A 71,388-nucleotide genomic window follows, 5' to 3' on the forward strand; every position below is an offset into this window, starting at 1 on the left:
TTCTTTTTTGTTCCAGTTTCAAGAATACCCATTGTTCCGAGGAGGGCTGCAAGACTACAGGCTTTGCCTAAATTTAAAGAGTTGGTCGTACCACCTTTTTATAGACTAAACACCCAAGCGCAGGAGATTATTGCCCTTCCACATATACAGTGAGTTACACTTCCTTTCCTAGTTAAACAAGTTTATTTTCACCTGGTGATGAGAATGGCGCTGAATAATGTACTGTAAACGCAGGACACACGAGCAGGTTTTAAAAAAACAAACCAGGGATATGACGCCTACTATATGGCTAACACAAACAAGATTTTAATTTTAAATATTTTTTTTAGATATATTTTATTATAGTATTTCATAATCCAGTGCCCTGAGGCTTTGTGAAATGGGGAACATGCAGAATGAGGCAATGGGAATAAGGAACATTCAGTATGGGATAAGGCTTTGTGAAATAAGGAATATACTGCTGGGTAGAATGTACAAAGTCTTGTATATGGAAATGAAGAATGGTATACAGAATAAGAGTTTGAAAAAAATAAAGAATGTATGGCATACGGAAAGAGTTATTGCAAAACATTGGCATTTTTGGTTTACCTGTAAAATCATTTTCTTGCAGTATCTCACAGGACACAGCGATTGTCAGAGAAACCAAAAATCCCTTTTTTTATTGTACATCCCAGGACACCTTAATATCCATTCTGATAGGGATGTTCCAAAGTATGAGGGGGGTGGCATCATGCCAACAGGCCACAAACTAAAGCCGAACAGGATGGAGCCTCACGCAGCAGCCTGCAAGACTCGCCGACTAACGCTCACATCCTCAGAGGCCTAGACATGCACTTGATAAAACTTCATAAAAATGTTAATGGAAGACCAATTGGCAACGTTACAAACTTGTGCTATGGACCCCTGATGTCAAATAGCTCAGGAAGCATTAACACTCCTGGTAGAGTGAGCATCACTGAGAACCATGGGACTTCCCCCCCCCCACCCCTTAAACCATCCGCTTGAGTAATAAGCTGATGAATCCATTGAGAAATGGTAGGCTTTGTAGCTTCATGACCCCTTAGGAAGCACAAAGAGGGAATTGTAGCAGCCGACTTCAGATAAAACTTGACTGCACAAACCAGTTCCAAGGACTAAGGCAGGCTGGCCACAGACGAACCACAGGTTCCAGGAAAGAAATTTGCACAATTCCTCCCACAGAGTGCCGATAGGGGAATCCCTCCTCCCAAGCAATTGTATAGCAGCCGCTAGCAATAATCTCAAGTGAATCTGGCAGGCTTGTTGTACCCAAGATCAATCAACTTGGTACATTCAGCCTGCCCACACAGAATACGAATCTCGGCTGCTTCCTGCTGAAATTCGAATGATTTATGACCAGCCTAAAGAGCCTTGTCGTCTGAGGCTTTTGCCCAAAAACAGTAACCTCATATTCTGGTTCAGATGAAACAAAGTGGCTGCCTTTGGTAAAAAGGGCAACTAAGGTCATAGAACCACCTTGTCATAGTGGAGCAGCAGGAACGGTTCTTTACAGGTAAGAGCAGCCACTTCTTAAAGTAGTAGTAAACTTGATTTTACCACTTTTGTTTTTTTTAGGTAATGTTTGTCATTGTAGAAAACAAATTCACAATGAAATTACATTTCTTCTCCACACTTTATTCATACACTACACTCATCAACTACACATTTGCAAAACTGTTAATTTACTACCATTAACATTTAAAAACATGATAACAAATGGTAACTCTGAATGAATGACCACTATAATCAGGTTTACCTGTAGACACTGTGAATATCTCCTAAAGTTGCACTGTTTAGGAGATATTCAGAGTGCATGAAACTTGTGACGTCACTGGTGCATGCGCTCTGAAGGTCCGGCATACTGTGCTAGACCTTCAGAGCTCGTGCTATGAACAGCGGCTCCTGCGCAGGAGTGATGTCCTAGTGCACTGGCCACTATTGTAGCCGGAGGATGTGAACCCAGAAGGTAGACCAGGTGAAGATGGAAGCCCGGTCAGCAGTGACAGCATGGCACTGGAGGGCTTTGTTTTAAGTAGGGATGCACAGAAATATCGTCCGAAAATTGCCTTTTTGGCAATTTGCCGAAAAAGAAAAAAAGGCTGATAATGGAGCCAAAAATGGAGTGGGGTGTGGCTCCACCCTTCCATTCCTGATGCTGCCCAATTACGGGGGTGTTGTATAGCAGAGGAGAGCTGCCGCCACTTGGTTAATTAGAACGTGGGGAACATAACCGGTTTCATTTCAATAGCTGTTCCCCTCCTCTTTGTCCAGGCACTTTGATAGACCGATCACCCGTCCAATCCTGGCAGGGAACACACAACTATTGAAATGAAAGCCGTTATGTTCCCGACGTTCTGATCAACCAGGCGGCTTACCTCCAGGCTGCATCTGACAGGCACTGGTGAGGCTGCATTGATCTCTAATATCATGTCTGCAGTCTCTGACCATCTCCCCTGTATAAAAATATATATATATTTATTTTTTTAAGTTTCGGTTTATGGCCTAATGTATTTTTCATTTTCGGACCCAAAAAACCCATTCGGTGCACCCCTAGTTTTAAGGTTAACCTTGCATAAAGTGCTAGTAGGTGATTCATACTAGCACATTATCTTGCAAGGGATTTTTTTATTTTATTTTATTTTTAAACTGCGGTTTACTATTGCTTTTAAACATGAGCTGAAGTAATGGCAACCAGAAAAATAATCCTGTGTAAGCAGGACTAAGGGAATGTCCTGGATGAGTTCAAATTGAGATTTCTTCAATAGAGAAAGAACCAAGTTGAGGTCCCATAGAGGCAGTGGAGTCTTAAAGACCTCTTTCACACTGGGGCGGTTTGCAGGCGATATTGCGCTAAAAATAGCACCTGCAAACCAACCTGAAACAGCGGCTGCTGTTTCTCCAGTGTATAAGCCCTGAGGGCTTTCAAACTGGCCCAGTATGTGTCGCTTATCTAAAACCGAAGCCTGCGATGTCACTGCTGTTCCCTGTGCCACTAAGCATTCATCTTCCTTCTGGGTATCGCAGCTTCATCACTTTTATTAACCGGGGCTGTGATGATGTCACTCTTGCGCAGGAGCCACCAGTCATGGCACGATCTCCTTTAGAAATGGTACACTCGCCGTTTCTAAAGTGCGCCGTAGACATCGGCGCCCGTCTCATTTCTAAATATCTCCTAAACCGTGGAGGTTTGGGAGATATTTCGAGCACCTACAGGTAAGCCTTAATCTAGGCTTACCTGTAGGTAAAAGTGGTTGTAACGATACATGTGACCCCTCGTACAAAGCCATGCGAACTGCAAAAATGTGATCCTCGATTGCATTCAAGTTCAGGCCACCATCAACTTCAGATTGGAGAAACTCCAGGATGCCGACCATGACATTTGAGGATGAAGTCCCTGAACCTCATACCAGTCACAATAAGAATTCCAAGTTCTGTGGTAGATCTTCCTCAAAGTTCCCTGCCTAGGCATGCTGTTAAAGCTTTCAACAGGAGAACGGGTAGATCCAGAAGGGTCCATTGTTTCTTCACCGATTATGTTGGAGTAGCACATTCTCCTGGAATTCTTATTTCTTGGTACAAGTTTAATGTCTTTGCTGATCCCCTCACCTTACCCTGTTACTATTGTGCTTCTAACTACAGTAGGAATGGTACTACACTCTTATGTACTCATCCTCCTTCACGTCTTGGTACTCTGAGCAAAGTTACCATTCGCTGGGCGTTTTATTCTGTACCACTGTCAGTAATGTGCTATATATTGTATATGCTGTGAGCCAGGGTATGCCCAGAAAACCCCCGTTAGTCTTACCGGTAAGGGTATTTTCAGGAACCAAGCTACTTGAGATGGTTGGCTCCACCCTCTACAGGAAACACAAATCCGATACAATTAAAAAGGCCCCTCCCTTTCCTCTGACCCTCAATTGTTTAGAACAGGGATATGGAATAAGCGGACCTCCAGCTGTTGCAGCACTACAAGTCCCATGAGGCATAGCAAGACTCTGACAGCCACACGCATGACACCCAGTGGCAGAGGCATGATGGGACTTGTAGTTTTGCAACAGCTGGAGGTCCGCTAATTGCATATCCCTGGTTTAGAAGATCAAGTAAACCTCCACCAAAGTGCACTCGGCAGAGGGAAAAAACACACCACCATCACGTGAAAGAAAAATAGGGTGGGAATAGAGACGCTGTCCTGGAAATACCATTACCAGTAAGACTACCCCCCCCCCCCCCCCCCCTTCAAGGACAGCTACTTGAGAGGATAAGCAAGATACTATAACCTTAGGGAGGGACAACAGCCGGAAGCACTTTCCTACCAAAGGAGAGGTCCTGGCTGGAAAGCATCTGAACTCTGTTTGACAAATGCATGAGAGGAGGACCAGACAGCAGCTTTAGACATTTCTTCCCATGATGCCCCCACTCTTTCTGCCCATGACATAGCCATGGAACTTGTTGAATGAGCCCTAATCCTAGGAGGACTACGCCCTGACGCTTTGTAAGCTTCACAAATAGCTTCCCTAATCCATCTAGCGATAGAGCTTTTGGACGTTTAGATCCCTTTTTGGGGCCACTGAACATAACTGCTGGTAGGAACTCCTAAAACAGCAGACATCTCTTTACGTCTAAAAAAAACAAAAGCTTTCCTCCGCATTTTTGGGTGAGGAACAGAAACTAGGAAGGACTACTTCCTGGGACCTATGAAAGTTAGAAGAAACTTTGGGCAAATAGAAAGGATCAGGCTTAAAGGGTCACTAAAGGAAAACTTTTTTTTAGCTGAAATGACTGTTTACAGGACATAGAGACATAATAGTTAACTGATTCCTTTTAAAAATGATTAAAAATAGATAAAAAAACAATCATATAATGTGCCTGCAGTGTAGTTTCGTTTTTGCTGTTGTTTGCTGGTTCTCTGATGTACAGAGAGCCACTAGAGGGCAGTCAGCCAATAGAGAGCAGTGATACTTTGTCTAAAACTCCTCAGCACCAATCCAGTTTCGTTTTACTCACACCTCCTTGATTAGTGACCACCGTGAGAAATCTCCCAGTACTGTGGTCATCAGGAAAAAGGCAACCAGGAAGTGTCCAGAACAGAGAGGATTTACAGCAACATCAAAGCAAAAACGAACAATGAGGACATGAAACCAGGACTGCAGTAAGGTAAAGGAAGCTATTTAGCTAAAAAAAAAAATTCCTTTAGTGACCCTTTAATCACTACCCTGTCCTCTAAAATCCTCAGGAAGGATCTTTACAGCAGGGGTTGACAAATTTGCTTGGAATCTAGGAGCCAGCTAAAAAAAGTTAGGAGCCATAAAACGCACCCTGTCCCGATAAGCTTTCGCGCAGAAGCGAACACATACGTGAGCAGCGCCCGCATATGTAAACAGTGTTCAAACCACACGTGAGGTATTGCCGCGATTGGTAGAGTGAGAGCAATAATTCTAGCCCTAGACCTCCTCTGTAACTCAAAACATGCAACCTGTAGAATTTTTTTAAACGTCGCCTATGAAGATTTTAAAGGGTAAAAGTTTGTCGGCATTCCACGAGCGGACGCAATTTTGAAGCGTGACATGTTGGGTATGAATTTACTCGGCCTAACATTATCTTTCATAATATTAAAAAAAATGGGTATAACTTTACTGTTGTCTTATTTTTTTATTTAAAAAAGTGTAATATTTTCCCCAAAAAAGTGCGCTTCTAAGACCGCTGCGCAAATACGGCGTGACAGAAAGTATTGCCACAATCGCCATTTTATTCTCTAGGGCAGGGATCTTCAAACTACGGCCCTCCAGCTGTGGTGGAACTACACTTTCCATGAGGCATTGTAAAAATCTGACATTCACAGACATGACCAGGCATGATGGGAATTGTAGTTTCTGAACAACTGGAGGGCCATAGTTTGAAGACCCCTGCTCTAGGGTGTTAGGATAAAAAAAATATATATAATGTTTGGGGGTTCTAATTAGAGGGAAGAAGATGGCTGTGAAAATAGTGAAAAATTACATTAGAATTGCTGCTTAACTTGTAATACCAACGGCCACCACCAGATGGCGCCAGCTCACATCTTGTGGTAATAACTTGTAATACCAACGGCTCACCACCAGATGGCGCCATTTGTCGAGCCCTGCTTTACAGGAAAGGGACTGCAGATCCGAAATCCTTCTCCCTGACGTAATAGCCAAAAAGGAAGGAAATACATTTCAGGGAAGCTTCATGCAAAGGCTCAAATGGAGCCCTTGTTAGAGCATTTAACATGAATGACAAATCCCAAGGAGGCACATGTTTGACGACCCTGGGAGCATGTCTAGATCTGGCTGGAAGGAACATCCTGACTAAAGGATGACAGACAGGGCCGCAACCTGAACTCTAAGGGTGCTGACAGATAACCTTTCTCCACTCCTTTGTATAAAAAATCTAAAATACAGGGAGTAGAAAAAGAGAATCTAAACCGGATTTCCTTTGCCAGGAATAAAACGGTTTTCCAAGCTTTCCCATAGATTCTTCTAGTTACCAACTTGCGGCTGTCCAGGATAGTTTGAATAACTTTCTCTGAACACCCTTTCAACTGTAAGATGTGGCGCTCATTCTCCAGGCTGTCAAATGGAAGGTCTGAGGGTTTGGATGCAATACTGGTCCCTGATGGAGTAGATCCTTCTGATCTGGTAGGGGCCAGGAAAGATCCTCATGAGAGGAAAACCAACTCCTCCTGGGCTACCAGAACCACTTCTGCCCAATCCTGAATAATTTTCCAAACCACCAGAGGTAGGAGGGAAGGCATAAGCCAGAGCAAAATCCCATAGGAAGGAGAGAGCATCCATCCCCAAGGACCCGGTCTCTCTCTCCCTCCAGTGAGAAAAAAGCCGGCAGCTTTCTGTTGAATCAAAAAGATCCACTGCAGGAAGGCCCCATCCCAGCACAATCTCCTGGAATGTGCCACGATGCAACGCCCAACAGCTGTAACAGACTCTCACTCTGCTCAGATAGTGTGTATCAAACACGCTAGCGGACTATCTGAAAAAAGGCCATGATTTCGGCAAGGATCTTTGTAAAAATTCTGGGCGCTGCCGAGAGAACGAAAGGGAGGGCATTGAACTGCCAATGACTCTGCCCGTTATCCATAAGAATCGCAAATCTGAGGAACGTTCGGTGGCAGATTGGAACATGAAGATAGTCGTCCTGAAGATCCAGGTTAACCATGAATACCTCTGGCCACAATAGATTGCTTACAGAGTAAATGTTTTCCATCCGTAAACATCTGTAGAGAATATATTTCTTCAGGATGCTTAAATTGATGACCATCCGGAAGCCGGAGGCTTTCTGAACCCCCGGAATTTTTGATTTTCCAGAACAGGGGAAATGACCCCTTCTGTTTCCCACATGAAGACTAGATTCAATATGGCTTGCAGTCTCTTGGTTTCTCAGCAGATGAGTTGGGATTCCAACCTGTAACCCCTTTCCAATGTTTGAAGGATAAAGGAATTGTCAGAAATCTTTGCCCATTCCTTGATGAACCTTCCCCCTATCCTGGCATCACTGGGGATTTTTGGAAGGGGCTGAAGCAGTAAAGAGTCCCCTTCTTTTGCTTATCTTTGTTAAGACCACTTTGTCTGCTGGTTCCAAAATTAGCTGTTTTGGAAACCACGAAAAGGCTTCTTATTCTTTTAAGGAAAGTGTTTACTCTTCTCAGAGAAACGAGCTAGGACCTCCACCAAGGAGGACCCGAATAAGAGCTTGCCTTCAAAGGGAATGCCACAGAGCTAGTTCTTGGAGACCAGGTCTCCCTCCAAGACTTATGCCAGATTGCTCTTCTGGCTGAATTAATAAGAGCAGAAGACCTAGCTGCAGCTGCATCAGCCAAGGCTACTGACTTTGCAATGAGTGGGAGAGACTCCCCGATCTCTTTGGGGGTGTCAGACGAAAGGAGATCATACGGACGCTGAACCTATACATCCAAAATCCTAGCCACAGGTGGATGCTACAGCTGGACCCAAAGACAAAGCTGAAGCATCCCAGGCCTTACGCAGCAAAGAATCGGCCTTCCTATCCATTTGCTCTTTCAGGACCCCTGAGTCTTCAATGGACAGGTCTGACTTAGAAACCTGTGACATAGGGGCATCTAGCTTAAGACATTTAAAGTCTCTTCAATTTCAGATTGAAAAGGAAATAATTTGTGCCCTTTAGATTGGAACATTCTTCTTTCAGGCTCTTTCCGTTCTAAAAGAATCATAATCTTTAAGTGACTGGTGAACCGGGAAAGTCCTTGACTTCCGCCCCTGAAGCCCCCTAGACATCTGCTGCACAGATTGAATTTGCTGTGGCATCTCAATCTGTTCAGAGGCATAAATTGATTTTAAAAGGTCATCAATTTCCTCTGCTGGGGGGGGGGGGGGGTTACCCACCTCCCCCACTGATGCAGAATCCCCATCAGATGAGCTTGGGTTCTCCCTTTCTTCCAGATCTGAGGCATAGTGTAAATCACCTATCTCAGACCAAGGAGGGGGTCTAACTGAAGCTAAGGGTTCTTGAGTCCTGGGGCCAGAGGAAGAAGGTCCCAGACTTGCTGCCCTGTCCTTAAAAGACCAGAAGGAGGCTACCACCTCCTTCATAGAAGACATTAAACTCTTTAAAAGAGGTAGTCTCTTTACTAGCCATGATGGACTACAATCTTTACAAAAAAGCCTTTTATATCTATCAGGCAGCCTGGCTCTACAGTTCCTGTGTTTTTTTCATCTGTCTATCCTAGAAAAAAAAAAAAAAAAAAAAAACAGAAAGAGCCACAAGAAAAAGGCCCATACCAAAAAAGGTCCCCTGCTGCAGAATCAGACAAGGGCTTACTTTGGGGGTAGAATGGGAACTGGAGGCCGCTGGTTCTATCCGAGTGGGTGTTCTCTCCTCAGGCCTATCTCAAGCTCCATTGGTGAGTGGCGATCGGCCAGGGAAAATAGGTCGATGTCCCAGGCAGCATGTCCTCAGTGTACTGCGCTGTGTTCCTTATGAGCACGGTGCCGTGTGACTTCTGGTTCCAGCGCCATCTTGCCGCGTCACCGGAAGTCCTTAGACGCCATTTTGGTACACCTCGGTGAAGCCGAGGAAGACAAGGCGTCAACCAGCAGTGCTGAGGAAAAACCTGAGGGAAGTTGCCATTACCTTTACAGGTAAGCAAGTACCGCCAACAGGGAACCCTTCTAGCTTTAAAAAAAAAAAAAAAAGGACTGAACACACCCAGGATCTGTCCACAACCAGTACTGGATGTTGCCCAGAGCAAGGGGTCTGCCAACCACAGCTAAGAAAAAGTGTCGGTGCTCCTGGAGGCTCTGGAAACACAAAACTGAGGGTCAGAGAAGAGGGGCTTTTCAATTGTATCCAATTTGATTTTCCTGTAGAGGGCGGAGCCAATCATCTCAAGTAGCTGTCCTGGAAGGTGAGGGGGGAAGCTCTGCTTTTTATTTAAAAAAAAATAGTTTGAGGTGTCTGCAATGAAATTGGGAACTGCCTTGAAGGCTACAATCTTTCCAAGAACCCTTATGCAAGCTAAATCAAGGAGTTTTCATGGATTAAAGCAACCCCACCTGAGTTCAGAGCAAAGCATTGTCTTGGGGGGGGGGGGGTCACTCTCGAGTGTGCAGTATCAGGCCAACATTTTCAAACCTTTGGGTTGGGACCAAGGCTGACTTCTGCAAATTCAGGACCTTCTCCAGAATTTGTACTGTTTGAGTCACATTGGAGCTACAAACGTGACCCTTAAAATCTCCATAAGCAACGTTTACAAATTTCTACAGGTTACCAGTTTAGAGTTACAGAGAAGGTCTAGGGATTGAATTCTTGCAGCGATACCTCACATGTGGTTTTAACAGTTTTCCTATGCGGGCACCACTTGCATATGCGATCACTTCTGCGCACAAGCTCAGCAGGGCACTTTACATGTTTACACTGTCTTTTCAGAAAAAAAAAGTTCACTTTTATTACAAGCAATGTAAACATCCCTTGTAATAGAAAAAACACGTGACTTTAATGTGAGATTTGGGGTCAAAAAGATGTCAGATCTCATGTTACACTATTATAATTTTTTTTTTGTAAAAGAAAGAATTTCCCCTTTAAGACCATTGGGCAGAAGTGATGCTTGAGGTTGCTTCCACCATCCAATGGTGTGGAGCCGAGCAGGGGCCATCTTTCCTTCACTCAGCATATAGCCTGTGAGGAAAGAGGACCTAATTGTCTCCGACAAGCGGCAGAGAAGACACGCCCCCGATAAAAGTGATCTTGCTGCAAACCCGCAGCAGAGACCACGTTTCTCTGAAAGCTGAACGCCCGCTGTTGAGGATACCAGAGTTAGGGCAGTTAGTTTCTGCCATAACGGTATTCCCCTTCAAACAGCTGCTGTATAATGACAGCAGGTGGATGGCAAGTGATTAAAGGCTACGCCTTTTTCTGACACTTGAAGTTAAAAAAAAAAAAAAATACACACACACACACACACACTAGAAAATTACTTGGAAACAAACTTTAGCACCGACCCCTAAAGAATAAAATGGCAGTCATTGCAATGTTATGTCAAATTGTATTTGCACAGCTGTCTTGCAGATGCTTTTGGAAAGATTTTTTTTGTATAATGGGAAAGATGTTACTCCGAGAATCTTTATTCCAAGCAAAACAATTTCATTGTATCCATAATTGTGCAGCTCTAGTCTGCATGTTGCAGAGATTTCAGAAGCGCCATCCACCATAAGGTAGTAATCTCGTAAATGGTCAATGAAGGTAAAACACTGCCAAGCGTAACTCAATAAATCACATTTTTACCATTCGTAACTTAAAAAAAAACAAAAAACAAACAGATATTGTAAGGTATAAACTAATTTTATTCACATGTGTTGTTCAAAGTTTTGGAGTACCAACTGCAAGATGTAAACCAGTATAATTCACATGTGAATGTTCTTCAAAGTCTTAGGGTACAAAATGGACATCTCAGCTGAAGTATTTCTGGCCAAAGATCTTGTCCAAATATCCAAACAAGTTTCCATTTAGTCCAGCTGAAAGACAAAAACAGATAACGGGATTTTTATAAGCAGGACTCAAATTTGCCCCCCAAATATACCTTTCCTTCTACAAAAGCATCCCAAGCTGTCTGTACTTTTGCTAGTGTACTGAGAAATGACATGTGACATTGGAAAGGCTAGTTCAAAAAAAAAAAGCTGCAGGTCAGATGCCAATAAAGGTTCACCCAACACAATATTCCCAATGAGCTACCTTACTACAGTGTAGTCTCTAGCAAGTGATGGTAGCAGCTTTGTGTTTCTGGGAAAGCATGCGGAAACGAGGGGCCAGAATTGGAGATCTGTAATCCAAAGGACAACACTGCGTGGGATATCAGAGCAGCAGAGGCAGTGTTATGTCCGCTCAACAAAATCTTTCCATTACACCTTTTGCCCTTGTTTAAACTTTGGGTAGTACATTTTTTTCTGCCAGTAAATACCTTATAAAGCCCACTTCCTGGGCAAGTCATAAGAGGGTCAATGAAAGCTGCAGAGCTGCATGTGTGTGTCTGTAAATCCAGGAAGTGAACAGGCAGCAGCTTCAGCTGCCCACAGTTAAAATGGTTGCAGCCAGACTCAGTGGAGGGAGATTTCTGCAGCATATTTGGCAAGTACAGAATCACAGTATATATAAAATATGCAAAGTGGTTGGAGGGAAGCTTCAGAATGGCAAAGATGTTTTTATTACAAATTATGCAAGCAGACTGCAGTTCCTCTTTAAGAACACCAATCGCATTTGTATTAAAGTGGTTGTAAACTGTTACACCACTTACCTACAGTTAAGTCAATAAGGCATACTTCTGTAGGTACCATGAATATCTCATAAGCTTGCAGTTAGAGATATTCACTGTATCCGCATGTGCCGACGTCAATGAGCTAGTATGCGATGCATACTAGCTCATTATGCCTTTGTCCTGCAAGTTCCCCCCCCCCTCAGTTTACAACCACTGAGGACTAATATATACAAACATTTGCTTGTATTCCTTCATACATGCGAATGGCAAACAAATTGAACATTATGACTGAAAAGCAAATAGAAATGTATCTCAAAGCAGCAAGCAAATCCCATTACAAGTCACAGGGGATTGTGAAAGCTCATCACCTCTTGGCGCTGGCCACATGCAAATATGCAGCCTCTCGGCGGGTGGGCCTTGTCACCGAGCAGCTGCGTGTACATTGCAAAAATCAGCTGTGCCGAGTGCGTTTGCGGCAGTTACCGACTGCTAATTAAAGGTCCTAATAGCTTTCCGATCATGTGACAGCCAATCACATGATCATAAACCCCACCCCATCTTCTGGCATCCTAAACCCCTTCAAAGGCAGGGAGGTGCTGGCTACAAGGGGTTAAAGAGGAGTTCGCCTTTTAACAAGAAAATGCATTTGGTAGCCTGTAAAGCAGCAGTTTTCAACCCCAAGTACCCCCAACAGGCCATGTTTACAGGTTTTCCTTTATCTTGCACAGGTGCTTCTAATCAGAGTCAATTGTTTGGAAAATTCTCTTGGATATAATAGCTGTCCAAAATACCAAAGCATGGCCTGTTGGGGGGGACAAGGACAGGGTTGAGAATCACTGATGTAAAGCATTGCACCAGCAAATCAGAACTCCTGCAGACCTGTCAGTGTATCTGTTTACTTGTACTTGTATGGGCAAGCAGATAATCGCTGACGGGAATGAATGCACTCTGCTCAGAGCAGACCGAGAACTGAGCGATCAGTGGTCATGAGATCGCTCAGTCCTTGGTCTTTGAGCCGGTGATGACAGATGTAGGCAAGCATGAATGTTTATTTTTTGATTTCCCAAACTTCTCCTTTACCTATAGATTACATTTGGAGAGAACACCAACAGCTTAGCTGTCATATTTAAAAAAAAAAAACTCAAGGATGAGAACAAGCCACTCCATGTAGTGGGGACCTCCAAACTGCAGCATACACCTTCCAGATCTGGAGGAATCCATGTGAAAGCCACGCATGCTTATGATGTCCATCTCAGTACAGAGCTCACAGCAATTTCCAGTGGAAAAAAAAATCGAAAATCTGCTTGTGTTCCCCAAGATCTAAAACAGATATGCAATTAGTGGACCTCCAGCTGTTGCAGAACTACAAATCCCACAAGGCATAGCAAGACTCTGACAGCCACAAGAATGGCACCCAGAGGCATGATGGGACTTGTAGTTTTGCAACAGCTGGAGGCCTGCTAATTGCATATCACTGATCTAAAATAGTCTATTTTTGCAGCAACATAATTAGTACAATAAAGCTAGAATTACCTTGACAAAGCCAATGTCCTTTGCATACTGCCTAAAGCACTGGCGGCACATGTTCAGTCCATATTTGCGGATCAGTCCATGTCGGTTGGAACACACTCGGCTGTAAAAGAAAATAATGAATTTAAAAACCAGTCTAAGCATTTACATGTACACCACTTAAAATTTTTTACTGCCCACCACCCTTGTTTAAAGGAAACCTGTTCTAAGAGGAGGGCTTAGGCCGACTAAAAGTGCCAGTTGGCTGGTGGTCGTGCCCATTCAGTATTTTAAGTCACTGCTGGGTACAAAAATGTAACCAATGTCATCTTAAAATTAAAATATTTCATCCTTCGCTGGCCTTCAACTTCCTTTTCCAAGCAGGAAGCTGCCGCTGGACGCTGTTGGGAGAAGGTTATTGGGCTCATCACTGGGGTGCGAGACGAGCGTCTTCCAAGAGCGGTCAGGAGCAGCTTCTTCCACAGGAAAGGAAACTGGACAGAGGATGCAGGCCTTAGACTTCATAAAAGGGTGTTACTGCCTTACTTCTGATTGGATGGCTGGCCTTACTCTTCAAATATTTAATGGGCAGGCTGAATGTACCAAGTCGTTCCATCAACTTGGGTATAACCAACCTGCTGCATTCTCTTGCGATTAGTGCCAACAGCCAACTACAAACCTCATTCACTCCCTTTTGGTCTTAAATACATCATTGAAAATATTTTGTCATATCTGTTCAATACAAACAAAAAAAAAAAAAAATCTACCGATCCTGCCAGAAACTAAGCTTGCCTTTGTACATTTCCTGCATTCAAGACTAATTAGCCCTTCGCGTTATCTTGGACTACAGAAAAACAGTGCGCTGCATCTATGCCTAGAACGCCAACAGCAGGTAGAGGCCATCTGGATAGGCCATTTCTAGCCAATTCATACTTTAAAACATTACGCCCCCATTCACACGATGCGATTTTACCGTTCCAAATCACATGACAAGTCACACTGTTGGCAATGGAGCCGTTCAAATTGGTGCAACTCCGGCTTGGCGATGCCGCACCATTTTTTGCGATTTTAGGTACGACTTGCAGAGATGTCAGGCAAGTCGCACCTGAATTTCAAAGTCGCATTCAGTGTGAACCAAGGCTTATATAATTGCAACGGGTGCAAATTACAATTTGTACAATTGCTATACTTCAATTACTTTAATAGGCGCGCTTATTTTTTGCCTCCTTCCACTGACCTAACCCACCCTCCACACATGACTTCCCTCCCACCTCGCAGCACTGGTTCTGCCATGTGTTTACATTCAGCTGTGCCAGCTTCACCACCCTGGTCGTGCAGGACATTTAACCTATTGGCACCGAGGGGAGACACATTTGCATGCATTAGCGCAGACAGTACTTGACAGCACTGTCTGCGCTAATGCACGCAAATGTGTCTCCCCTCGGTGCCAAGAGGTTAAATCGGAAGAGTCCCGATCGCAGAAACTTTCTGTGAGCCACTGGTTGCTGCTGGGAGCATGCAAGGTGCACGCTTTGTGCACCTTGCGTGCTCCCAGCAGCGACCAGTGGCTCACGGAAAGTTTCTGCGATCGGGACTCTTCCGATAGTGGGAGCGCCGTGACTGCGATCGGGACTCTTGCGATAGTGGGACTCCCGTGACTGGCTGCCAATCACAGCAGGCCACACAATCGGAAAAGTCCTGAGGCCATAAGCCCCACCTCCCAGCATAGCAACCCGCTTAAAGGCCAAGCAGCAGCTGGCACCAAGGGGTTAAAATGACACTTGTAAGGCCATTTTTCTGGCCTCTGGACACAGTCCCATTGAAGTCCATGGAGCTTTAATACACAGATGTCTAGGACAGTGGGACATGCACCGATAGATGTGACCAAAAGCAGAACCGTGGCTGGTCAGATGGAGGTAGGTACACATCTGGAGGGTGGGTTGGGGCAAGATGCACTTTGTGTTACAATTCACTTTTCCTTTAAAAAGTTTAGTATGGCAAATTATAGATGCCATTATCAAAGTCATCAGTATATGTAAGCTAATCGTAGTCTTTATTACAGGCTTCACTAAACTGACCACACTGTCCATCAAAAGAATCGGGGGCAAACAATGCCAGGGCAGCTGCAATATCTTATTGTTTAAACCACACAGCCCCTTGTATAGTTTAACTCAACCCCCATCACTAGAGCTGGACAGCTTGGCCTGCACATATAAAAGAAACGCATAGAGGAATCTGAAAAAACATATGCACCAATTTAACCCCCTGCTGACAGGAACTCCACTTTATAGTTGTCACCAGAGCAGAAGTGGAGAAAATCTTTTAATAGGGACACCTGTTCTGGTGACAGCCAATGGAAAAGGGCTCACTGAACCCCCCTTTATGTCGCATCTCTGGGACGGGAAATTAAACATCTCCCAACAGACCAGGTATGGCAAAAAAAAAATAAAAAAAAGTTTGTGCCAATTGCTTCATTGCATTTTTAATTTACTGTCTTAGCACAACTGGTAACCCCCCACCCAGCTCAGGGCCAATTCACACTGCCCCTCTGAAATGGCACAGCAGCCAGCGTGATTCAACGTTCCAGCTGCTCTGCATTGTTGTTGCGCTAGGGGGCAGCGTAATGCACAATTGCATCAAACTGCTTTTTGTTCCGTACCAACTTTATTTGAAGTGTACAAAACACACTTAGTTCGCTGTAATATCAGGCGGCATTTCTGCATTTGTTGGCAGCAGGCTGCAGCGCTAGGCTTTGTTGCAGTGTGAATGGGACACATAGGAAACAACTGTTTCTGCATTTCCCTACGGCAACAGATGTCTTACAATGCAGTAAAATGTCTGTCACCATGTAGTGTGAATTGGCCCCCATACCCCTTCTCGCCCAGCCTTTCCTTTTGCCCAGGAAGGACTGCCCAATCATGTGACCACTGACTGGCTGCCAACAGAAGTCAACCGACAAGTGGGTCCTGCCAGCTCCTGATTACTAGAGAGTCCATGACAGCTCAACCGCTGTGCTGGGAACGTGGCTCACAGCCTAACCCTCAGCCATCCATGGACACTAATGTGGTAAAAGGTCACTCTTTCCTGCTGCACAGGCAGCAAGAGATTTAAAGTGATTGTTTTTTATAAGAAAAAAAGATGTACAAACATGTTATCCTTGCATGCTCAGTTGCATTGGATTTGCACAGAGCAGCCCGGATCTTCTTCTCGGGCCCCTCCTCTATGATCCTGGCCCCTCCCTCCTGTTTAGTGCCCCCACAGCAAGCAGCTTGCTATAAGGGCACCTGAGCCAAATTGTCTATTCAGACAGAGCCCTGACCCAGTCCCCTCCCCCCTGATTGGCTAGCTGACTGACAGGAGCCAATAACGCCGCTGCCGTGTCTCAGCCAATCAAGGAGAATCTCATATGGATGAGACACTTGTGGACATCGGGACCTCAGGTAAGTATTATGGGGGCTGCTGCACACAGGTTTTTTTTATCTTAATGCACCTTCTGACTTTACATTCAATTTAAAACAAATACAAGCTTTCCTCCATTTGTCTTTTACAGTTGTCACCAAAAGTAGAAGAAAGACGGGGAAAAAATTTGGGCTGTCACCATAACAATAATAGGATCCTGGGATTTAATTTGCAAGGTTTTCCTCACTACCCATTTTGATTATGGGACGGGAAGTGATGGGAAATCTCCCCCATGGGACAGACAAAACCTGACAGGAGTTCTAACCCTCTCCTAAAGCAGTTGTAAAGTTTCAATGTTTTTCACCTTAATGCATTAAGGTGAAAAAAATGTGGTGTAGCAGCCCCCCCCTTTTACTGAACCCGATCTCTCCAGCAAGGAGAACAAGCCCAGCAGCTGCAGCCACTGTCTTGGGTCCTCAGATAGCAGGAGCCATTGGCTCCCGGTGCTGTCAAACGAATCAGACACAGGGGGGGGGGCACGAATCCTGCTCATCTGTCAATGGAAGCAGCAGGAATCGGGAGAGTGCCTGCACAAGCGCCCCCATGGAATGCGGGTCTCCGTAGGGGTACTCGATGGAGGAGTGCAGCTGGGGGACCCCAGAAAAGGACTGGGGCCACTGGGGGGGGGGGTTGAAGAGCTCAGGGTTTGTTTGACTAGTTGGTAGCACATAAAAACCGTGCTAAACCGGCATTCCTGTGCCGTTTCCTGCACCGCATTTAGAACGCACTGCACACAATCTGCACCAGGTGTCAGTACAAGGCAAACGACACCCCAAATGAAAGTCAGTGTTTGCCCACATGGTACAGAAGTATCCTGTGATCTGATTAGAGTGTTTACCAACAGTAGCGCATACACTGCTTCTGGTGTGATGCAGCCTGAAATGGTGGTGGTGGTGAACAGCCTGAAATCACACCCGGATCGCAGGCGAATCGCACAGGAACATGCGCTTGCAATCAGGCCCTTGGACCCCATTCACACCTGAATTATCGTTATTCCCTTAACTGCACCCCCACAAATTTGGATGGGATGCAGCAAAACACTCATTGCAAAAAAAACATACAAGGCTGGGAAAGTCCAGGAACCACTTTGTCATGTGTAGGGAAACGCATTCAAGGAAATGGTGCGCACCATGCGGTCACAAAAAAACGCACCAATAAATAAAAGCGGTGGCTGCAGCCTCACTGGATCCTAAAGGAGAAGCTTTGCCTTCAACTTAAAGTGGAGGTTCTCCTAAAAATAAACTTTTAACATTGCATTTCCCACATTAATGACTATTAGAATCGGCTGGTTTTATTAAAAAAAAACATCCGTACGTACCGTTTGCTGTATGCGTTCTCACCCCCGCTTCCGGGTAGCATGGTCGGGGCTGGGCGTTCCTAATTGATGGACAAGCATCCAACCGACGCATACATCGCGTCACGAGATGCCGAACGTCGGTGCGCATGCGCCGTATAGAGCCGCACCGACGTTCGGCTTCTTTCGGCATCTCGTGACGCGATGTATGCGTCGGTCGGATGCCTGTCCATCAATTAGGAACGCCCAGCCCCGACCATCATACCCGGAAGCGGCGGTGAGAACGCATATAGCAAACGGTACTTACGTTTTTTTTTTTTATAAAACCAGCCGATTCTAATTGTCATTAATGTGGGAAATGCAATGTTAAAAGTTTATTTAGGGGAACCTCCACTTTAAACCCTCAACACCCCATAAGATTACAATGGTAGGTGGGTTGGAAGAACAACCGTACAAGGGACAGATCACACTGATGACAAGGCATCTCCCTTGACAACCCGGGCCCCCATCTCCCACCCTAGGAAGGGTCCTGTCCTCGTAGTGTCCCGTATACCCCATTCCTCGGACAACAATAGGCGGAGTCATGTCAGCGCCGCCATCCCTGTCCCCGGCCGCCATGCTGCTGCCCATGAGGCCTACACCTCCTCCACCCTCCCTACCCCCCAGTACAGTCCCACCGAGCCCGCCCTCCTCCCCACCACCTTCCCCTTAGGTTCCCACACCCGGGGGACACAGACCAGGAGCGGGATCCCTGGCCGAACTTCCTCGGGTGACTCCAGTACAGCTGCTGGTGGCCCATCGTGCTCGGCTCTCTGCTCTGGAAAAGGAAGGGGCGGAGCCGCGCGCGCGCTAATCAACCCAGCCAGGCCGCTCCCAGCATGCAGCGCGGCCTGAGCTCACCAAACCCCCGGCCCACATGTGCTCCGTCAGATTAGGCGACCCGTCAGAATTGGTAATCGAAGTGACGTTTCGTCACCGCCATCTTGCTCCTCCCCGCACTCCTCCACAATAAGGATACAACCAAGAAGAGACAAGCGGACATCTTGTTACACCCACCAGAGTTTTGCATTCCACAGTTATTTTTAACACAAAACGGAGCTTATATGCTTAAATACAGTATTTGGAAATCCAAATTACTGTTTACAGGTTGAATTTTAAAATTTGAGGTGTTCTGGCACATTAGCAAACCTGTGAGGTCAGCAGGTTTGCCGCTGCTTTTAAAATTTAACATCTAAACAATCCGCTGGTTTTCTAAATACTGTATTTAAGCATCTATGCTCCGTTTCCTGGTAAAAATAACTGTGTAATGCAAAACTCCGGTGGGTGTAACAAGATGTCCGCTTGCCCCCCTCTCGTTATATCATTACTATGGAGGAGTGTGGGGTGTAGCAAGATGGCGGCAACGAAACGTCACTTCCGTTACCAATTCTGACGGGTCGCCATATCGGCGCTAGTCGCTGTGGAGACAGGGGAAGTGGGTGGTGTTGGGCCTGTGATGGCAGGAGGTGCCTATAATACTCTCTGTCCTTATAGTGAACTAAGACTGATGATAATATTATTATTTATTACTGGCCATTATCTTTTGGAAAATAAAGTGCACCTGTCATGAGAGAAACCATTGTTTGCCCCCGTTCTAAAAATGTCGGTTGCCTGGCTGTGGGTTGCCATTTGCCAACTGTCATTAAATTCACTAACGGTTTTCAAAATCCATGATTTTTACACGTCCATTACAGACTTGCAATCTGCCTACGCATAAGGCCCCTTTCACACTGAGGCGTATTTCAGGCGTTTTAGCGCTAAAAATAGTGCATAAATAACGCCTGAAATTCTCCTCCCCCAGCATTCTCAATGTGAAAGCCCGAGGGGCAAGCAGCATCTTTGGAGCGGTGAGAGGAGCGGTGTGTGTATATGGCTCCTTCATCGCTCCTTCCCGTCGAAAACAATGGGACACCTCAGTAATACCGCCGGCAATGCGCCTCTGCAGAGGTGCATTGCGGGCTGTATTAACCCCTTTTTCGGCCACTAGCGGGGGTTAATACCGCACCGCTAGCTTCCGAATACCGCCGCAATTCCGATGGTATAGTGCTGCTAAAAATAGTGGCGCTATACCGCCACCGCACATCCTGCCCCAGTGTGAAAGGGGCCTAACACTGGGGGCCCTTTTCAAGCGATTTAGCGCTAAATATAGCGCTTGTAAAGCACCTGAAAAACGCCTCTCAAGCCAACCCAATGTGAAAGCCTGATTGCTTTCACACTGGGGGGGTGCGCTTGCAGGACGGGGAAAAAAAAGTCCTGCAAGCAGCATCTTTGGGGCGGCATAACACTGCATGTCCATAACAGACATTCACGGACAGGTGTAAAAATCAGAGATTTTGCAAACTGTCCGTGAATTTGATGACAGTTGGCACCCCTGGGTGACAGTCCAAGAATGAGCATGCAGCAAGTGAAAGTGACACTAAACTATGGGGGAGATTTGTTGTGCATAGAAACCAATCAGCTTCTAACTTCAGCTTGTTCATTTAAAGCGCATATAGCACCCTGGGGTTTAGTCAGGAATCTCCTCACAAATTGACTTGCCAGGTGTAGTTATTTTGGTTGATTGTTAGAGATCCATTGATTTCTCCATAAATTTGCCCTTGTTGCACTTTTCCCTTCTACCACTAGGTTGCCGGATACTTGGTGGTACTAGATACAAGAAGGGCAACTCAAGGTCAGGTTATGGATATATGAGGTGTTGCAGCCAATGGGCAGGGGTTTTCTTGAATCCCTTGGCCTGCCGGGAGAGCCTATATATTTGGGTGAGGTCAGGTGTCCTGTGCCACCTGAACGGCTGTCTGGGTGGACGACGTGTTATCTGCCCCGGGCTGCTAGGTCAGAGATTGGGCCTATCTCAGGGGCATTTGGCAGCCAGGCTGTCTGAGTAAGGTGACCAGATTTTTAAAATGAAATCCGGGGACATATTTTTTTTTTTACTAGTAATGGCGGCAATCAGCGACTCTATGCCCATCGTCGCCGCCGCCATCCCCCTTACAGCCTGTCAAGTCTTACTCTCCAGGCTCCAGCTACTACTGGGTGGGGAGCGGAGGAAGATCACTCCGCCAGGGAAGGCAAGGAGATAAACAGGCAGGCGGCTGGCCGGGACCTGAGCCAAGGCAGAAGAACATGTAAGCAGAACTGAATGGGCATGCACCCGAAACTGAACAAATATTCCCTTCGCTCCGACCAGCCCATGATCATCAGAAAGGGGCACAGATAATGGAAAAAATACACTTCCCTAAGCTAGTAGGAGCGGCAGAGCAGGGGTGTGTAATTCAGAATTATTTTTTTATTCTACACTGACTGTCTTTGAAATTGCCCCAGGCCCTATTCAAATCCAATCTGGGGACAAAACTGGGGACAGAATCCGGGCACTGTCCCCAGAAATCCGGGGATGTCTGGTCACCCTATTTCTAAGGGCCTATCCAGAAGTAGGAGAGCAGCACAGGGTTAGCACTGCGGCTTTCAGTCCAACCAGAAGTGGCGGTCCTGCCGGCCAGAGAACCTGTCAGTGGTTGGAGGTAGAGGGGAAGATATCGCCACAAAGGGGCCAACCCCCTTATTTCCAGGGACCACAGTGAGTAACTGAAGCAAGTACCGGAGCAGTATTCTCACTGAACGGGCACGGTTGAGAATCGGGAAACTTCAGGCAGTGATCAAGTCAGGGACCCAATCAGCAGAGGTGACGCTTGCAGAGCAGCCTTGTGTGTCAAGCCAGGGACCTCGCTGGTTAGCAGGGGTGAAGCTTGAGAAGTATCTAGAGTGCCAAGCTAGGGGACCCAGCAGGGGTGGCGCTTGAGGGAGATACCACTACCAACCTTGGAGGAGCTCAAGGGATTTATAGTCAGTGAATCAGAGGGTCTAGTGAGAGACCGAGAGTTCAGTATTACAGAACTACAAGAAGCAGTTGTAGTGAAGCTGGAAGGACTGTTACGTTTGAGTTAGGAACTGTTAAAGACTGTTGCCATAGGAGACAGCAAGATGTGGTGCCTTGCTGGGGCTTTTCCCTGCACAGCTGTCTTCCTATTGAAGTCTCGGAGGCCAATTAAATCTACAACTACTTAAGGGTGTCCTGGTCCTAACCCTCTCTCCCCCAAAAATACAAAAAATAAAAATAAAACCTCTTTTACATCCATGAAGTGTCTGGCGCCCAATGACTTTCACCATCTTAGCAACCAGTATGCCGCACAACCCACTACATATTAAAGGATGTCAGCTATCTCTGGCCTTGGAGGTTCTCATTAGACTGTAAGAGGCTAAAGACTTTGCTACACGGAGTTCCACCCAAAAGTGGTAATAGCGGCGATCTGCGATTTTTACGAGACATGTGCACTGCCAAATTTTTTTTTGCCTTTGTTTCATTCTCTTTTTTTTTTCCGGGTCATTCTCTATGATCGCAATTCATAAATTCGTAAATTAAAAAGTTCGTAATTTAGTAAATTTGTAAATTCTAAAATCCAAAAATATTGAAGAATAACTAACTAACTAATAATAACTAGTGTTGCTCACGAATATTCGTATTGCGAATATTCGGCTCGAATATGGCATATTCGAGTATTCGCGATATATTTCGAATTTCGCGGTGAATATTCGCAATTCCGAATATTCGCATTTTTTCAATTTGATTTTTACAAAACAGATCACATCCTATCGACGTCTAAAAGCATTGCTGGTATGATTAGAGACCCTGGGCCGAGTAGCTAAGCTGAGGCGATCCTTTTATGTTGCCAAATTGAAAAAAAAAAAATTGCGATTTTTCGCTATTGCGAATGCGAAAATGATTGCGAATTTTCGATAACTGTGGTAGGAGAACTCTGATTGTCTCTGATGCAAAAGGGGGGGGGGGGCTTTGTGTATGTTTCTGTTATGAATATTTGTATGTTTGATATTATTTTTTTTTGTAAGTAGGAAAAAATTGCGCATACCTTAAAAAAAGGGGAGAATACAGCAGCAACTCAAAAATGTTATACAACATAAATTAATACAAGACAGAAAATGGAGTCGCTCTACAAGAATAAAAAATATGTCTAGTGACAAGACATGTGGGCAAATTATAAAATAAGCAAGCGCAAATAACTTGTGAAATACACAGTGAAACAAATATATAAAGAAATATAGTCCCAATAATAGAAAAATAATCTTTCATAAAAATGTCTTTGATATGTGAAGTGAAAAAAAGTCCAAAGCATGCAGCATGAACGTGTTCAATCTTCAAGGTGTTTGATTGACAAACGGCTGTGACAGATGGATAGAGTAAAGAATCACCACCAATGCAAAACACTTTTTATTTTCTATTGTAAAATATCACGAATATTCTGAGCCAATCAGAGTGCTCCTTCCGCATTTGCCGAATATTCGCAATTATTTTGTATTGTAAAATATCAAGAATATTCTGAGCCAATCAGAGTGCTCCTTCTGCATTTGCCGAATATTCGCAATTATTTTGTATTGTAAAATATCAAGAATATTCTGAGCCAATCAGAGTGCTCCTTCCGCATTTGCCGAATATTCGCAATTATTTTGTATTGTAAAATATCAAGAATATTCTGAGCCAATCAGAGTGCTCCTTCCGCATTTGCCGAATATTCGCAATTATTTTGTATTGTAAAATATCAAGAATATTCTGAGCCAATCAGAGTGCTCCTTCCGCATTTGCCGAATATTCGCAATTATTTTGTATTGTAAAATATCACGAATATTCTGAGCCAATCAGAGTGCTCCTACAGCATTTGTCGAAATTGCGCAGTAAATATCGCATTCGCATGTTGCGATATTTCGATAAAATATCACGAATATTCTGAGCCAATCAGAGCGCTCCTCCAGCATTTCTCGAAATTGCGCAATAAATATCGCATTCGCATGTTGCGATATTTTTCGATAAAATATCACGAATATTCTGAGCCAATCAGAGCGCTCCTCCAGCATTTCTCGAAATTGCGCAATAAATATCGCATTCGCATGTTGCGATATTTCGATAAAATATCACGAATATTCTGAGCCAATCAGAGTGCTCCTACCGCAGTTATCAAAAAATCGCAATTATTTTCGAATTCGCAATAGCGAAAAATCGCAATCATTTAATTTCGATAAAATATCACGAATATTCGAATTTAGCGAATATATCTCGAATATTCGAATATATATTCGAGATATATCGCGAAATCAAATATGGCATATTCTGCTCAACACTAATAATAACTAACTATTAAATTATAGGTATTGCAATTTCCTTTCAAGTTTGGCTGTTAGTGAACATAACAAATATGAATAAATCCAAAGTTACGAATTATCCAAAATAACGAGTGCTAAAAAAAAAGCACGATCCCTGTATAAATGACACTGGCAGGGAAGGGGTTAACACTAGGGGGCGATCAAGGGGTTAAATGTGTTCTCTGGGAGGTGTTTCTAACTGTGGGGGGAGTGGATTCACTGGAGGAAAAGAGAGATCTTGATTTAGCTTAGCTGAAACACGATCTCTTTCCTTCCCTGACGGATCAGCGGTGTGTTTTGTTTACATCGGCACAGCGCTGCTCCATCTCTCCTGTGAACGATTGGTGGGTCGGGTGGCCACTGCGGCCACCGGACCCGCTGATTGGCCCCCGCTGTGTCCAATTACAGTGGGGGGGGCACGTGTGTGCCCCTAAACCGATTGCAGGAAATCATGTACAGGTACGTGATTTTGCACACCACAGTTAATGTATGTGGGGTGGTCCAGAAGCGGTTAAAAATAACAAACATGTTTTACTTACCCCTGCAGTTGGTTTTGCACAGAGCAGCCCTGATCCTCCTCTTCTTGAGTCCCTCACCAGCGCTCCTGGCCCCTCCCTCCTGCTGAGTGCCCCCACAGCAAGCAGCTTACTATGGGGGCACCCAGGCCAAGCCGCAGCTCCGTGTGTGCATTCAGACAAGAAGCCGTGGTTCGTTCGGGCCCACCCCTCTTTTTCCTGAATGGCTAACTGACTTTGATTGACAGCAGCGGGAGCTAATGGTGCTGCTGCTGTGCCAATCAGGAGGGAGAGTCCCAGACAGTCAGAGGCACTGTGTACATCGCTGGACAGAGATGGGGCTCAGGTAAGTACAAGATATTTTAAGATAAAAAAACCTTCTGCGGATAATGCCTGCTTGCGTAGTAGTTAGCACAATGGACCTGCCGAAATTCTCCGAACATAAACAGCTGTATATGGCGCCTGCGCACAGCAGAAGACTTTGTGCCACCCGCTCCCGATGCTCGTGCAACTCTGCAAGAGGCGGGTATATTGCTATTATATTGTGTAAGGGGCGAATGCCTAAAGAAGAGGCCGAATTTAAAATTGATGGCCAGAGCTGATAAGTTGGTGGTGGTTTTATAAATAAACTACACGTTTTTGTGGGGTGTGTTTCAACAACTGAAGGGCGGGTTTGCTCTTCTTTAGGCACCCGCCCCTTACACGATACAATAGTAATACACCCGCCCCTTGCAGAGTTGCACAAGCTTCAGGAGCGTGCGGGAGCGAGTGGCACAAAGTCATCTGCTGTGCGCAGGTACCGTATACTATACTATATAAAAATAGAGAGAAGGAGGATAGGGAGTTTGGGGATTCCCCATGGAGAGCTCAGATTGGTAACCTTAAGGGAGAGAGATGGCGAATAACACCTGCGAGGAGCAAAAGAATGTCGCCCATCCCCACCAGGGTGTAAAGTCACCTGAACCCGGAAAGACACCAGCACTGGACTATGCCTCTGAAGGACTTACACCTGTCTGAGAGTGCCTCTAAAGAACTTATAATTGCATACCTCCCAAATATCTGAGATGGCAACGAGGGACCACTATAAGCAAAAGAATGTAGGCATAAGACACACCTCTGCCATACCCCTTAAAGGAGAATTGTACAAAAAATAATAATTGGTTAAACCCACGAGTGCTTTTCTACCACTACTATTCTTTGGGAACACAAAAAGACGGGGTACCAATTAGACTTTTAAGACACAGTAAACAATGGATAAATTAGAAAAATTACAATGTTTATTGAAAAAAAATACATGGTATGAAAAAAGCATTAGAAAACAGGTTAAAAAACATATATATATACATGATATATAGCGAGCCCTTATGCGTCAACGCGTTTCGCTGTTAAGCTTCATCAGGATACATTCAAGGTTCATAGATGGCAAGAAAGAGAACGGGTCTCACTATCTTGCAGGCGAATAAGCCTTATACATAAACTTCCAAAAACAGTGGTTTGATCCAAAAAGGGGAAAGCTAGCTCCAGTGGTCTGTCAGCAGATAATTATAAAGGTCAGTGGCTCATATATACCAGGGATCAGGGGCATTGCTAGGTCTACAAAAGATCTGGGACTAGAACCCATAGCAGCAAAGTAAAGAAAGTCATACGCTTGGGCGGGCATGCACATGTATATAATATACGTGTGTGTGTTTTTATATATATATATATATATATATATATATATATATATATATATATATATATATAACATTATATATTATTATTACTTCAGGGTCCCCAGAGAGCCTCCCGCTTACATCATAGTCCCCAGAGAGCCTCCCCCACTTACATCAGGGTCCCCAGAGAGATCCTCCTTACCTCAGATTCCCCAGAGAGCCTCTACTTGCATCAGGGTCCCCAAAGAGCCTCCCCCTTACATCAGGGTCCCCAGAGAGCCCCTTACATCAGGGTCCCCAGAGAGCCCCTTTCTTACATCGGGGTCCCCAGAAAGCCCCTTCCTTAAATCAGGGTCCGCAGAGAGCCCCTTTCTTACATCAGGGTCCCCAGAGAGCCCCTTTCTTACATCGGGGTCCCCAGAAAGCCCCTTCCTTAAATCAGGGTCCGCAGAGAGCCCCTTTCTTACATCAGGGTCCCCAGAAAGCCCCTTCCTTACATCAGGGTCCGCAGAAAGCGCCTTCCTTACATCAGGGTCCTGAGAGAGCCCCCATTACATCAGGCTCCCCACTGCCCGAGGGCCCCATGCCACTAGGGGGCCCCATCAGGGTTGCCAGGCTAAAAAAAAACAAGGGACAGTATGTAAAAATCTGTGTTTTTTTTACATCTGTCCCTGATATGTCCTAATCCGACATGCTTTTGATGTGAAAATCCTGAGATTTTAGCTGCACTGCCTCCTGGCATGGTGGCCATCTGTAAGCCCGGGGGCCCCATAATCTTCTATTGCCCGGGGGCCCCATGAGTTGTCAGTCCACCCCTGTGGTTGCCCCTTCTATCCTCATCGATTTCCTGTCTGTGGTTTCATGTCCTCAAAGTTATTTTGTGTTCTTTGTTATAGATGTATATTGATTTCTCCCAAAAAGAAGTGCCCCATATGAAGGGAATACCAATAAGATCATGAAACGCGTCAGTCAAACTACCAAAAGGAGATGTACGTCTTTATATCATATCAACTGTATTGTTTTTTATTCCTATGGGTATTTGCACCAACTCCTGGGCATAGACCCCCCCCCCCCCACTTTCTTCTGGGAAACACACAGGTCCCAGAAGACAGCGGGGACCAGTGAGGACACGCAGCACGACTTGCGCATGCGCAGTAGGGAACCGGGCAGTGAAGCCGCAACGCTTCACTTCCTGATTCCCTCACCAAGGATGGCAGCGGGGGCAGCCGAGAGACGAACGAATGATCGGCTGCCGACATCGCGGGCGGCCTGGACAGGAAAGTGTCCATTTATTAAACGTCAGCAGCTGCAGGATTTGTAACTGCTGGCTTTTAATATTTTTTTTTTTAGGCGGAACTCGGTTTTAAGTTGCCTTAAAAGTCCCAACCCTCTGGGGGGCATTTGCTTCTATCTACTTGTTAGCGGGATGTTGGCAACAATCTGGTCCTTTCTGGTGAAACCCTCCTACACATTAATGAAATGTTATTTCCCATAAAGCTCACTAATGACAGGTTCTCTTGGTCAGTGTCCTAATCCAGGGACTGTATTGTGTTTATATTGTACAGCAGTGACTCTTCATCTCTATATTGTGTTTAGCAGTGACAGTGCCATTAGAAGCAGAGTGACTTCCGCCCTGGTAATAGAGCGCAGAGGATATAGAGCGGCGCCCTCTCCCACCCCTCCTCGCTCTATCACCCTGGAGGACTGAGACGTCACACGCACAAGCGCGGGAACACAAATTTGGACAGATCGGTGTATGTGTGTTCTGTCACCCCCGGAGGACCGGGGCCGGGGGAGCCATGAGGCTGCAGTGTGAGGTGGAAGTCATTAACCGGATGCTGCCCACCTTCGGGATGAGGAACAGAGGGAAGGGCGCCCGGGCTGTGCTGTCTGTGGGCAGACAGGAGGAGAAGAAGGGCTCCGGACAGCGGGGACTCATCTACCTGATGATCTGCACCCTGAAGGACAAGGCCGGCTCCAGGTACAAGGTGAGTCCTGACTGTCACCATGACAACAGGAGAGCGTCTTCTGTAACTATGGTAACTTCCTGCAGTGTGTCTGCTACTGTCCAATGGGTTGTGGGGATCGGTATCTGGTACTGTCTGAGAGGTGGGGAGGGGCATCTGGTACTGTCCAATGAAAGGGGGGGATCTGGTACTGTCCAATGAGAGGTGGGCATCTGGTACTGTCCAATGAGGTGGGGAGGGGGCATCTGGTACTGTCCAATGAGAGGTGGGCATCTGGTACTGTCCAATGAGAGGTGGGCATCTGGTACTGTCCAATGAGAGTTGGGCATCTGGTACTGTCCAATGAGAGGTGGGCATCTGGTACTGTCCAATGAGAGATGGGGAGGGGGGGGCATCTGGTACTGTCCAATGAGAGATGGGGAGGGGGAGGATCTGGTACTGTCCAATGAGAGATGGGGAGGGGGGATCTGGTACTGTCCAATGAGAGATGGGGAGGGGGGGATCTGGTACTGTCCAATAAGAGATGGGGAGGGGGGGATCTGGTACTGTCCAATAAGAGATGGGGAGGGGGGGATCTGGTACTGTCCAATGAGAGATGGGGAGGGGGAGGATCTGGTACTGTCCAATGAGAGATGGGGAGGGGGAGGATCTGGTACTGTCCAATGAGAGATGGGGAGGGGGGGATCTGGTACTGTCCAATGAGAGATGGGGAGGGGGGGATCTGGTACTGTCCAATGAGAGATGGGGAGGGGGGGATCTGGTACTGTCCAATGAGAGATGGGGAGGGGGGGATCTGGTACTGTCCAATAAGAGATGGGGAGGGGGGGATCTGGTACTGTCCAATAAGAGATGGGGAGGGGGGGATCTGGTACTGTCCAATAAGAGATGGGGAGGGGGGGATCTGGTACTGTCCAATGAGAGATGGGGAGGGGGGGTCTGGTACTGTCCAATGAGAGATGGGGAGGGGGGGTCTGGTACTGTCCAATGAGAGATGGGGTGGGGGGGGTCTGGTACTGTCCAATGGGAGGGGGGGATCTGGTACTGTCCAATGAGAGATGGGGGGGGGGGATCTGGTACTGTCCAATGAGGGAGGGGGGGATCTGGTACTGTCCAATGAGAGATGGGGGTGGGGGGATCTGGTACTGTCCAATGAGAGATGGGGAGGGGGGATCTGGTACTGTCCAATGGGGAGGGGGGGATCTGGTACTGTCCAATGGGGGGGGGGGATCTGGTGCTGTCCAATGAGAGGTGGGGATGGGGCATTTGGTACTGTCCAATGAGAGGTGGGGATTTGGATCGGGATCTGGTTGGGTTTGCCTCTGGTACGAATTGATTGTTTCTGTTGAAATTGAGATCTGGTTGGCCAGGGGTTGAAATCCTGGTAAGTTTTTAGGTTCTGGTAGGTCTGGGGTCCTTTTGGATTTGGAGATGGTCAGACTGGGATCCTATTAGTTTTGGGATCCACTGGATTTGGATCTGGTCAGCCTGAGATTGGGACCTGGTAGGACATGTAATCTGGAAGGGTCTGAGATATCTGGTTGGATTGTGAGCTGGTCAGACTAGGATCTGGTTAGATTGGAACCTGGTAGGATCTGGATCTTTTAGGATTGGGTGCAGTTGGATTGCAATCTGGTAGGGGTGGGATCTGTTATGATTGTGGTCTGTCTGGTTGGTTTTGGATCTGGTGGGATTGGGGTCTTCTAGCTTTGGCATCTGGTAGGTCTGGTGTCTTGGTCGAATTGGGAACTGGCAGGTCTGGGATCCATTAGCTTGAGATCAGGTAGAATTGGGATCTGCTGAGGATGGGGTCTAGTAGATTTGGTATCGGTTTAGATTGGGAGCTGGTAGGTCTGGGATCCAATCTGATTGGGAGCAGGTAGATCCAGTGTGAAGTTTCCATAGTCGTGATGATTCGGGGAGCCGTGTTATCTGCTGGGATTGGTCCGCTGTGTTTTGTCTAAGCTCAGCCCTCTGCCAGGAAATTCTACAGCACTTCATACTTCCTTCATACTTCCCTCTGCTGACCCGTTTTATGGAGATGCCGATTTCATTTTCCAGCCGGACTTGGCACCTTGCCACACTGCCAACAATACCAATACCTGGTTTAGTGATCACTGTGCTTGATTGGCCAGCAAACTCACCTGACCTAAACCCCATAGAGAATCTGTGAGACATTGTCAAGAAGAAGATGAGAGACACGAGACCCAACAATGCAGAAGAGCTGAAGACAGCCATTAAAGCAACTTGGGCTTCCATAAGGCCCCTTTCACACGTGCGGACCGTATGTCTGCTCTTTCATCCATCCGTTTGCGGATGAAAAAGGGACATACATTGGTCCCTATGAGATCGCGGGTGTCAGCTGACAGCGATCTCGTCCGCCCCCCCCCAATGATTCGATTCTGCAGACGGAAGAAAACCCTATTTTCCCCTAATCGTCTTTCAGGACAGCCACCTGAGAGACCTTGGCTCCTCCCCTCTGTTGGAAACACCGCGCCAGCCCATAAATTTCCTCCTCCCCTGCTGGTCCTCAGTTATTTGTGTTTCCTCCAGAGGGGAGACACCATAGGAACAAGCCAGGAGAGCCAAGGGAGGCTCAGGCAAGACGGTCCTGAAAGGGAGCAGGGGCTCTCTGGACAAAAGAGACAGGTACTAACCTGTAAGACAGCCACCCTCACATCCCTGAGCGCAGGTGTAAGTCGGGGGGGCTCCGGTTTTTGTATGCACCGAGTGCGGTGTGAGGAGGTACAGCCAGCGTCCTAGACCAGCGTGTGTGGCTGCCGGAGGAATGGGGATTCCAGACGCGCAAGCCACGCTGTGTACTAGGACCGCTCGGAGCCGATGGCGGGTGACGTCATTCAGGCACGGGGGCGGGTACTTCCGGGTTCGCGGCTTCCGGTTCCGGGCGCGAAACTCAAAAACGGAGCCAGGCAATGGCTGGAGGGAGCTGCATAGACGCTGTAGAGACAGCACACGCGGCGCTGGTGACACAGACATGTCGGAAGCAGAGGGGAAAGATGTTGCTCCAGCAGAGACCAGCTCCAGCCACAGCAAGGTAAGGGGAACCTAGGGTGGATTTCCCCTCTCCTAAAAAATAGCCTACCATCCCTCTACACCCCCCAGGGTAATAGGGAGGGGGAGGTGGGTTAACCCCTCAGTGTCAGAGGGTGATTCATAGGGCCCCTAGTGTGGTAAGCCCATATGAAGACACTGCGCACCTGCCGTGAGCAGGGGGAAGGCTACGGTACTAATCATGGGGTATATATTTTCGCTTGTGTCTTTCAGAAAACTGACAAAGACAAGAATACCCACAGTACAAAGAAAAGATGTCCATCCTGTAAAGTCACACTTAGGGAGTCATGGAAAAAGGCTATTTGTAGCGACTGTATTGATAAGTTAGTACAGGAGCACACTGCGGAACAAAGTGATTTGGCATCATCAGTTAAAGAACTTTCTAATACCTTTGGGTCATTCAAAACATTTTTTGAAAACTTCCAGATCCCGCAGCTTCAGTCAGCTCCTCCTGTACAGGCAACAACATTAGTCCCGGGAGTAAGACCTTCCACTAGTGCAGGCCCTTCAAGAGTTCCTAGTGAGGAGCTAGAAGAGGAACCTGACAGCGCAGTGTCCGGTTCACAGGAATCAGAGGAGGAGGCTCGGGAAGGTGATTCCAGGAAGCCCTCCCGCTACAAGCTCTCCTTGGAGGATGTAGACCACTTATTGGAAGCTATTTATGCCACTCTGGGTATTCAAACAGAGAAAAAAACATTATCATTGCATGACCAAATGTATGAGGGTTTAGGCGACCAGGAAAGTAAAAATTTCCCAGTCCATGATGTCTTGATCGAAGCAATTAAAAAAGAATGGCAGGAACCAGAAAGGAAACCATTCTTTTCCAAAGCTTTGAAAAGACGATTTCCATTTTCGGATGACCCATCCTCAATTTGGAATAAAACGCCAAAGCTGGATGCTGCCTTTTCTCAAGTTTCAAGGCACACAGACCTAGCTTTTGAGGACATGGGCATTCTATCCGAACCAATGGATAAGAAAATGGATTCATTACTAAAAAAGTCCTGGGACTCCACGCTGGGTAGTTTAAAACCAGCAATGGCAGTCACCGTGGTAGCCAGGAACATGGAATTTTGGCTGAACCAGATTCAGGAGCACATTGAGGAGGAGACGGCAAAAGACCAAATCCTAGCCTCATTTCCCACATTGTTGAGAGGCATAGCTTATATTGCAGACGCCTCAGCTGAACTGGTACGGATGGCAGCTAGATCGTCTGCATTAGCTAACTCAACCAGGAGGGCCTTATGGTTAAAGACGTGGCAGGGGGACTGCGCGTCTAAAACCAAATTATGCGGCATCCCATTCACAGGGGACCTGCTCTTTGGGCCGGGATTAGAAAAAGTGCTGGACCGTACAGCGGACAAGAAAAAAGCGTTTCCGCTAAAACGCAAAGCACCCTGGAGTCAGCCACAGCAGACCAAAAAGAGACAGAACAAATTTAATTGGGTACCTAAAGGCCCCCGCTTCACACCCAAGGTAGACAATCAGAAAAGACCCTGGGCCCAGAGAGGGAAAGGCAAAGCAGGAGCTATTTTTCGTGCTCCTGAACAAGCCTATGATAAGAAATGACAGATTGCTCACAGTGGGAGGAAGACTGGGGGACTTCCTCCCTCAGTGGGAGAAGGTGACTTCCAATCGATTCATATTGAGGATCATAAAGGAAGGTTATCATCTAGAATTCTCCAGAACACCCCCAAAAAAGTTTTATTTAACAAAACTTCCGAAGGACAGAAGAAAGGCCAAAGGGTTAATGAGAGCCCTGGAGGATCTCAAGAAACAAGAGGTAGTAGTGGAGGTCCCCAAAAAAGAAAGGGGACTTGGGTTCTACTCCCACATTTTTGGAGTACTAAAACCCACAGGGAAGGTCAGACCAATCTTAAACCTAAAACCCCTCAACCTATCCATAACCTACAAGAGGTTCAGAATGGACTCAATTTACTCAGTGAAAGCCCTACTACCTCCAAACTGTTTCCTGGTCTCCTTAGATCTAAAGGACGCCTACTTACACGTTCCAATACACAGGGACCACCAACAGTTCCTGAGATTGGCGATAGAGACGGGAAACAGAACCTTACATTTACAATTCCAGGCCTTACCCTTCGGCCTCTCTTCCTCACCCAGAATCTTCACCAAGATTCTGGCGGAAGCCCTGGCACCCTTGCGAGTCCAAGGCATTTCCATCATTGCATATCTCGACGATCTGCTGCTGTTCGCAGAAACCCCAGAGAGGTTGCAAAAGAACCTCGAGACCACACAGATCTTTTTGAAAGATCTAGGGTGGTTAATAAATGTGGAAAAGTCAAATCTAAAGCCCACACAACAGATAACATACTTGGGGTACGTGATAGACTCTGTACAGCAAAGGATTTTTCTACCCAAAGAGAAGATAGAAAAGATCCAAAAAGAAACAAAGGCAATTCAGGTGAATTCACCATGTACCATCAGACAGATCATGTCAACACTGGGGCTGCTAACATCGGCAATCCCAGCTGTTCAATGGGCAGCCTTACATTTCCGACCACTGCAAATGTTCCTTCTAGAGGTTTGGGACCACAGGCAGGAGTCCTTAGACACCCAGGTTCGAATACCGACACAGGTAAAAAGAACCCTTTGGTGGTGGAGGACGGTGGAAAACTTGACCATAGGTCAGCTATGGACACTTCCCATTTCCCAAATCCTTACCACGGACGCAAGTGGGATAGGATGGGGAGCACATCTAGGCTCCCAAGTAACCCAAGGGATTTGGAAAGGGGAAGAGAGGAGGAGATCCTCCAATTGGAAAGAGTTGAAGGCAGTGGGGCTTGCACTTCAATTCTTCCAGGGACAACTGAAGGGACATCATGTTCAAATAAGATCCGACAACTCTTCAGTTATTGCCTATGTAAACAAGCAGGGTGGAACAAGGAGCGGAACCCTGTGGGCATTAGCGAAAGAAATCCTGACATGGGGAGAAAGGAATATTCTCTCGCTATCAGCAATCCACCTAAAAGGGGATTTAAACACAGTAGCGGATTTCCTCAGCAGAATTCAGCTGAAGGAAAGCGACTGGGAACTAAATCAGGAGGTGTTCAGGCAGATCACACTAAAATGGGGAACACCTCAAGTGGATTTATTCGCATCCAAGAAAAACAAAAAGGTCAAGACCTTCTCACTAAACAGAGAGGACGGAGCAATAGGAGTGGATGCTTTAGCACAAAGGTGGACTTTCAGGACATGTTATGCCTTTCCTCCACCCGTATTAATTCCACAAGTGTTACGGAAACTGCGTGCAGAGAACACCAACCTGATTCTCATAGCACCTCACTGGCCCAGGAGACCATGGTTCTCTATACTGAAAGAGCTAGCTATAGAACCCCCCTGGTTGTTGCCAGTCCAGGAGGATCTACTCTCCCAAGGCCCAGTATACTGCCCCCAAGTGGAAAAGTGGAACTTGGCCGCGTGGTTTCTGAGGAGCAACTGCTGAAAGCAAAGGGTTTCTCAAACCACTTAATTGCGACTCTACTGAAAAGTAGAAAGTTAGAGACACGCAAAATTTATGAAAAGGTATGGAAGTGCTTTGGCAGATGGTGCACAGAAAACTCCTTTAATACACAGAGTTCAGTGGCCGTCCTAGAATTTTTACAAAAGGGAGTAGAAAAAGGACTAAGCCTTAGTACGCTAAAAGGTCAAGTATCCGCACTGTCAGTGTTCCTAGAGGAAAGGCTAGCATCTGACCCATGGATAGTCAGATTCTTCAGATCCTTGAGCCGACAGAGACCTATTCAAACCTCGGTCTTCCCGAAATGGGACCTGTCCTTGGTACTACAAGCTTTGACAGCCAAACCTTTTGAGCCTTTGGAAGATTGCAATCTAAAGACGCTGACACTAAAAGCAGTCTTTTTGGTGGCAATCACCACTGCAAGACGGGTCTGTGAGTTAGAGGCCCTATCGATCAGACCCCCCTTTTTTCAGATCTTCGCAGATCGTATAATTTTTAAGTTGGATCCGGGATTCCTGCCTAAAGTAATCTCAAGGTTCCATAGAGAACAAGAAATTATATTACCTTCATTTTGTCCGAACCCTTCCAGAGAACAGGAAGTGAAATTCCATAGCTTAGACGTCAGGAGATGCGTCTTGCATTATTTAGAAGTGACTAAAACTTTAAGGAAAACGGACTCTTTATTTATTTTGCATTCTGGAGCTAGACAAGGACATAGAGCTACCAGGCGCACTATAGCTAGATGGTTAAAAGAAGCCATTGAAAAAGCTTACAGTTTAGGAGGCATACCGATCCCAGAGGGTATCAAAGCGCACTCCACAAGGTCTATGGCAGCCTCACAGGCAGAGAGAGCTGGAGCAACGCCGGAGCAGATCTGTAAAGCGGCGACATGGTCCAGTTTTGCCACCTTCGTAAGACACTATAGGGTGGATCTTTGGTCAGCTAAGGATCAGACCTTTGGACGTAAGGTCTTACAAGCTGTGGTCCCGCCCTAGGGTAAGTGCTCGGTTATCCTCTCAGGTGGCTGTCCTGAAAGACGATTAGGGGAAAAACGAAGTTACTTACTGGTAACGTTCTTTCCCGTAGTCTTTCAGGACAGCCGGGTAACCCACCCAAAGGTATGTATAAGATTTCCTTACAGGAATTGTGATATGGTTAACGATGTGTATCATGTTTTCTTGTGTCTCCCCAGCAACTGGAGGTGCTCTAAAAGAACTGAGGACCAGCAGGGGAGGAGGAAATTTATGGGCTGGCGCGGTGTTTCCAACAGAGGGGAGGAGCCAAGGTCTCTCAGGTGGCTGTCCTGAAAGACTACGGGAAAGAACGTTACCAGTAAGTAACTTCGTTTTTTCCTTCCATCATCGAATGAACACTTCGGACAATTTTGACACATTTTTGAGACCATTGTCGTTTTTCACAGCAAAAAATGCATTTAAAATGCATCGTTTACTGTGAAAATGACAATTGCAGTTTGGGAGTTAACCACTAGAGGGCGCTGATGGGGTAGTGTGACCTCATGTGTGTTTACAACTGTAGGGGGGTGTGGCTATAGGTGTGACGTCATCGATTGTGATTCCCTAATATAAGGGAATCACAATCGATGACAGCGCCACAGTGAAGAACGGGGAAGCACAGCTCTCCCCGTTCTTCAGCTCCGGTGACCGATCGCGGGACTTCAGCGGCAAGCGGGTCCGCGAGTTCCGTGGCCGAGAAAATTCGGACCGGGTCGCGGGCGCGCACCCGCGACCCACAGCTGGGCATTATACAATCACGTACAGGTCAATGATTGTGCCCAGCCGTGCCATTCTGCCGACGTATATCGGCGTTAGGCGGTCCTTAAGTGGTTAAAATGCAGACTTGGCTACACTAGTGCAGCTCGGTATACAATGTGGCAAAGATCCCCTGTGCCAGGATGAAGGAACGTCTGTTTGTTTTGTTTTTTGTTTACTTTATGAGGCTTTTTTGCTTATTTTATTACAGCTACAAGAAAACATCGAGAACTTGTTTTCCAAGTTTTTAAATGAAGGCAAAGCAACAATAAGGCTTAAAGAACCAGCTGTGGATATATGTCTCAGTAAGGCAAGTCATTATTTTCTAATGCAGCAATGCATAAAAGAAGTGTGGTGTGGGTGTGGGTGTGTTTTTATTTTTTTTCCTATTCATATTGACCTCGGGGGATGGAGCATCAGACCGATACTGCAGCAGTCCCCCGCCATCCCTGCACTGAGAACCGAGCCACCGAACATCGCAGATGGCTTGATTTTCACAGATCCCTAAGAGGAGAGCTGTTGACTGTCAGTCAGCATCTCTCCTCTTCCTCCTTCACGCTCATTGGAGTGCTGAGCTGTGGAGAGGGGGGCGGGGCTCTAAGCGGCTCGCTGAGACTGCCATCAATCAAGGCAGCTGGCGGATCTAGACTTGGAGAGTCGGGATGACGCGGTGACTGGACTGATCTTGGTGACGTCAGCAGAGATGCGACTTTAGACCGCTCTCTGCTGAAAACGGGTCACGGGAGTGCAAAATGAATTGCACGCCTGTGACCCACAGGAGAAGCCCAGACACACAAGCTCAGGCTGGACTTCTCCTTTTAAAGGGTATGTCATATTAAGAACCTTCTAGTTTTGGATAAAGTGGGGAGGGATCTTTTTCTGGTGTTTATCCTGCTATCTGGGACTTGGTTAGAGATTTACCCTCACATCCTGTCCTACTGACCACCACAAGACCGGGATGAGCGACAATATGCAACAGGGACACAGAAATAAAAATCTGACAGGGGTTCTAGGTTTATCCAACTTTTCTGAACTCTGTTGCTGTTGGCAAGTTCCCCTCAATTTCCTGTTCAGCAAAATGTGTCAGCAGCAGCAAATTAATCTGTGATTGCTGCGGCCATCGATCGGGGTAAAGAGTCAATCATGGTAGCTTTTTTTCCCCCCAAAACAATCAAATATGGTGTCAAACGTAAACACTTTCAATGTGTAAGCAGGCAGGCCCTTGCACTTGGTGAAAATGATTACTTTGGGAAAAATATATATATATATATATATATATATATATATATATATATATATATATATATATATATATATATATATATATATATATATATAACCTTGGTTTTAAAGCATTTTGCAAGACAAGCAAAATGTTTCAATACATTTTACCTTGATATGAGAGTAGCGTCATGTCACAACTGAGTATAAAAGAGAGGAGCCTCTAAGTGTAGCAATGTGGTTACATTTAACCACTTCCCTACTTTGGGTGTTTTTCAGATTTGGTGTTTACAAGACATTTTTTTTTGCTAAAAAATTACTTAAAACCCCCAAACATTATATATATTTTTTTCTAACACCCTAGAGAATAAAATGGCGATCATTGCAATACTTTTTGTCGCACCATATTTGCGCAGCGGTCTTACAAGCGCACTTTTTGTGGAAAAAATTCACTTTTTTGAATTAAAAAATAAGACTGCATTAAATTTGGCCCAATTTTTTTATATATTGTGAAAGATAATGTTACGCCGAGTAAAATGATACCCAACATGTCACGCTTAAAAATTGCGCCCACTCGTAGCATGGCGACAGTTAAAAAAATTCTATAGGTTGCATTTTTTGAGCTACAGAGGAGGTCCAGGGCTAGAATTATTGCTCTCGCTCTAACGATCGCGCCGATACTTCACTTGTGTGGTTTGAATACCGTTTTCATATGCGGACGCTACTCACGTATGTGTTCGCTTCTGCGCGTGAGCTCGTCGGGACAGGGCGCTTTAAAACTTTTTTTTTTTTTTCTTATTTATTTTATTTATTTATTTTTTTACACTGGAAAAAAAAAAAATTGATCACTTTTATTCCTATTACAAGGAATGTAAACATCCCTTGTAATAGAAAAAAGCATGACAGGTCCTCTTAAATATGAGATCTGGGGTCAAAAAGACGTCAGATCTCATATTTAGACTTAAAAGCAAAGTTGTGTTTGACACACTGATGATTACGGGGTTTCCTGATTGGATTGGACTGGTGGCCAGGTGCTATCTATTGTAACCCGGGCCATTGTTTTCTGCTGTAACCAATTACCATAAGATTGGTAAAAAAAAAAATTAAACCTTTTCTTGCACAAAGTTCTAAAACCCGAGCATTAGCCAAGACGCTAGCATTTTCAGGTGGTCAGCAGTGACCGTCTACATATATTTGGTCACCGATTTATTTCTATGCCTTGCAGCCCTTGTATTATCACAGGTTTACTGCATCCATCTGGGTCAGTTACTTTATCACCAGCAGAGGTCGCTGTTTGCTTTCTTTTGTTGTGCTGGCTGAATACATCAACTTGTCATCTTAAAGGGTTACTAAAGGATTTTTTTTTTTTTTTTTTTAAATAACAAACATGTTATACTTGTACACAATGTACTCGTGAAAATGCTGCTGAAATCGATACTTTACGGTGCAATTTGTGTCAATACAAAAGGAATAGGCGCAAATCGCATGCAGTGTGTGGGTTTTTTTTTTTTTTCCCCGAATCGTGTGTGTGTGTGTGTGTGTGTGTGTGTGTGTGTGTGTGTGTGTGTTTCATCTAGTGGGCAATTACATTTTTTTTTTTTTTTTAAATAAACTCTCAGTACAGTTCAAATGCAAAATCTGCATAGGCGTCCTGGTCCTGCTGATAATGGCAAATCACGGGGCTGGAGAAAATGTTGAGGCGCTCCGCCCCCAAGCTGACATCACTTGCACCCTATACTTACGGAATCCCAGAACTTCTCCTTCAGCCCTGTGAGCACTTCTAGCATCTGTAATTTTCAATCATCGGTGGGACCTGGTCATCTATGCAGCTTTTGCATTTAAAGCGGAGGTCCACTCTAAAATAAACAATTACATTAACATTCGCAATAAAATCTTACTAATCTACCACTTCTATACCGCATAGCTCCTCGTTTTCTTCCTACCTTACGTGGTGTTCCGGGTAATGGGGTGTGCTGTCTTCTGGGCCATGTGTCCCAGAAGACAGCCGGACATTCACAAGGCTCCACTGCCTGTTTCCCTTAGTTGGGATGGCGGCGCCGGGAACCCGGTTCGATGGACAGATCAGCCTCGCGGGGCGACATCGCTGGCTCCCTGGACAGGTAAAGTGTCCTTATTAAAAGTAAGCAGCTACAGTGTTTTGTAGCTGCGGAATTAAAAAAAAATTGTCTGGAACACGGCTTTAGTATTGATCTACCAATTTTAATAAACTGCCCACTAGATGGCGCTTTTACCCACACATGGCACCACATTGCTGTTCCCGATTCTCTGCAGTGCTACTTGCACCCGTTTATTTTGTAAAGACCCAAATCGCACTGCAAAGTATCGTTGCTCTGTATCGGCAAGTATTTTACCGAAAGTATCAATACTTGTCCATATAAAAACGGTATCGGTGCAACCCTACTTTGTAGAGATTCCTCATTTCTTTTGCTCTTTGAGACAGGAAGTGAAATTTAGTCTCCCCATTGGATCCCAGGCTCCAAAAATAAGCTGCCTGAGAATTAACCCTTGCCAAACCATTTGCCTGGGAGGGGAACCTACCTCAACCTTTGCCGCTTTCAGAAGGAACAGGTGATGTTGGCATGCCTTCTGGCAGCACTCAGGTTTTAAAGCTTTAAGCCCCATTCATGCTTCATAGCCTAACATTTTGGGATTCAATCCGTTACTCTGGTAACCTCATGTCGCCCTTCCTTCTGTTCCCCCCCCCCCCCCTTTACGACAACCCTCTATTTCCGATGACTCTTGGACAACCAGAATTCTTGGGTCTGCCACTTCCTTACGTTCTGCACTTCTCCTCCTTACCCTTTTTCCAGGAAACTAACAATGCTCCACCAATGGAGTTTTTTTTTTTTTTTTTTTTTCAAAAAACTGCTTTTGAGCAAACCTGACTTCTGGTTCTCCAGGCACCATCTCAAGGATCTACTTCTCTAACGCCATAGATTCCCCTGATGCCGTCTCTTATAAATCCCAGTAGGAACGTGACCTGTCTACCTCTATTGACCCTGGCGTGTCAGCAGAAGTCTGACCATTATAGGAGAGCAAGCTGAGTTTCCAGCACAGCCAGGAAACTGATCACTCTGTCCTCCCATGCTTAGTATGGCTACTTTTTATTTTATTTTTTAAATAGGAAAGCAGAGGGACTGACAAGAACACCAGGGATGTGACACAAAGGAAGCAATACAAGACGGGATACTTTCTCATCTCGTACAAGTATAATGGTACAGCAGACACATATCAGGAATATGAAATGCTGGGTTTGCATATTCTTTAAAGTGCACCTTCAAAATATATAGTTGACCCCCCGATTTCCTCCGCTGTCAGGCACCAGTATGCCTCTTCACTGTTCCAGAGATTTGAACTCCCCATGGCTTGGTCACCTATCCATGCCTCTCTGCGTGTATGGTCAAGAGGCATTCTGATTGGTCAGCACTGTCACTTGGTCAGCACTGTCACATGGACGGGGCTAACCAATCAGAATCCATCTAGCACGTCCTGTCAGCTTTGAGGAGAGAAGGCCAAGAGGATTTTAAATACTCGGACTGGTGAAGCGTTGTTCTGGTGACTAATAGTGCGAGATCGTGGGACATCGGTACAGCAGGACCAGGCATGGGGGAAGGGGGTCCAGTGTAAGCTCACCTTACAGATTTTCTGTTAAGGTGAACTTGCCTTTTATAGGTGATCATGGCCATGGCATGTGTACAGCTGTAAGTGGCTCCTTGAGTCCCGTACACACGGGCCAATTGCTGACAGAAATTGGGCGGTACAATTAAAACTGGCCGACAATCGTCTCATGTGTAAGCATGCCAGCCGTGTGTGCCAGGTAGACTATTGGCTAGGTGTGAACTAGCTCTAATGCCCTGTACACACGATCGGTTCAACCGATGAAAACGGACCGATAGATTTTTTTCATCAGATATCCGATGAAGCTGACTCATCAGTCTTGCCTACACACCATCAGTTAAAAATCCGATCACGTCTAACGCGTGACGTAAAACACAACGACGTGCAGAGAAAAATGAAATTCAATGCTTCCGAGCATGCGTCTTGATTCTGAGCTTGCGTGGATTTTTGACCGCTGGATTTCCCCACAGACTATCGTTTTTTTTTTCTATCGGGATTTTTTAACCAACAGAAAATTTTAAAACTGGTTCTAATTTTTTTTTTTAACCTATTTGGGGGGGGGGGGGGACAGATGGGGCCCACACACGATCGGTTCATCTGAAAAAAAAGTGTGTACAGGGCATTGGGCAATCTAAGTTGAAAATGCACTTTTGCTTTTGTTCTTGTATATCTATAGATTATCCTTTTCCAAAACCTAGTAGAGCAAACACTTGGGCTCAGAGTTGCTATCATTAGTAGACTAATGGTGATACTTTGAGAATCCTGATTTCCAAGTTCACTGTAGATCTTTCCTTCATATGTACCTTGTGATGAATATTTCCTCGCCTTTTATTTATTCCGTTTTGATGTCTTGTTTTTCAGGCAGATGTCGGCAATCTAAAGAACTTTCTTTCCGCCGTGGGCTTGGCACATAGAGGCACCGACGCAAACCCAGTGCCGTTGTCCCGTCTGATTCCTGCCAAAACCTCGGAAATTGAAAAACCCCGAGCTAAGCTGATAATTACCTGCAAGAGAGATTATCCGCTCACAAAGAACTTCCCCTATTCTTTGGAGCATCTTCAGGTCTCTTTCTGCAAGCTGGCTCGGGTTGACATGAGAATGCTGTGCTTGAAGAGGCTTCAGAAACTTGACCTAAGCAACAACCACATGAAGAAACTGCCCAAGACAATCGGCGACCTTGTGTGTCTCCAGGAATTGACTCTCAACAACAATTTCCTAGAGTCCTTCGAGGTGGAGCTGTGTCATTCCACCCTCCGAAATTCTCTGAAGGCTTTGGATCTCAGTGACAATAAATTGAAAGCGCTCCCAGTTCAATTCTGCGATCTCCGAGAACTTGTAAGTCTGAAGCTCGATGGCAATGAACTTATCCAGCTGCCTTTTGGCATAGGAAAGCTGTCTAAACTACGCTTCCTCTCGGCCACCAAAAACAAGCTGCCTCATCTCCCCAACAGCTTCAGGATGCTGGTGCTTGAGAAACTCGACCTGTTTGGCAATCCATTGGTAACGGCAACTCCAATGGTTCCCGACATTCAGCTGAAAGTCCCTCTAAGTCTATTGGAAACGACTTCAAGAGCAACTATTAATTACAGGTAAGAATTCTCCATAAAAAGCCGAACTTCAGGCAAATGTCTACATACACAGATACATATGAGGGCTGTTTACCTGCTAAAGGGTTTGTATCTGTCCACCCAGTCTTGAAATTCAAACAGTTTTTCCCCCTTCCATAGTTGGTGATTGTAAAATGCACTCTATCCAGCCTATGGAAGACTATTACCTGGAAAGGCTGAGATCTCTGTAAAGAGGATCTATCCTACCCCATTCCTATTACAAGGGATGTTTACATTCCTTGTAATAGGAATAAAAGTGATCAAAAACATTTTTAAACGGAAAGTGTAAAAATAAAACCATAAAAAAATTGGGCTAACTTTACTGTTTCTCTTATTCATTGAAGTGTATTTATTTTTTTCCCAAAAAATTGCCATCGTACATTTAAGCGTATGGTCAAACTGAGATACGCTTAAATGTTGCTAAGATACGACCGGCGTAAGTCCCCTACGCCGTCGTATCTTAGCTGCATATTTACGCTGGCCGCTAGGGGCGCGTACGCTGATTTACGCCTAGAATATGTAAATCCGCAAGATACGCCTATTCACAAACGTACGCACGCCCGTCGCAGTAAAGATACGCCGTTTACGTAAGGCGTTTTCAGGCGTAAAGATAAGCCACCAAAAAGATGGCGCAGCCAATGTTGAGTATGGACGTCGGCACAGCGTCGTATTTTTCACGTTTTACGTTGTTTGCGTAAGTCGATTCAGAATAGGGCTGGGCGTAGGTTACGGCGTCGTAACTGTACATGAATCCAGCTAATAGCGTCTACAAAATAGGGGATAGTTTTATGGCATTTTTATAAATTTTTTTACTAGTGATGGCGGCGGACAACTTTTTTAAAAAAAAAATTTCTTCGTGGCTGCGACTTTATGGCGGACACTTTTGCCGTCATTTTGGGACCATTGTCATTGATACAGGGATCAGTGCTATAAAAATGCACTGATTACTGTAAAAATTACATTGGCAGTGAAGGGGTTAACCACTAGGGGGCACTGAAGGGGTTAAGTGTGTCCTAGGGAGTGCTTCTAACTAGGGGGGTGGGCTGTGCGTGACACTGATCACCACTCCCGATTTACAGGGAGCTGTGATCAGTGTCCTGTCACTAGGAAGAATGGGGAAATGCTTGTTTACTTTAGCATTTCCCTGTTCTTCCTCTCCGTGAGACGATCGCAGGTATCCCCGCGGTCGGACTTGCGGTGAGCACAAGCCCACAATGCCGCTTCCTAAAGGGAAACCTACAGGTAAGTCCATCTGCCCAGCCGTGCTATTGTGCCCGCGTACATAGTCGTGCGCTGGTCGGCAAGTGGTTAAGATGAGGATTTGACTTGGTGTCAACTTCCATTCAAGTCTATGGGCTGAAATTGGACAGAAGTCGGACCAGTTAAGATTTCTCTCATAGGAAAACATTGATTTTTACTGGTGATGCGAAATGCTCTCAAAGCCTTGAAGGTAATTGTCACACCAATGTAAACCGGGCCTAATACAAGGTTTCTCCATTGGGGTTCCACCGGAGGTTCCTTTTGGGCTATGAGCATATCCTGCCTGTCAGATAAGTTCCCCCTGACACCATTGATCTTTTTAGCTCTGTAAAGGGGTAATTCTTCCCCAATGATCACAAGTGTAAGGAGCATTCTTCCCACTGACCATCACACTAATGTATCATGAGTTGTAGATGTAGTCAATGCATTTTAATACAATTTTTCTTCTTGCTTGCAGAATCCCATATGGACCGCAACTCATTCCCAGTCATCTGTGTCGAGATCTATCCATGGCTAAAACATGCGACTGTGGCGGACCGTGTCTGAGCTCCTTCATCCAGACCATTGTGTCGGTAAATCTACATAAGGTGTCTCAGTCGGTGGTCCTGGTGGACTCCATGGGGGGCACTGAAGCCCCCATTGTCTGTTATTTTTGTTCTCTCACCTGTTATTCTCTTTTTCTGGATAAATACTTGCAGAGCATTAGGATGTAAAGCTAAAGAGGTGTGTGGCATATTGAAGGTTTTTAGAAATGGCTGACACCATTGGCTGGACTTGCTGGGGCTTCTAGTTTTGCAGCAGGGAAGGGCACTGTGGCCCCCCAAGTTAGACCTTTGTCTTCATTATGTCGGAGTGCCTTATACCTCAGTGGTGCCTCTGACTCCTAACACACAGATGGCCGACAGTGGCTTCCAGTCTACATTTTCTGTTTCAGAACTGCTATGGAGCAAAGTAACCCTACTTATAAAAGAAGATACTGCACAGACGGCTGTTACCCTACCAGTAAGGAGCCAATCTGCCCCTTGGAGTTAATGGGGTACCTTCTGACATCAGGGTGGTTGCCAGGTATCCAATGGCCAGCAAACAGAACAATCCTCTGGCATCAAGGTTTCCCCAACCTGTGCAAGCCCTTTTTCATTTTTCCATTTATGCGCCATCTTGTGCCTTGGTATCAGCACCAGTAGCTCCCATGTTGTTGAGGTGAGCCATGCATTGGCCTTCTATCCTGTCATTTTACTGAACAAGGCCTGGAGTCTAATTTCCTGCTAATAGTCAATATCCATGGAATTCGGCAAGGAAAAGGAAGCGATTTTCAGTTTCATGACTTCAAGAAAAGAAATTATCTGATTGGTTGCTGGTTTGCTGCTCTTTAATATCAGATCTTCAAGCCAGACAATAGTGCAAGGCAAAGTAGTGACATGTTTTGGAGTGTTCATTAATACAGAGGTAATGTACTGCTGGCCACTGCAGGGAAAAGATTTGTTTCATGTCACCTGTGGTCCCATGTATGTTTGTGAAAGAAAAACTGTCTGCTTCCCATAGACACTCATTACAATTTTCTGTTTTTACAATCTAACTTTGACTGCCGATATCAAAGGGAAACTGGCCAACCTGCAACAGAGTGGATAACTAACACACATGGTGATTGTATTCATTATGTTCCTGTTATTTTACATGCCTTTCATTTATAGCTTTCCCCCCGATATACATGCAGGTGAAGCTCTTCCGTAAAAGTGACAGGGGTTGTATAACGCTGCTATAGTGAAAAATCTAGGAGATCCGCACGGCTCCATGACGGAAAAAATAAATAAAAATATTTTTTAAAATTTCCAATAAGCACCATAAAGCAGCAAAAAGATGCTGTGGAGACTAAGGAGAAGTTAACGGGTTTCGCACTGCCAGTGCTTACTGAGTAAGCACTGAGCACGAAACGCATAGACTTTTCCGCTGTCTGGGTATTTTGGATTTTTTATTGTATACAGCCAGGTGAGCTGAGATAGCACCCAAGTGTAGGGAAGGTGTGGAGAATTGTGACAGCAGACCCACCTGGAGCAGCGGCATACTTCTTATCATAGGTGATGACAGTGGTCACCTTTTTTTTTTTTTTTTTTTTTTTTTTTTTATTCATATAGTATAAACTTTTCCTTTGATAACAAACTGTAGCTGCAGCTGTTTAGTCACCCCTACTGCCCCCTCCCAGCACAGCAGTGTCCCAACCCCACTCACTGACGGTCTGCATGAGGTGTGTAAAGAGGAATGCAGGGTAAGGGAAGGGGGTTACATGGGTGGTAGAGGTGCTGAGAATGAGGGGGGGGGGTTACATGGGTGGAAGAGAGGTGCTGAAAATGAGGGGGGGTTACATGGGTGGAAGAGAGGTACTGAGAATGAGGAGGGATTACATGGGTGGAAGAGAGGTGCTGAGAATGAGGGGGGGTTACATGGGTGGAAGAGGTGCTGAGAATGAGGGGGGGTTACATGGGTGGAAGAGAGGTGCTGAGAATGAGGGGGTTACATGGGTGGAAGAGAGGTGCTGAGAATGAGGGGGTTACATGGGTGGAAGAGATGCTGAGAATGAGGGGGTTACATGGGTGGTAGAGGTGCTGAGAATGAGGGGGGGGGGGGGTTACATGGGTGGAAGAGAGGTGCTGAAAATGAGGGGGGGTTACATGGGTGGAAGAGAGGTGCTGAGAATGAGGGGGGGTTACATGGGCGGAAGAGAGGTGCTGAGAATGAGGGGGTTACATGGGTGGGAGAGAGGTGCTGAGAATGAGGCAGTTACATGGGTGGGAGAGAGGTGCTGAGAATGAGGGGGGTTACATGGGTGGGAGAGAGGTGCTGAGAATGAGGGGGGGGTTACATGGGTGGAAGAGAGGTGCTGAAAATGAGGGGGGGTTACATGGGTGGAAGAGAGGTGCTGAGAATGAGGGGGGGTTACATGGGTGGAAGAGAGGTGCTGAGAATGAGGGGGTTACATGGGTGGAAGAGAGGTGCTGAGAATGAGGGGGTTACATGGGTGGGAGAGAGGTGCTGAGAATGAGGGTGGGGTTACATGGGTGGGAGAGAGGTGCTGAGAATGAGGGGGGTTACATGGGTGGAAGAGAGGTGCTGAGAATGAGGGGGTTACATGGGTGGAAGAGAGGTGCTGAGAATGAGGGGGTTACATGGGTGGGAGAGAGGTGCTGAGAATGAGGGTGGGGTTACATGGGTGGAAGAGAGGTGCTGAGAATGAGGGGGTTACATGGGTGGAAGAGATGCTGAGAATGAGGGGGTTACATGGGTGGGAGAGAGGTGCTGAGAATGAGGGGGGTTACATGGGTGGAAGAGATGCTGAGAATGAGGGGGTTACATGGGTGGAAGAGATGCTGAGAATGAGGGGGTTACATGGGTGGAAGAGATGCTGAGAATGAGGGGGTTACATGGGTGGGAGAGAGGTACTGAGAATGAGGGGGTTACATGGGTGGGAGAGAGGTGCTGAGAATGAGGGGGGGTTACATGGGTGGAAGAGATGCTGAGAATGAGGGGGTTACATGGGTGGAAGAGGTGCTGAGAATGAGGGGGTTACATGGGTGGTAGAGAGGTGCTGAGAATGAGGGGGGCTTACATGGGTGGAAGAGGTGCTGAGGTGGGTGGTGAGGAATGTGCAGTGACTAGAGCATGAGGTGGGTGGGAGGGAAATCTGTGCTCTCTTGAGGTGAGTAAGGTGGGTGGGAGGATGATGTGTCCATAGCTGTACTTGGCAATGGGTTGGATGAGGTGGACAGTGGGATTAATTGCCAGCCATTGCTCTCCCCCTCATTTTGCATACCTTCTGCACATTTGCTTCTCCCTTTCCTCACTGATACCCCGTCAGCTGGTCCCCAGCTTCTCATTCTGCCTGGGAGTACTATGTGTGGCCCCTATGGCGCCAATACGGGTTGCTCTGTCAGGGGAAGGAAAGTGGACATTGGCAGTAGATTGGGGTCTGGCATAGTTTGGTGGGGGAACAAGAGGAGCAAAAAACAGAAGGCAAAATAGAAGTGTTTTGTTTTTTTCTTTTTTTGTTTTTTTTTTTTACTAAATTTACATTTTGAGTATGGTTTTCTGTCCAAATTTATGCCCAACATTTGGGTACGAACATTTTAATAAAAAATCTGAGCCAGACAGACCAGTATTGTAGCCATTGGGGTACTTTTTTTTTTTTTTTTTTTTTTTTTTATCTTTTTTTTATTTTATAAGGACTCCCTTTTGTCAAAGATGCTTTGAATGTTGAAAATGCTTGCATCCCAGGTATCTGTGGCTGCAATACTCCTTGGGGTTGATTTACTAAAGGCAAATAGACTGTGCACTTTGCAAAGGGCAGAGCTCTGTAAATGAGGTAAAGTTTCACTTTGCAAAGAGTACCCAATCGCTTCCAAGAGGGGGGGGGGAGACAACATTTTCGCTTGCACATGATTGGATGATGAAAGTCGTTGGAGCTTCTGTTTACTAAGCTCTGGAGCAACATCAGAACTCTTCATTTGTTTTCGACTCCTAATCGTTCCAGTTTGATGACTCCACTCTGTCAGACTGCCAGGCATCAGAAGATAGACAATGGCACTCTTATTTCTGACAAGGCAGGGTTCATTTAGGGAGCCAAGGAAATCTATACTTCCAGTAACAGGAATAGAAGGGGCTTAGAAAAGACAGGAGTGTTGATAGGGATGTAAAGCGAGGTGCTCTTCTATGATAAAACCAACCAAAGACTGCAGAGGTCTTCAGAACAAGAGATCTGTAGGGCACAGTTTAGAGGAGATTCCATTTCTATGCATTTGGAGTTAATGTTTAGCACCTCAGGGGTGCCTGACAAAAGGGGGGGGGGGGTTTACTAAAACTGGAGACTGCTAAATCTGGTGCAGCTCTGCATAGGAACCAATCCACTTCCAGGTTTTATTTTTTGATTTGTCAAAGCTTTATTGAACAAGCTGATGTAGGAAGCTGATTGTCTACTATGCACAGCTGCACCAGATTCCAAGTGCTCCAGTTTTAGTAAATCTCCCCCAATGTTCCTTTTTGTTCTGCCAGGAACGTTCAGCATTTTGAATAGTAGAAGATGGGTATCGGCTATAATTTATTTTTTTTTTTTATTTTTTATTTTTTTTTTTGGTTCAATAAGATTTTATTAAGAACGATTTTTGACAGATAATAAAAGAATACACGAACCGACCGCCCAACACTGGGCAGGTCAATCCACAGAACAATAAACAAACGTTCCACATCATGTAACACAGTGTGAACAAACATTACTACATGATAAAATTGGTTATGCCAGCACAAGTACCACGTGTTATTCTGCAACCATCAAGAACTTCCCCCGACCCAGGCGCCCCTCTGGGAGCCTGCTGCCCGGCTCTAATTTTTTTTAGATGCGCTCTGTGACTCAGGGATTTATCCATACCTGTCACAGGTCTATAGAAGACTTGGATGTCCACGTCATTGGGCGATCAGCTGCCAACTAAGTCTATGCTGAACCTTTACTCTATTTTACATTGCATGTGCTGAACAGAACTGGTTTTAAAAATATTTTTAAACTTGAATAAATTCATTTTATTTATTATATATGTTTGTGGTCTTTATTCCTTGTGGTTGTGGAAATGTTTACTTTTGTTGATGGATGGATGCCACCACACACGTCGCATCCAATTTGCCCAGGCATCTTCCAGGACAGCCTAGAAGATATGGAGCTCCTCCCACCAGGTCAGGAAACGCACTGTCGGGTCAAAATTTAAGAGGAGATCCTCCAGGCACTCACCTTAGTTTTTGTGCATCCTCTGACCTGAGGAGAGGGGTTCCCTGGACCTGGTGAGGGAAGACCATTTCTCTGGGCAGGCATGGAACGGTGCTTTTGGATCTTCCCTCCCTTTCACCTACCTTCCCGTGGATGGGTGCAGCAGTGTTCTTACCCTATACATGGTTCTTTTTTTTTTTTTTTCATCCTTTGCTTCTCCTATTACTGAGGTAAGTGCCCAAAAGACCTCCTTTTTAACCTTTGACCTGGCAATACATTTCTTGAACTGGTGAGAAAAGCACCATGTCTCATAGGCTGCCCTGGATGATGACTGTAAATAGTTACCAGTAAATCAAACTTGTGTTTTTCCATTTTTTTTTTTTTTTTTTTAAGGTCTGCTGTCGGTTGAAACAAATTCAATGGACTGCCTTAATGCAGCATGCTGTAATGCTATGTCTAAGGCTGCATTCACACCTGAACGCGGCGTATTGTACTGCGATTTGCCGTGACAAATTGCAGCGTTTTGTCGCGACAAAACGTGTCGTTTTTTAAGCCTAACATACACCGGAGGGGTGATTAACATTGTCTGCTATGCCGAAAGCCACCTGAAAAAAGGGTCCGGGACTTGTTTTGAGCTTCAGGCGTTCGGCGTGGAGATGTGAACCATCTCCATAGCCGACAATGTTAAATCACCCCTCCAGCTTATTGCAGGCTGCAATAGCGTCGGGCGTAAAAACGCCTAGGTGTGAATGGAGCCTAATGGCATTGGGCCTCGCATAAATATATCTGCTGCTCCACTCCTTCAGTAGGGAATTGGTGACGCCATTATACAAACATCAACACTACTATTGGATTCTCTGTAGTAATAGCTGGTCATGCATACCACTGATGGGGAACATGGAAATTCCACATATAGAAAGCCTATGTAGGTAATATATTAATTACACCATATTACCAAAAGTATTGGGATGCCAGCCTTTAGACATGCATGAACTTTAATGGCGTCTTAAGGCCCATACACACGGTCGGACTTTTTGCCAACAAGCTTCAATATGAGCACGTTTTCCAAAAAAATCTGACCGTGTTTACGCTCCATCGGACAAACTTTGTTTTTCATTGGACAAAAATTTGCTCTGCAAACGGACAAACTTTTCAGCAACAAAAGTCCGATGGTGCCTAGTCCGACCGTGTGTACAGCAAGCCATCAGACTTTTGTACAAAGTGCAAATACGCATTCCCTGAACCAATGTTAAAATCAACCAACAGTAGCAGAAGTTGACCAAAGGGTGGCGGTAAAGAGCTGAAAAACCACGTGATGTTGGGAAAGTTTGCAGAAAATTCAGAGCGTGTGTATGCTATGGGTGTGCCCAGCCAACTCCCTTCGGACAAAAATCCAAGGAAAAGTTTGTTTGAAGTCCGATCGTGTGGACGAGGCTTTAGTCCATAGGTTTTAATATTGAGTTGGCCCACTCTTTGCAGCTATAAAGGCTTCAACTCTTCTGGGAAGGCTGTCCACAAGGTATAGGAGTGTCTATGGGAATGTTTGGCCATTCTTCAAGAAGCGCATTTGTGAGGGCGTCTTACGTTCTGATCGTTTTTAGATGCGTCATTTGTTATTTCTGATTATTTATAACTTTGGATAAATTTGTATTCAGTACGTTCACTAACAGACACATTTGGTGAAAGGAAATTCCAATACCTATAATTCAATAGTTAACTTTTCTGATTTTCGTTCTTTCAAATTTTTGAATTTCTGAAATTACAGATTTTCGAATTTCGATCATAACGCATGACCAGGGGGGAAAAAAATTATCGAAAGGCAAACAAACTATTTTTTTCCGGCAGTGCACATGTCTACTGCAGACTGTCATTGAACACACTGCTACTAATTGTGAGAAAATACACAAATGAGATGTTAAGGAGGCAGATGAACAGCCTAGTAAGGTCATGTCTACAAGAGCAATGAACTATGTCAGACAGCTGCAGTCCTGCTATGTTCAGCAACCTCAGCAAAATATTGCCAGCCTTCTTAAAGGAACACTAAAGGCAGAATTTTTTAAATAACAAACATGTTATACTTCCCTCCACTGTGCAGCTCGTTTTGCACAGAGTGACCCGGATCCGTGTCTTCTGGGGTCCCTCGGCGGCTGTCTCGGCTCCTCCTCTCAAAAGCTTTCCACCTTCATGCGAGCAAGCTCGCATGGTGGAAAGCTTTTGCGAGCGCGCTCCTGTGATACAGCGGCGGGCATAGCCACCGACTGTATCACTTGGCCCCGCCCCCTGGCGCGCTGCATCATCCGCTGTGATTGACAGCAGCATCAGCCAATGGCTGCGCTGCTATCAATCCGTCCAGCCTAGCCAATCAACGGCCAGGCTGGGAACCGAAGAGGATCACGTGGACGCGCGCAGGACTTTCGAGGGGTCAGGTAAGTAAAACGGGGGTTCGGGGGGGGGGGGGGCAGTACAGTCGGATGTTATTTCACCTTAATGCATAGGATGCGTTAAGGTGAAAAAACATTTACCTTTACAACCCCTTTTAAAACAATCGTCCTTCACACATTGGGGGTTGATTTACTAAAGGCAAAAAGACTGTGCACTCTGCAAATGCATTTGCTCCAGAGCTTAATAAATGAGGTAAAGTTTGACTTTACAAAGAACACCCAATCACATGCAAAGAAAATTAACAACAGCAGGGGTTGACAAATTTGCTTGGAATCTAGGAGCCAGCTAAAAAAGTTAGGAGCCAGAAAACGCACCCCGTCCCGACGAGCTTGCGCACAGAAGCGAACACATACGTGAGCAGCGCCCGCATATGTAAACAGTGTTCAAACGCAATTTTGAAGCGTGACATGTTGGGTATGAATTTACTCGGCGTAACATTATCTTTCATAGTATTAAAAAAAAAAATGGGGATAACTTTACTGTTGTCTTATTTTTTAATTAAAAAAAAGTGTAATTTTTTCCCAAAAAAGTGCGCTTGTAAGACCGCTGCGCAAATACGGCGTGACAAAGTATTGCAACGATCGCCATTTTATTCTCTAGGGTGTTAGGATAAAAAATATATATAATGTTTGGGGGTTCTAATTAGAGGGAAGAAGATGGCAGTGAAAATAGTGAAAAATGACACCAGATGGCGCCAGCTTACATCTGGTGGTAATAACTTGTAATACCAACGGCTCACCACCAGATGGCACCAGCTCACAAAAAATGTTTTTTTATTTATTTTTTTGCCCACCTTCCAAGCCAAGTCGCCAGGACACTATTTATAGTCGCCATGGCGACCTGGCGCCCAGGATTTGTCGATCCCTGAAAAACAGCATCTTTGCTTGCACATGATTGGATGATGGAAGTCAGCAGAGATCCCCCTCATTTACAAAGCTCTGGAGCAACTGCTCTTTCAGCATGCACAGTCTATTTCCCTTGTGTAAATGGACCCCATTGTACAGACTGCTGCAGACATCCAGTACACATGGGGTGTGATAAGCTGTGCCAGTCAGATGTCATCTGAGTCCAAATGAGCCCTCCTTACCTAAAACTGGCTTGTTTAGGGAATCCATAAGCAGATCTGCTGGATTGGAGCCGAACGGGAGGGATCTCAGTTTCTTGTCATCAGTACCTGTTCAGTTTGTCTCTGATGGAGTAGTGGTAGCTCTTTGGGCAGCTGGATGTAAACAGACATGTGTCTGTTTACATCAGGCTACCTCTGATCTGTCACTTCAAGGCTAGGTGGGACAATGGATTTCTTCATGCCACTCTTCCTTAAAGGGCAGATTTGTGGAGTGGACAACTAATAGTTGTCCTGTGGACAGATTCTCCCACCTGAGCTGTGGATCTCTGCAGCTCCTCCAGAGTTACCATGGGCCTATTGGCTGCTTCTCTGATTAATTCTCTCCTTGCCCGGCCGGTCAGTCTTGGTGGGTTTGCAGTTGTGCCGTACTCTTTCCATTTTCAGATGATGGATCGAACAGTGCTTTGTGAGATGTTCAAAGCTTGGGATATTTTTTTATAACCTAACCCTGCCTTGTGTGTTCCTCAGCCTTCATAATGCTGTTTGTTCACTAAGGTTCTCTAACAAACCTATGAGGGCTTCACAGAACAGCTGTATTTATACTGAAATTATATTACACACAGGTGGTCTTTATTTACTAATTAGGTGACTTCTGAAGGCAATTGGGTCTAGTTAGGGGTATCGGAGAAAAGGGGGCTGAATACAAATGCACGCCAAACTTTTCACATATTTATTTGTAAAACAATTTGAAAACCATTTATCACTTTCCTTCCACTTCACAATTATGTGCGACTTTGTGTTGGTCTATCACATAAAATTCCCAAAAAATACATTTACGTTTTTGGTTGTAACATTTAGGTTGTAAATTTTAAGGGGTGTGAATACTTTTTCTAGGCACTGTATGGCACATACAGACTTGCAATGATCCAAGTTGGGCCAATATAACTAATCAAAAATAGCCATAGCTGGAATTCCCCTTAAATGTGTACCAGCTTATGAAAAGTTAGTGTTTGGGTTTACTTATACTGAACACTGTGGATTGTATGGTTGTTTGTGTCATTATGGGTTTACCTTGAGATTTGGGAGGTCTCTAAAGACAGATATTGTCAGTGCCAAAGCTGCTGGTAACTGTTAGATGCTGCAGGAAAATCTGTAAATTGATCTCTGTGGGAAATGTCCCTAAATAGGGAAAAGGATATTACTCCTACACTCCAGGGAACAGAACACAATAGGGCACCATGGGTGGAGATGTGACATCATCTACGTTCAGCCATATAGAATATATGTGATGTGTCTATAAAAGAAAAGTGCTACAAAGAAGAGAACAATCATCCCCCAAGAGTTCTGTATTCCTTACACTTCTTTTGCTCTGTTCCGGTGATGGGGGGAGAAGAGGTCGGAACCTGTTTCAGAAGATCCCTATGTGAAAGGCTCCAAAAAAAGTGAAGAAAGGCCTTGTACATTTGTGTACTGTTGTATTACCTTTCTTGTGTAGCACTGTCCCTGTAGGGCTTGCTGAGTGTTGACTTCATAGGCCTCTCTGGTTACCTGCAGCTGGTTGCTAATAGTTCCCACTTGGTTGCCGAGGGTTTGCCACTTGGTTTCCGAGGGTTTGCCACTTGGTTTCCGAGGGTTTGCCACTTGGTTTCCGAGGGTTCCCACTTGGTTTCCGAGGGTTTGCCACTTGGTTGCTGAGATTTCATACTTGGTTGCTGAGGCTTTGCCACTTGGTTTCCGAGGCTTTGCCACTTGGTTGCCGAGGCTTTGCCACTTGGTTTCCGAGGCTTTGCCACTTGGTTTGCGAGGGTTCCCACTTGGTTGCTGAGGCTTTGCCATTTGGTTTCCGAGGGTTTGCCACTTGGTTTCCGAGGGTTTGCCACTTGGTTTCCGAGGGTTCCCACTTGGTTTCCGAGGGTTTGCCACTTGGTTGCTGAGATTTCATACTTGGTTGCTGAGGCTTTGCCACTTGGTTTCCGAGGCTTTGCCACTTGGTTGCCGAGGCTTTGCCACTTGGTTTCCGAGGCTTTGCCACTTGGTTTGCGAGGGTTCCCACTTGGTTGCTGAGGCTTTGCCATTTGGTTTCCGAGGGTTTGCCACTTGGTTTGCGAGGGTTCCCACTTGGTTTCCGAGGCTTTGCCATTTGGTTTCCGAGGCTTTGCCACTTGGTTTCCGAGGGTTTGCCACTTGGTTTCCGAGGGTTTGCCACTTGGTTGCTGAGGGTTTGCCACTTGGTTGCCGAGGGATTGCCACTTGGTTGCCGAGGGATTGCCACTTTGTTGCCGAGGGATTGCCACTTGGTTGCCGAGGGTTTGCCACTTGGTTGCCGAGGGTTTGCCACTTGGTTGCCGAGGGTTTGCCACTTGGTTGCCGAGGGTTTGCCACTTGGGTTGCAACTTGGTTTCCGCGGGTTCCCGCTTGGTTGCCGAGGGTTCCCGCTTGGTTGCCGAGGGTTCCCGCTTGGTTGCCGAGGGTTCCCGCTTGGTTGCCGAGGGTTCCCGCTTGGTTGCCGAGGGTTTCCCGCTTGGTTGTCAGGAGTTCCCACTTGCCCCACCCTTACTTCTGCTTGCTCTTTACTCAATGACCAGTCCCAGGGTATTTGTATTTTATTTTGGAACTTGGATGGGAGAAGTGATGAGTGGGGATACTCCAAATGGAACTATTAGCAACCAGCTGCAGGTAACCAGAGAGAGGCCTATGAAGTCAACACTCAGCAAGCCCTACAGGGACAGTGCTACACAAGAAGAAAGGTAATACAACAGTACACAAATGTACAAGGCCCTTCTTTACTTTTTTTGGAGCCTTTCACATAGGGATCTTCCCTGTCAGTGACATTTTTACAGTAATCAGTGGCTATTTTTTTAGCTCTGATCGCTGTATAAATGTCAACGGTCCCCAAAAAAAAAGTGTAAAAACTGTCCGATCTGTCCGCCGCAATGTTGCAGTCCCACTAAAAATCGCAGACTAATAAAACAGGAAGAAGTTCTGGACAGCTGCAGTTGGTTGTGGCGCGGAAATATTTTTTTTGCCTTTTATTCAAAAAATGAAATCAAAAATACACGCCACAGCACAACAGACAGAAGAGCTAACGCGTTTCACACTAACAAACAGTGCTTAATCGCAGACTGCCACCATTGCTAATAAAAAATAGAAAAATGAAATGCCATGAATCTACTCCCTATTTTGTAGACGCTATAACCTTTGCGCAAAGCAATAAATATACGCTTATTGACATTTTTTTTGTTTTTGTTTGCCAAAAATATGTAGAAGAATAGATATTGGCCTAAACTGATAAAGATTTTTTTTTAATTGGGGATATTTATTATAGCAAAAAGTAAAAAATATATATTTTTTTTCTAAATTGTCGTTTTTATTTGTTTATAGCGCAAAAAATAAAAACCGCAGAGGTGATCAAATACCACCAAAAGAAAGGTATTTTTGTGGGAAAAAAAGGACATCCATTTTGTTTGGGTACAATGTCGCACGACCGCGCAATTGTCTGTCAAGGTGACGCAGTGCCGAATCGCAAAATATGGCCTGGGAAAATCTCCCGGTCCTTAAGTGGTTAAAATCCAGGAATACACTGGCCCGGTCGTATCTATGCGCCTGATTCAGAGAATCGGTTACGCATTGATTTCCCTAAGATCCGACTGGTGTAAGTGTTTTACACCGTCGTATCTTAGGCTGCATATTCACGCTGGCCGCTAGGTGGCGCTTCCGTATAGTTACGCGAGGAATATGCTAATTAGGTATTTACGTCGATTCATAAACGTACGTCCCGCCGGCGCATTTTTTTTACGTCGTTTACGCAAACACTCTGATCAGAGAGCGCTGATCAGAGTGTTCTGGTGGGGACCGTCCTCCTGTCTGAGCACAACAGCTCAGCGGGGGAGATCGCTGGACTAACCTTGCATGGTTAGTACAGCGGCTCCCGACCGGAGCTGACATTGTGCAACCCCCCCCCCCAAAAAAAAAAAAAGTCTACACAGCTTTACACAATCTGGTTACAGGTTCTCTTCTCCTCGTGCTGTTGTGTGAGGAAAGGAATGCTGATAACTGTCTTGTTTTTAAATTGTGATTAGCTGTGATTGGACACAGCTGATCACGGGGTAAAGGGCCACTGTGATTGGTCCTAAGGAGACAGAGAGCACAGAAGCCAGCTTCTGTCGGACAGACCGACATACACATGGGTAGAATGTCGGCCATTTTTTTTTAACCGGCCGCTGTCTCCCAACATTCAGCCTGTGTGTACGGGGCTTAAAAGGGACGTCTACGCTGATTATCAGTGCAGTCCCAACAGTGCCTCCTAATCTGTGTCACCTATCAGTGCTGCCTACCAATGCCCTTCAGTGCCGCCTCATTGTGCATCAGTGCAGCCTCATCAGTGCCAACTTCTCAGTGCGCATCAGTGCCGCCTCATCAGTGTGCATCAGTACAGCCTCATTGGTGCGCATAAGTGCTGTCTCATCAGTGTGCATAAGTGTCACCTCAACAGTGTGCATAAGTGCCTTAACAGTGCTCATCAGTGCGCTTAAGTGCAGCCTCAACAGTGCGCATAAGTGCCGCCTCATCTCTGCGCATAAGTGCCGCCTCATCAGTGCGCATAAGTGCAGCCTCATCTGTGCGCATAAGTGCCGCCTCATCTGTGCGCATAAGTGCCGCCTCATCTGTGCGCCTAAGTGCCGCCTCATCTGTGCGCATAAGTGCAGCCTCAACAGTGCCCATCAGTGCAACCTCATCAGTGCGCATAAGTGCAGCCTCATCAGTGCGCATAAGTGCAGCCTCATCAGTGCGCATCAGTGCAGCCTCAACAGTGCCCATCAGTGCAGCCTCATCAGTGTGCGTGAGTGCGGCCTCATCTGTGCGCATAAGTGCAGCCTCATCTGTGCGCATAAGTGCAGCCTCAACAGTGCCCATCAGTGCAGCCTCATCAGTGCGCATAAGTGCCGCCTCATCTGTGCGCATAAGTGCAGCCTCAACAGTGCCCATCAGTGCAGCCTCATCAGTGTGCGTGAGTGCTGCCTCATCTGTGCGCATAAGTGCCACCTCATCTGTGCGCATAAGTGCCTCCTCAACAGTGCCCATCAGTGCAGCCTCATTAGTGCCGCCTCAACACTGCGCATAAGTGCCGCCTCATTAGTGCACATAAGTGCAGCCTCAACAGTGAAGGGGAAAAATTACCTGTTTGTAAAATTTTATTTAAAAAAACGATGAAAAACTTTTTTTTTTTTTTTTCAAAAGATTCTGTCTTTAAAAAAAAAAAACAGCAGTGATTAAATACCACCAAATACTCTCTATTTGTGTGAAAAATATGATAAAAATGTCATATGTGTACAGTGTTTTATGACTGAGTAATTGTCATTCAAAGTGTGACAGCTCTAAAAGCTGAACATTGGCCTGGGCAGGAAGGGGTTAAAGTGCCCAGTATTGAAATGGTTACAAATGCCACCTTTTGTGTCACACAGAGTTATTGGAGAAGAGTTTTGCCTTCTATTACTTTCTTCTGACAGATAATCTGAACTATTCTCCTTGTCATTGATTTCCATTCTTATAGAAATCTTTTACTGTATGCTGAGGAAGAAAGTGGGCGGGCACTGTGGTGCCTTTTCTCTCATTTACCTGTCTCAAATATGATCTTTTTATTGGCTCGCTAAGCTGTCAGTCGCCTCCTGGCCCGCCCCTACACCCGATTGTGTCATTTCATTGGTCGAAAGAGTACCTCCCCTTCCCCTTTCTTCAAAGCCTCTTTGCTCATTGGCTGACCTAGTAGCCTTGGCACCCTTTGATGCCGCCGCTTTCCGTAAAATGTCGTCTCATTGGCTACGCAGACCATGTCCCCTGTACGGCGGCGACGTCCTTTTTTATTGGCTCTAGACTGCAGGGGCTTCTTCAGGTTCAACCAATCACAGATGCCGGTGACCAGCCTAATTTTATTAACTCTTGGTTGGTTGCGGCGCGGAAGGCGGGAGGTTCCTTAGCCCGCAGCACAACGTCACGAGTGCTGTCAGCGAATGGTAAAGGCGAGGGGGCGGAGCCGGGCAGGACGCTGGGTCAGTGAGCTCGGCGGGGGGGAGAGAAGGAGACTCAGACTGACAGAAGAGCGGCAGCCCGAGCTCCAGGTGAGGTGAGCGGTGAGTCTGTTCTGGAGAAAGGGGGAGGGGCTCTGGTTTCCCGCCGGGGTGAGGGGCACGTGAAGGGGTGGTCGGTGTGTTCTCCTGTCATCACTCAGTGTGAGGGCCTGAGGGAGGGGAGCTCCGTGTACCGGACATCATTCCCGGGGACGGGACATAGTGTCACCCCCCCCCCCCCAAATACCTGAAGATGGCTCCACTGAGGGGACACCACCTACCTGAGGAATAGATAACGTCAGGAGTGGGGGACACACAACTCAGGGAAAGGGGGGGCCCCAGGTCTGCCTCAGAAAGGCCCCCCCCCCACAGGTCTGCCTCAGAAAGCCCCCCCCCCCCCAGGTCTGCCTCAGAAAGCCCCCCCCCCAGGTCTGCCTCAGAAAGCCCCCCCCCCCCACAGGTCTGCTTCATAAAGCCCCCCCCCCCCGGTCTGCCTCATAAAGGCCCCCCCAGGTCTGCCTCATAAAGGCCCCCCCCAGGTCTGCCTCAGAAAGGGCCCCCCCCCAGGTCTGCCTCAGAAAGGCCCCCCCCCCCCCAGGTCTGCCTCAGAAAGGGCCCCCCCCCCAGGTCTGCCTCAGAAAGGGCCCCCCCCCCCCCAGGTCTGCCTCAGAAAGGCCCCCCCCCCCTCCAGGTCTGCCTCAGAAAGGCCCCCCCCCCCTCCAGGTCTGCCTCAGAAAGGCCCCCCCCCCTCCAGGTCTGCCTCAGAAAGGCCCCCCCCCCTCCAGGTCTGCCTCAGAAAGGCCCCCCCCCCAGGTCTGCCTCAGAAAGGCCCCCCCCCCCCCAGGTCTGCCTCAGAAAGGCCCCCCCCCCCTCCAGGTCTGCCTCAGAAAGGCCCCCCCCCCCTCCAGGTCTGCCTCAGAAAGGCCCCCCCCCCCCTCCAGGTCTGCCTCAGAAAGGCCCCCCCCCCCTCCAGGTCTGCCTCAGAAAGGCCCCCCCCCCAGGTCTGCCTCAGAAAGGCCCCCCCCCCCAGGTCTGCCTCAGAAAGGCCCCCCCCAGGTCTGCCTCAGAAAGGCCCCCCCCCCCAGGTCTGCCTCAGAAAGGCCCCCCCCCCCCCGGTCTGCCTCAGAAAGGCCCCCCCCCAGGTCTGCCTCAGAAAGGCCCCCCCCCCCCAGGTCTGCCTCAGAAAGGCCCCCCCCCCAGGTCTGCCCCAGAAAGGCCCCCCCCCCCAGGTCTGCCTCAGAAAGGCCCCCCCCCCCAGGTCTGCCTCAGAAAGGCCCCCCCCCCAGGTCTGCCTCAGAAAGGCCCCCCCCCCCCAGGTCTGCCTCAGAAAGGCCCCCCCCCCCCAGGTCTGCCTCAGAAGGCCCCCCCCCCCCAGGTCTGCCTCAGAAAGGCCCCCCCCCCCCAGGTCTGCCTCAGAAAGGCCCCCCCCCAGGTCTGCCTCAGAAAGGCCCCCCCCCCCCCAGGTCTGCCTCAGAAAGGCCCCCCCCCCCCCCCAGGTCTGCCTCAGAAAGGCCCCCCCCCCCAGGTCTGCCTCAGAAAGCCCCCCCCCCAGGTCTGCCTCAGAAAGCCCCCCCCCAGGTCTGCCTCAGAAAGCCCCCCCCCCCCACAGGTCTGCTTCATAAAGGCCCCCCCCCCCCAGGTCTGCCTCAGAAAGGGCCCCCCCCAGGTCTGCCTCAGAAAGGGCCCCCCCCAGGTCTGCCTCAGAAAGCCCCCCCCCCCAGGTCTGCCTCAGAAAGGGCCCCCCAGGTCTGCCTCAGAAAGGGCCCCCCCCAGGTCTGCCTCAGAAAGGCCCCCCCCCCCCCAGGTCTGCCTCAGAAAGGCCCCCCCCCCAGGTCTGCCTCAGAAAGGGCCCCCCAGGTCTGCCTCAGAAAGGGCCCCCCCCCAGGTCTGCCTCAGAAAGGCCCCCCCCCCCCAGGTCTGCATCAGAAAGGCCCCCCCCCCAGGTCTGCCTCAGAAAGGCCCCCCCCCCCAGGTCTGCCTCAGAAAGGGCCCCCCCCCAGGTCTGCCTCAGAAAGGCCCCCCCCCCACAGGTCTGCCTCAGAAAGGGCCCCCCCCCAGGTCTGCCTCAGAAAGGGCCCCCCCCCAGGTCTGCCTCAGAAAGGGCCCCCCCCCCCAGGTCTGCCTCAGAAAGGGCCCCCCCCCCCCAGGTCTGCCTCCGAAAGGGCCCCCCCCCCCCAGGTCTGCCTCAGAAAGGGCCCCCCAGGTCTGCCTCAGAAAGGGCCCCCCAGGTCTGCCTCAGAAAGGGCCCCCCAGGTCTGCCTCAGAAAGGGCCCCCCAGGTCTGCCTCAGAAAGGGGGCCCCCCCAAGGTCTGCCTCAGAAAGGGGCCCCCTCCCCTTTGGGTCTGCCTTGGTTAGAGACAGTTGGAACTTTTTATTTCCAGTATAATTGCATCCACACAGGTAAACTCCGACACATAAAGCCCCTCTCTAGGTAAATATGCCCCCCCCCCCCCCCAAACCGACCTCCGTTCCCTATCCAGGTCTCACACCAGGGACACTCCTGAGTGCTAATCCTTCTCTGCAGATGATTGGTCCTCCTGCGATACATCATTTATCTTCTTGGTCCTGAGAAAACCTTCCACTGTACAGCCAATGGGAAGTGTCCATGTCAGAGGCAGTGACACGGACACCCAAAGAAGGACCCCTCCGGATGTAAACAAAGGAAGAGGAAAAGACCCGGGACTGGAGGATCATAAGACTGCATCTTTCTTTTCCTGTCAGCAATACATTAGAGGGGGAGGGGGGTGAGAGTAGAGCTAAGTGTATCCTAAAGTCACCAAAGTGTGTGGTGTGTGTGTTTTTTTTGGATAAAGTTGTAAAGGATTACAGCCCCTGTTGAGTTTTTATTGCTGTCTGTGTCCCCGTTTGGGGAGATTCACCCTCTCTAGTTGTCTTGTTTACCATCATCGCTGAAAGTAAAAAAAAAATCCTAAATTTTGGGTTGTCCCCCAGAGAAGTAACGGAGGAAAAAATCTTCCAACAAGGACACTTATTCTGACGAGAGCCAGGAATTCCCTCACTGGAGGGATTTTCTCTCACTTCCTGTTTTTGGTTATAGAACAGGAAGTGAATAGTGTGTAGCACTACCCCCGAAGGAGCTGCTGGTTTAGTTTGGGTGGCACCTTACCTCTACTTCTCCGCTTTCTAGGGTACTGGATGAGAGCTGGAACAAAGTCAATGTCCGCACGTTGCGTTCCTTTTTCTTTGTTTTATTCACCGAACGTGGTAAAAGAACGAACAGTAGGTTGAAGAGGTGAGGTAGGGGGTATAGGTAGTGGGTTCAGGCATAGAACTTGATAGAAAGCACTCCTGCTCCCAAACATAAACTCTCGTCGCCACAGCCAGAGTGGGTATTGTGCCCCCTGGATAGGCCTCTCTCACTAGTCCTAGCAGCCAGAGTGGGTATTGTGCCCCCTGGATAGGCCTCTCTCACTAGTCCTAGCAGGCAGAGTGGGTATTGTGCCCCCGGATAGGCCTCTCTCACTAGTCCTAGCAGCCAGAGTGGGTATTGTGCCCCCTGGATAGGCCTCTCTCACTAGTCCTAGCAGCCAGAGTGGGTATTGTGCCCCTGAATAGGCCCCTCTCACTAGTCCTAGCAGCCAGAGTGGGTATTGTGCCCCCTGGATAGGCCTCTCTCCCTAGTCCTAGCAGCCAGAATGGGTATTGTGCCCCTGGATAGGCCTCTCTCACTAGTCCTAGCAGCCAGAGTGGGTATTGTGCCCCCCGGATAGGCCTCTCTCACTAGTCCTAGCAGCCAGAGTGGGTATTGTGCCCCCCGGATAGGCCTCTCTCACTAGTCCTAGCAGCCAGAGTGGGTATTGTGCCCCTGGATAGGCCCCTCTCACTAGTCCTAGCAGCCAGAGTGGGTATTGTGCCCCCTGGATAGGCCTCTCTCACTAGTCCTAGCAGCCAGAGTGGGTATTGTGCCCCCGGATAGGCCTCTCTCACTAGGCCTAGCAGCCAGAGTGGGTATTGTGCCCCCGGATAGGCCTCTCTCACTAGTCCTAGCAGGCAGAGTGGGTATTGTGCCCCCCGGATAGGCCTCTCTCACTAGTCCTAGCAGCCAGAGTGGGTATTGTGCCCCCTGGATAGGCCTCTCTCACTAGTCCTAGCAGCCAGAGTGGGTATTGTGCCCCCCGGATAGGCCTCTCTCACTAGTCCTAGCAGCCAGAGTGGGTATTGTGCCCCCTGGATAGGCCTCTCTCACTAGTCCTAGCAGCCAGAGTGGGTATTGTGCCCCTGAATAGGCCCCTCTCACTAGTCCTAGCAGCCAGAGTGGGTATTGTGCCCCCTGGATAGGCCCCTCTCACTAGTCCTAGCAGCCAGAGTGGGTATTGTGCCCCCTGGATAGGCCTCTCTCACTAGTCCTAGCAGCCAGAATGGGTATTGTGCCCCTGGATAGGCCTCTCTCACTAGTCCTAGCAGCCAGAGTGGGTATTGTGCCCCCCGGATAGGCCTCTCTCACTAGTCCTATCAGCCAGAGTGGGTATTGTGCCCCCCGGATAGGCCTCTCTCACTAGTCCTAGCAGCCAGAGTGGGTATTGTGCCCCTGGATAGGCCCCTCTCACTAGTCCTAGCAGCCAGAGTGGGTATTGTGCCCCCCGGATAGGCCTCTCTCACTAGTCCTAGCAGCCAGAGTGGGTATTGTGCCCCTGGATAGGCCCCTCTCACTAGTCCTAGCAGCCAGAGTGGGTATTGTGCCCCTGGATAGGCCTCTCTCACTAGTCCTAGCAGCCAGAGTGGGTATTGTGCCCCTGGATAGGCCCCTCTCACTAGTCCTAGCAGCCAGAGTGGGTATTAGGCCCCTCTCACTAGTCCTAGCAGCCGGGGCGTCCCACAGAACCTTGGTACAGTCTCTGCCACTGACCTTCCCAAACGCAAGTAGAGGAGAGCCTATCGGCGGCTCTCCTGACGGGGGGGTTCGCACTGATTGTTTATCAACGATGCCCCCCAACCCCCCCGGATGCCCACACTGGACCACCAGGGAAGGGGGCAATAAGAAAAAAAATGAGAATAGATGCCAATCGGTGCCCACAAATGGGCACTGACTGGCCACATGGGATTAAAAAAGTGATGCCCATCAGTGCCTCCCCATCGGTGCTGCCATATCAGTGCCCATCAGTGCTGCCATATCAGTGCCCGTAAATGAAGAAAACTTATTTACAAAAAAAAATTCGGCCTTTTTTTAGTTGTTGCGCAAAAAAGAAAAATCGCAGAGGTGATCACATACCACCAAAAGAAAGCTCTATTTGTGGGAACAAAATGATAAAAAAATTGTTTGGGTACAGTGTAGCATGACCGCGCAATTGTCATTCAAAGCTCACCCCCTCCCTTGGACTACAGTAGAGTCAGGATGCACACTAACACACAGCTATTTTCTCTATTTGCAACGTAGAGAGCGTCTTGACTCCCCTGTAGTCCAAGGGAGGGGGCGAGCACGACACTCCACACCAGGGAGAAAGCCTTGCATTACTGTGTGGAGTTACAGACAGGAGAACAGGAAGTGAGGATTTCTCAGAAGAAATAAGGACATTTAATAGCAAAATGGAAGGATGAGGTAAGTGAAGGAGGACTGCGCTAAGGTAAAGGAAGCTATTTAGGAAAAAAAAAAATTGTACCTTTACAACCCCTTTAATCTTAACACAAAGGATACAATTGAAACATAATACATATAAAATTTAGTGTACATGTATCGGTCTATTAACAATTGCATTCCTTCCCCTCCCCTCCTATTTCAACACCAAAAGACAACAGGTTTTCTTTGACTATATATATATAGATAGATAGATAGATAGATAGATAGATACTCTCTTGTACCTGTTTTGTAAAGCACTGTGCAAGCTGTTGGCACCAAATAAAGTCTGCATACTTCTAATGTGCGTCTGTGACGGGGTTGTACTGTACAGGGCATCTGCCTTGCACATTGGGAAGTAACGTCTCTATGATCTCTGGGCAGAAAATACCACGCGGGTCGTGTTTGCACATTCCTGTTGTACCCGTGTCACATGCATGGCCTGCTTGGTGTTTGCATAGATCTGGTGATTTGCATACTTTATGAAGGTTGTGAAATGTGGGAGTGTTTCCTGCACAGTATGTGTCGGGAGTGTGGGGTTTGCTTTGACAAATGTCCCCGTTTCTGCAGGCCCCCTCCGTGATGTGAAGATTCACGTTCTCCTCCAACCACTTATCCCACTGCGGACCATCTACACCTATTTATGGCTCCGTTTAAAAAATAATTGGTACACGTTTGTTGGAGCCGTTACCTGCAGACTTCATCACAGGACAGAATCGGGAAGTGAAAACATCAGGCGGTATAGACAGACGTCTTCACTCTGCACATTGGGTTACAGCGGAATTGATAGTTGTGTGATGTATGAGATCTAAACAAACTGGAGCGTATGGCAAACAAAAAGATTTCCAGCATTGTTCCGTCCCTTTGTGTGATCTCCTTGGGCAGTCCGTGTCACAGTAACCTGGGAGCAGTGATGACTGATGACGATTCCTTCAGGATCTGCCTAGTTGTTGCAACCTTAACACCTTCCTACCCACCCGGCATGTTTTTTAACTACTTGCCGCCGTCGTTTTATGGCAGCAGGTTGGCTCCCCTGCGCGAGAGCCCGTAGCTCTACGTCGGCTCTCTCGCAGGATACTAGGATCGCCCCTGAATCCCGTGCCCGGCAGGCGCGATCGCCGCCGGGCACCCGCGATTGCTCGTCACAAAGCGGGGACCGGGAGCTGTGTCCTGTCCTGTGTCCCCGGTCCTGTCAGGGGGGGAAGTGCTGATCCTCTGTTCATACAACGTATGAACAGAAGATCAGTGATTTCCCCTAGTGAGAACACACCCCCCCCCCCCCCCCACAGTAAGAACACACCCAGGGAACACACTTGACCCCTTCCCCGCCCCCTAGTGTTAACCCCTTCCCTGCCAGTGGCATTTTTATAGTAATCCAATGCATTTTTATAGCACTGATCGCTATAAAAATGCCAATGGTCCCAAAAATGTGTCAAAAGTGTCTGCCATAATGTCGCAGTACCGAAAAAAAAATCGCTGATCGCCGCCATTACTAGTAAAAAAAAAAAAAATATTAATAAAAATACCCCCTATTTTGTAAACGCTATAACTTTTGCGCAAACCAATGAAACGCTTATTGCGATATTTTTTTTTTTACGAAAAATATGTAGAAGAATACGTATCGGCCTAAACTGAGGGGGAAAAAAAACGTTTTTTGATATATTTTTGGGGGATATTTATTACAGCAAAAAGTTAAAAATATAATTTTTTTTCAAAATTGTCGCTATATTTTTGTTTCTAGAGCAAAAAAAAAAAAAAACGCAGAGGTGATCAAATGCCACCAAAAGAAAGCTCTATTTGTGGGGGAAAAAAGGATGCCAATTTCGTTTGGGAGCCACATCGCACGACCGCGCAATTGTCAGTTGAAGGGACGCAGTGCCGAATCGCAAAAAGTGCTCTGGTCTTTGACCAGCAATATGGTCCGGGGGGTAAGTGGAGTTCTGCCTTCCCCTCCAAAAATTAAGTCGGCGGCTACACTCTAGCTGCTGACTTTTAACATTAGGACACTTGCCTGTCCTGGAGTCCAGCAATGTTGGCACCGCAGCTGATGTTTCCACTGGCTGTTGGGTGCTGCCACCCCCATTGTTGGTAAGGGAACCCTGCCATGAAGCCTACTGCGCATGCACGAAGCGCATGCTGTGCTCTTCTACTGGCCCAGCAGTAGGAGGAGGCTGGACTTCTGACGTACTTCACCACGGGGCAAGGTCAGATGAAAGTGGGGACAGGGTACCTGCTCATCAACCCAAACCCCCCCCCCAAAAGGTGCCAAATGTGGCACCAGAGGTGGGAGGAGGCAGATGAGCAGAAGTTCCACTTTTGGGTGGAACTCTGCTTTAACTGGGCTATTACACCTGTAACCGGCTGTCACAGTGGTCAATTGATTGAGAGCAGGTCCCACTGGTTCCTGATCGTTCAAACAGACTGCGATTCGGAACTGCGTCGCTTTAACAGACAATTGCGCGGTCGTGCGACGTGGCTCCCAAACAAAATTGGCGTCCTTTTTTTCCCACAAATAGAGCTTTCTTTTGGTGGTATTTGATCACCTCTGCGGTTTTTAGTTTTTGCGCTATAAACAAAAATATAGCGACAATTTTGAAAAAAATGAATATTTTTTACTTTTTGCCATAATAAATATCCCCCAAATATATATAAAAAAAAAAAATTTTCCTCAGTTTAGGCCTATACGTATTCTTCTATATATTTTTCGTAAAAAAAAATCGCAATAAGCGTTAATTGATTGGTTTGCGCAAAAGTTATAGCGTTTACAAAATAGGGGGTATTTTTATGGCATTTTTATTAATATTTTTTTTTACTAGTAATGGCGGCGATCAGCGTTTTTTTTTTTTTTTTTTTTTTCGGTACTGCGACATTATGGCGGACACTTTTGACACATTTTTGGGACCATTGGCATTTTTATAGCGATCAGTGCTATAAAAATGCATTGGATTGCTATAAAAATGCCACTGGCAGTGAAGGGGTTAACACTAGGGGGCGGGGAAGGGGTCAAGTATGTCCCTTGTGTGTTCTAACTGTAGGGGGGGTGGACTCACTAGGGGAAACTGATCCTCTGTTCATACATTGTATGAACAGAAGATCAGCATTTCCCCCGCTGACAGGACCGGGAGCTGTGTGTTTACACACACAGCTCCCGGTCACCCGCTCTGTAACGAACAATCGCGTGTGCCCGGCGGCGATCGCGCCCGCCGGGCACACGCACGGGAGTCGGGGGCACGCGCCCCTAGTGGTGGCTCAAAGAGCCAACGTAGTATGACGTGCTCTCGCCCAGGAGAGCCGACCTGCCGCCGTAGAATGACGGCGGCTGGTCGGCAAGCAGTTAAAGAGCAACTGTCATCTGTCCCGCAGCGGCTCCTCTCACCTGCTGTTGACTTACCGACAGTCCCATTCACTTTAATGGGATGGCTGGTGATGTGGCAGTAACACCACAAGGTGAGGGACGTGGCGGCAGCAGGTGAGTGGATGCCCGCTAACAGGCGCTGCCATGATGGATCTGAAATGACAGGTGCTCTTTAAATGTAAGAACTTATTCTTGCTGGTTGTTGGAATCTTTAATATTTATAAACAAAATGAAGGTTTCCTATTTAGAATAATAAGCTGTCTGGTTAGTAAAATGGCAATATCGGAGCTGATTCAATCATACAGTTTGCAGTGTACATAGATTTTCAAAACCATGGGATAAAGGAATTTTCCTGAACTTTGTCTTATCTCATGGTTACTGTGACATTGTGTGAATGCATCAATGTGATGCATGTTATCTCTGCTTGCATTCATTGAATGAGTTTACCAAAAATGTAAGTCTTGCAGAATATACAGCCTTGTGCTACATAACTAAGCTCCATTTCATGCTGAATAAACTAAATGATTTAATGTATCCTATGTAGATTTTTTTTACTCCAAAAGCATTTTATTAAAATAATTTGATAATGCTGTGTTTTTTTTTAATGATTTTTATTCACTTACTGAGTATATGTGGAAACAAAAAAGTGAAGCGCTAATCAAAAATCCATACGTAAAAACTTGATAAAAAAAAGTGCTCAAATATTGTTGGTGAACAATGTAATATCTATATGCAGGAAATTCAAAACAGGTGCAAAAATGCAAAGACTATCTGTCCTTGGAGTGGTCAAACTTCGGTGTTGACAAAGTTCAAAATATGGATGACTTCAAACCAGGGCTGTGGAGTCGGTAGATAAATGTTCCGACTCCTCAGTTTTATGTACTTCCGACTCCGACTCCTCTGTATTAATATGCGAATGTATTTTATACATTCCTTGAGGGAAAGAAACGCAACCTACCACAGGACTACTGGCTGGGAAGCCAACAGTCTACTGTATTGCACAGTTTAAGCAAAAGACAAACACAATGAAAACAATCAAGTGACTGGATAGTAGCAGCAGGCATAAACATCAGGAACAGGATCTTTACCAGTTCAAAAATGCAAACCACATTATTTGTTTGTTTTAGAACAAAAACAAAGCTCATCTATAATGAACCAAAAACAAAATCTGTAAAACCTAGAAATGGTTTATATTAATCTTGAAATGTAGTTATAGGCTTAGCAAATGCAAATCAATTCAATGTAGAGTTCTAAGGAAGAGAATTGCCTCTGCCAGATCCTCTTTCATAGAGGCTCTTAAAGCGGGGGTTCACCCTATGAACGGAAATTTTTATTTTATTTTTCTACTACCATAAAATCAGGCATTGTAGCGCGAGCTACAGTATGCCTGTCCCGATTTTTTTACCCCCGTACTCACCTTGTACTCGTACATCGAAGATACCGGGGAATGGGCGTGCCTATGGAGACGGAGGATGATTGACGGCCGGCTCTGGCGCGTCACGCTTCTCCGGAAATAGCCGAAATAGGCTTGGCTCTTCACGGCGCCTGCGCATAGCCTGTGCGCAGGCGCCGTGAAGAGCCGAGACCTACTCCGGCTGTCTTCGGGGAGAGTGACGTGCCAGGGCCGGCCGTCAATCATCCTCCCTCTCCATAGGCACGCCCATTCCCCGCGGGAGCCGAAATCTACAATCTACGATTACAAGGTGAGTCCGGGGTTAAAAAAATCGGGACAGGCATGCTGTAGCTCGCGCTACAATGCCTGTCTCGATGGTAAAATCATGTGGGTGAGGGTGAACTACCGCTTTAAGTCAGACTTTATTATTTTTAGGGCTGAAAATAATCTTTCCACACTGACTTGGGTGGGTGGCATTGCAGTAACTATTCTGGCCACATCACTAACGATCTCTGGATAAACAAGGATGGCTTCTTCAACAGTAAGTTTTGATGAGCGATCATACTTTTCAACTTCTTTTAGTGCTTTATAAAACTCCTGTTGGAATTTTTTTTATTTGGACACTTACTGGTTCTCTAACGCTTATGCGACGTCTCTTTTATAGTTTTTATAGCCTTAGCTAAATGACAGCAGTTTTTCCAATGGTTTACAGCTTCAGTCTTAAACTATTGGCCCTCCATTCCCTTCACTTATACAAGTGTCTCACTCTCTAGTCCTGCAAAAAACATATTTATTTAATCCCTTATCAGTGAGAGGCTAGGTTACACATGGACGCTGCGTTCCCTGTAAAAGCAGAACACAACACTATGGAAAGTATAAGTATTGCAGCTCCTAATTGTGCGTTGCGTGCCATATAGTGAAGCACATGAAAAGCATGCTTCTTCACGGTCACTTAACATGTTCGTTTTGCGGTTACGTGAGGCACTGCATGCATTGGTCTTTATTCTTACAGTAGAGAAGTCATTAATTATAACTTTTTGTGAATTGGGACATTTAAACTTGCTTTTTTTTTTTATTCCAATATAAATTTAGTAGGAGTCGGAGTCGGTGCATTGTTTGCCGACTCCGACTCCAGGTACCCAAAATTTCCTCCGACTCCACAGCCCTGCTTCAAACCATGCATATCTGTGCAAACGATGAAGTGAGGGGAACCACCCCACAGGTAAAAGGCTTACCAGAATGTATGAACCCTAGAGCAGTGTTTCTCAACTCCAGCCCTCCAGGCACCCCA

The 71,388-nt window shown here is 46.7% G+C and overlaps 3 protein-coding genes across 5 annotated transcripts in view; 2 read left to right on the forward strand and 1 right to left on the reverse strand.

Annotated features, from left to right (window-relative positions):
• Window positions 1–10,845: 10,845 nt before the first annotated feature.
• On the reverse strand, window positions 10,846–18,885 carry RPS29 (ribosomal protein S29). The gene is made up of 3 exons (XM_040332108.1): window positions 18,776–18,885; window positions 13,310–13,409; window positions 10,846–11,039 (listed from the first exon to the last, which is right to left on the reverse strand). Exons 1-3 carry the CDS (start codon window positions 18,835–18,837, stop codon window positions 11,031–11,033), a joined length of 171 nt encoding a protein of 56 aa, XP_040188042.1. The 5' UTR covers window positions 18,838–18,885; the 3' UTR covers window positions 10,846–11,030.
• Window positions 18,886–28,112: 9,227 nt separating this feature from the next.
• On the forward strand, window positions 28,113–46,479 carry LRR1 (leucine rich repeat protein 1). The gene is made up of 4 exons (XM_040333872.1): window positions 28,113–28,442; window positions 36,946–37,044; window positions 42,456–43,183; window positions 44,919–46,479. Exons 1-4 carry the CDS (start codon window positions 28,254–28,256, stop codon window positions 45,172–45,174), a joined length of 1,272 nt encoding a protein of 423 aa, XP_040189806.1. The 5' UTR covers window positions 28,113–28,253; the 3' UTR covers window positions 45,175–46,479.
• Window positions 46,480–59,686: 13,207 nt separating this feature from the next.
• The window catches only part of MGAT2 (alpha-1,6-mannosyl-glycoprotein 2-beta-N-acetylglucosaminyltransferase), a 14,682-nt gene continuing 2,980 nt past the window's right edge, over window positions 59,687–71,388 (forward strand). Inside the window, exon 1 of one of the 3 annotated variants that reach the window (XM_040333954.1) lies at window positions 59,687–59,840. The gene's annotated coding sequence lies outside the window, so the exon portion shown is untranslated. The remainder of the gene's footprint in view (window positions 59,841–71,388) is intronic. The other 2 variants (XM_040333953.1, XM_040333951.1) reach the window with 2 other exon arrangements.

Source organism: Rana temporaria, chromosome 13 (genome assembly GCF_905171775.1).
Source record: "Rana temporaria chromosome 13, aRanTem1.1, whole genome shotgun sequence".
NCBI lineage: Eukaryota > Metazoa > Chordata > Amphibia > Anura > Ranidae > Rana > Rana temporaria.

Excerpts from the sequence above, each read along its gene's own strand:
- RPS29 (XM_040332108.1), bottom strand. The coding sequence starts at position 18,837 with ATGGGCCACCAGCAGCTGTACTGGAGTCACCCGAGGAAGTTCGGCCAG. Across the intron at positions 13,410-18,775 it reads GGCCAGGGATCCCGCTCCTG|CCGAGTGTGTTCCAACCGAC; the intron begins GTCTGTGTCCCC and ends TTTCTTTTACAG.
- LRR1 (XM_040333872.1), top strand. The coding sequence starts at position 28,254 with ATGAGGCTGCAGTGTGAGGTGGAAGTCATTAACCGGATGCTGCCCACC. Across the intron at positions 28,443-36,945 it reads AGGCCGGCTCCAGGTACAAG|CTACAAGAAAACATCGAGAA; the intron begins GTGAGTCCTGAC and ends ATTTTATTACAG. Across the intron at positions 43,184-44,918 it reads AGAGCAACTATTAATTACAG|AATCCCATATGGACCGCAAC; the intron begins GTAAGAATTCTC and ends TCTTGCTTGCAG.